Source organism: Puma concolor, chromosome B1 (genome assembly GCF_028749965.1).
Source record: "Puma concolor isolate L17-30 chromosome B1, mPumCon1.1.hap2, whole genome shotgun sequence".
Taxonomy (NCBI): domain Eukaryota; kingdom Metazoa; phylum Chordata; class Mammalia; order Carnivora; family Felidae; genus Puma; species Puma concolor.
Window position 1 is genome coordinate 63,959,184 of NC_141670.1, and position 72,089 is coordinate 64,031,272.

At 39.7% G+C, this 72,089-nt stretch overlaps 2 protein-coding genes across 4 annotated transcripts; both read right to left on the bottom strand.

Annotated features, from left to right (window-relative positions):
• Positions 1-7,349: 7,349 nt before the first annotated feature.
• TRIM61 (tripartite motif containing 61) lies at positions 7,350-9,093 on the bottom strand. Its single transcript, XM_025922005.2, has one exon. The coding sequence runs from the start codon at positions 8,769-8,771 to the stop codon at positions 7,350-7,352; it is 1,422 nt and encodes a 473-aa protein (XP_025777790.1). The 5' UTR covers positions 8,772-9,093.
• A 14,707-nt stretch (positions 9,094-23,800) lies between these two features.
• Positions 23,801-43,074, bottom strand: APELA (apelin receptor early endogenous ligand). Of its 3 annotated transcripts, none has more exons than XR_015250140.1 (4): positions 42,801-43,073; positions 41,339-41,428; positions 34,919-34,989; positions 23,801-25,568 (listed from the first exon to the last, which is right to left on the bottom strand). XR_015250140.1 is itself a non-coding variant. In XM_025922423.2 (3 exons), the coding sequence occupies exons 1-2, from the start codon at positions 42,874-42,876 to the stop codon at positions 41,340-41,342; spliced, it is 165 nt and encodes a 54-aa protein (XP_025778208.1). In that variant the 5' UTR covers positions 42,877-43,063; the 3' UTR covers positions 23,801-25,568; position 41,339. The 3 variants fall into 3 exon arrangements, 1 of the variants encoding a protein (XP_025778208.1); XR_015250141.1 differs by lacking the exon at positions 23,801-25,568 and adding an exon at positions 29,650-30,149 and having other exon boundaries at positions 42,801-43,074; XM_025922423.2 differs by lacking the exon at positions 34,919-34,989 and having other exon boundaries at positions 42,801-43,063.
• Positions 43,075-72,089: the final 29,015 nt, after the last annotated feature.

A 72,089-nucleotide genomic window follows, 5' to 3' on the forward strand; every position in this document is an offset into this window, starting at 1 on the left:
AGGAGATAGAATGCAATTGAGGAGGGGCTTTTAAGTTACAGGTATATTTTTTCAATTGAATGGTAGACACTTGAGTATATTACTCTTTTCCTTTAAACATATAAAGGAATACATCTACATTATTTACACAGATTTATTATCTACCACACATGTTATGAAAGGAGCTAAGCCAATTTGGTTTTGCACAATTATTACTCTTCTCAACAGATAACAGTATAACTGTCAACAGTGCTGGGTGTGTAAAGGCTAACTACTCACTACCAGGTAATAATAAAAGCAAGTATGAATCAAAATTTTGTCCCACCTGTAGACACTTTTTGAAATAGTTATTTACTTAGCAGGTACACACTGGGCGTTCATATGGCCTTGCTGGTAACTCAGCATTCCCAGCATTCCATCTGCTTAAGTGTTCTGATCTTGCACCAAAGTTTCACTTGAAGCAAACACAATTCCATAAAGGCAAGAATTCATCTAACATTATACTTATTGTGAGGACAAGGCTCGTTTTTATCAGGTAGAGGCTACAGGGTTTCCTAGAACTTAGTGTCCTATAAATGCAACAGTGTGGAGTGAGTGACTCAAATATTTCAGTCAATTCATATATATACACATATATGTTCAAAACCACTAATTTCACCAATATCACTCCATCCTTTATGTCCATTATAATCCATTCGTTTAAGTACAGCCTCAGAACTTAAGGGACATTAAGATAATTGAAGCTGGGGTGCCTGAGTGACTCGGTTGAGTGTCCAACTTTGGCTCAGGTCATGATCTTGTGTTCGTGGGTTCGAGCCACGCATGGGGCTCTGTGCCGACAGTTCAGAGCCTGGAGCCTGCTTTGGATTCTGTGTCTCCCTCCTCTCTATGCTCCTCCCCTACTTGAGCTCTATCTCTCTCTGTCTCTCAAAAAATAAAATTAAAAAATAGTTAAAAAAAAAAGATAACTGGGGCGCCTGGGTGGCGCAGTCGGTTAAGCGTCCGACTTCAGCCAGGTCATGATCTCGCGGTCCGTGAGTTCGAGCCCCACGTCGGGCTCTGGGCTGATGGCTCAGAGCATGGAGCCTGTTTCCGATTCTGTGTCTCCCTCTCTCTCTGCCCCTCCCCCGTTCATGCTCTGTCTCTCTCTGTCCCAAAAATAAATAAACGTTGAAAAAAAAAAAAAAAAAAAAGATAACTGAAGCAATATTGTAGCATTTGGAGTCTGAGTTTCCCATTAGATTGCCAGCCGACCATCCCTAGATGTGAATTCCTGATTAGGGAAACTGGCGAATTCTGTATACAGTATTGATTAAAAATCATGCTTATACAGAAACACTGTTCCTGCTGGTGTATTTTAAAACACATTTCAGGGGCGCCTGGGTGGCGCAGTCGGTTAAGCGTCCGACTTCAGCCAGGTCACGATCTCGCGGTCCGTGAGTTCGAGCCCCGCGTCGGGCTCTGGGCTGATGGCTCAGAGCCTGGAGCCTGTTTCCGATTCTGTGTCTCCCTCTCTCTCTGCCCCTCCCCCGTTCATGCTCTGTCTCTCTCTGTCCCAAAAATAAATAAATGTTGAAAAAAAAAAAATTAAAACACATTTCATACATCATAACAATATATTTCACAACAAAAAATGCTAAAAGTATGTAATGGTAGATTATTTCAAAATTAGAAACTGAGAAACTTTTGGTTAAATATCAGGATACACTATAGATACTTTCAGACTTGAAAGTCTCAAAAAACGTATTTCCGAAGCACCACTATTAGGAAGCTATTGAAGGACCTCTCCAATGAAACAAGAAACCAAGCTCCTCATGGAAAATCATATGGAAACAAAAAGCAGCTCAAGAAATCCCGAGGGCATCCCCAAGATGCTATGTGAGCAGCTGGCTTCGTGAACCTGCCTGCATTGGAGCAGGTTACAGGGCTCCTTGAGAGTAGTTGGCAAGATCAAAGTGATAGAAAGCTAAATATGTTTACATTGGGAAATTTAGACAACTGCAGGGGCAGTTGGGGGATGAACTAAGGATAAGGACATGGGAAACAAAGGAAATGAGAAATATAAAACAACTATTAACTACAGAAAAACAAAGTTGTGGATAAACAAAATGCGATCATTGCATAATACATGGCTCAGAGGTGAATGGTAGTGACATAGCCAAAATACCATAAACATCAGAAAATAGTCTATACGAAAATGAAGAATTCTATTAGGAGAAGACCACAGAGTGAAAACCACGGTAAATTCTCATCTTCCAAAGTAGGACGTTAAATGAAACTACCAAAAATGGAAAAATCCATAAGAATTACTATCAGCTTGTTATTTAGGAAGTATAAGCACCCAAAGAACAAGAGTTGAGAGTGGTTGCCCCCTAAGAAGCTGGCAACAATGGTTGTAAAGCAATCTTGTAAACAATGAATAACTGAAACATTAAAACTAGATTACGCACCCAACTTTTGATTTCAGCTCAGGTCATAATGTCACAGTTACTGAGACTGAGCCCTGCGTTGGGCTCTGTGCTGACAGCACGGAGCTTGCTTGGGACTCTCTCTCTCTCCCTCTCTGTCTGTCCCTTCTTTGTTTGCACACACTCTCTCTTTCTCTCAAAATAAACCAAAAAAAAAAAAACAAAAACCCACAAATATTATACTTAAAAATGTCTGAGTTAAAACCCCCTCCCTAGAAGAAATCAAATGAGCTATTCTTTTTATTTATTTATTTATTTTGAGAGAGAGTGAGCAGGGGAGGGGCAGAGAGGGAGAGAGAGAATCCCAGCAAGTTCTGTGCTGTCAGCATGAAGCCTGACATGGGGCTCAAACGTACAAACCGTGAGATCATCACCTGAGCCAAAATCGAGTCAGATACTTAACCAACTGAGCCACCCAGGCGCCCCTACATGAGCTATCGTTAACGTACAAAATGCCTAGCTGCATTGAGTTTAATTCATATGAGCAAGGGCTGACTAAGCCTGTAGTCTTGGTATTATTGAGGCTGGCAGCTAGGAGCATTGTCTTTAATCAATCCTATAAGGTAGATTATTTTTCAGTTTTAAAGGTAAGGAAACTGGTTCCCAAACCTATCAAGTTCAAACAACCTCAAAACCCTTTTGCTATATCTTGTACATGTGCTTCCTCCAGAGACTTACCAACTCTTCAGTGATATTTCGGAAGGTCCCTTCCAGTCCATGAATCCCACTTGTCAGGTAACTTACAAAATGTAATGGCCTCCTGGAACATGAAGCTTTTAAATCAGTGCAGGCCCCTCATTTTCCCAATGTCTTTACTCCCACCTGAACGATGTCACAGGGAACCCAAAAGTGCCCTGAGGCAGCTATGTTGACTACAGTGAGGGCTCCCATGGAAATAAATGAAGCTACTTGCTGCAAACCTGCTTATTAATATTCATTATTCTTCTGAGTAATCTTGATGTCAAGTGTGCCCTATGGAAGTCATGTGAGTTAGAATGTTTAGTTTTACCTAAGGCACCCCACTGGTGGGTATTGTATGGCTTTTAAAGAAGAGTTAAATTGATGTAAAGGCGTACATGGATTGGGCAACTCAATATAGGTGTCAATTCTCTCCAACTTGATGTTTAGTGTCAATGCAATTTCAAATAAAATCCCCAAGTTACAATGTTTAATTTGGCAAGCTGACTCTAAAATTTATATGAAAGAGGCCACGAGTTGTCAAGGTAAGCCTGAACAGATGATGAGAATTGTCACCAGATATCAAGAATGAGAGAGCTATAAGACGTATGGTATTGATCCAAGGACAGACCAATAGACCAGTAGATCATATTAGATGTCAGATACAGGTGGCATTGCAAATCGGCTGGGTAAATGACAGACCTCTCAATAAATGGTGTGTGTCCATTGGTCATTCATACATTATGAATGAATGTATTGATCATTCATACAGTATGTACAACTAAATATATAGGCAAGCCCCATCCTATTCCCAAACACAGAATCAACTTCTAAGTAGATGATTAAAAGCACACATAGAATATTTTAATGTTTCTGGAGTAGAAACATTTTTTAAATTTTTTTATTTATATTCAAGTTAGTTAAGATACAGTGTAGTGTTGGCTTCAGGAGTAGAACCCAGTGATTCCTCTCTTACATAGGATACCCAGTGCTCATCCCAACAAGGACCCTCCTTAATGCCCATCACTCATTTAGTCCATCCCCCCACCCTTCCAGCAAGTTTGTACTTAAGAGCCTCTTCTGGTTTGCCTCTTGGAATAGAGGATTTCTTAAAGAATCCAAACCTCAAAAGGAAAGAATGATAAAATCAAATATATCAAACTTACCTTCTGTTCAAGACACCACAGTAAGAGTGAGATAAACTTTGAAGAACATACAGTGAACATAAATGCTACAGGACTAAAACCCAGAAAATATAAAGAACTCTTATAAATCAATGAGACAGACTAATAGAAAAATGGGAGTGGAGGGGTAACCAGGTATTTTTTAGGATAAACAGAAGTGATTATTAAGCTATAAAAATATCGTCTATTATTAGAGATCATGGGAATTAAAACTGGAGATATTTAACATTTACAATTAGTGAAAATAAATAAATGTAGTACTGTTGAAGCAGAGCAATGAAAACATTTATACACTGTAGTGTGAGTATAAATCGGCACAGCACTTTGGAAATTATGCATCTGGTTTCTCTGGGGAGGGACTTGCTAAACCTTCATCTTTATTGGATAATGTCAAATTATTTTCCATAGCAGCTGTTTGTGAAAGTTTCAAACTGAATGTCCGTCAGAAGTAGAATGAAGTTCAACTTTAAGCAAAAAATGTGAATCTCATGAACATAATGTTGAATGAAAAAAATTCAACATGATCAGGGGGCCTGGGTGGCTCAGTCAGTTAAGCGTCCAATTTCAGCTCCGGTCATGATCTCACGGTTTATGTGTTCGAGCCCCGCGTCAGGCCCTGTGCTGACAGCTCAGAGCCTGGGGCCTGCTTTGGATTCTGTGTCTCCCCCTCTCTCTGCCCCTCCCATGCTCATGCTCTGTCTCTCAGTAATAAACATTAAAAACAAATTTTTTTTTTAAAGAAATTCAACATGATGCATCATCAACTTTATGAAAAATTCAAAAACATTTGGAACTAAAGACTAAAGAATACACCTATCATGATGAGCACTGAGTAATGCATGGAATTACTGAATCACCTGAAACCTAACACTGTATGTTAACTATGTTATAATTAACTATGTTAATTGAAAAAACATGTGGAACTAAACATTTTGTTTAGAGATACATACACAGGAAAAAGTCCAGAAAACAATGGAATATCAAACTAAGAATAGTGGAGGCAACTAGATAGGACCAGGAAGTGAAGAGGCTGGGGTTGAGAAGGGACACAAGGGGAACCTCATAGGTGATGCTAATGTTCTATTAAATTGGGTCATGGATACACGAGTGTTTTAGTTTCCATTATGGTGTATCGTCTATTTTGTTAAAAGTATCTACATAAACTATTTCAAAAGATATGACCTAAGTAAACATCTATCAGTGGGTAAATGATTAAATACTGAATTGACAGTATTTTTACTATTTAATACTGAATTGAAATTATTTTATGTAAATACTAGGAAGTATCAAAGTTAGGTTAAAAAAAAGTATAAAAATCAAGTGAGGAAATATGAGCAGTAAAATGATGGGTAATACCAATCATGAAATGTTAAGAATTACCATTCTGTTTGAGGTCTTACTCAGTGCATTCAGGCAAGAAAAAGGAAAAGGACCTAGACTGTCAAGGAAGAAATAAAAATGTTTCTTTGAAGATGACAAAATCATCTTTGTAGAAAACCCAATGGACTCTATTTAGGGATAAATCTGACAAAAAGATGTTAAAAGTCATATACGGTATGGGGCGACTGGGTGGCTCAATCGGTTAAGCGTCTGACTTCAGCTCTGGTCAGGATCTCACGGTTTGAGCCCCGCATCGGGCTCTGTGCTGACAACTCAGAGCCTGGAGCCTGCTTTGGGATTCTGTGTCTCCCTCTCTCTATCCCTCCCCGACTAGTGCTCTGTCTCTCTCCATCTCTCAAAAATTAATCAATGTAAAAAAAAAATTTTTTTTAAGTCATATATGCTTAAAATTACAAACGTTGCAGAGATAAGTAAAAGAGCCAAATAAATTAGTTCATGGATTAGAAGCCTCAATATTGTGAAGATGTGGATTTTATCCAACTTGATCTAGATTCAACACAAATCCAAAGGCTCAGCAGTATTTTTTGCTGTTGTTGATACAAGCTCCAAATTTTACATATATTATCTACTTAAAGGTGTAATCTCCAGACTAGAAAAAACCTAAGAAAGAAAACATAGAACTAAATAAAAGGGATTCTGAGAAAAGAGGTCAGTTTCCAAAATGAAGTAAAGGATGGTAGTTGAACAGAACTACAGGGTACATTGTCCAAATGGAAACAGAGGGAAATGATTTATTGTGTGTATATGTAATTTAGTAAGTATATGAGGTATATGAGGTATGTATATGGTGGGGGCATCACCTCATTTTCCATAGTACTAAGTCAAGACTAACACACACACACACACACACACACACACACACACACACACACACAACAAAACATGTTACAAAGAAATACTGAGGTAAACAGATGAAAGTTCAAAGTGGCTACCTTTATAGAGCACATGGTCCTGGCATGGTAATGGATGCTTTTCATAAAGGCTTATGTATTTTTTTATGGCAAAACATGTAGGCAACACAAAAAAATTTATTGGACTTTTAATGACAATTACTAGACTTCTAAAGTAACATATTTTATAGGTATTTTATTAGAATTTCCAAACCATTCTCCAATTTGATCCCACAATTTATCTGTAAAGTAGGCATAAGCAGACTTTTCCCTATTTGTTTGTTTATTTATCGAGACAGAGAGAGAGAATCCCAAGCAGGCTCCATGCTGTCGGCTCAGAGCCCAATGTGGGGCTCGATTCCACAAACTGCGAAATCATGACCTGAGCCAAAATCAAGAGTCAGATGCCCAATTGAATGAGCCACCCAGGTGTCCCATAACCATATTTAAAAACAGTAAGTTCTACCCCTAATGTGGGGCTCAGACTTGATCCTGGGATCAAGAGTTGCCATGTTCTACACACTGAGCCAGCCAGGTGCCCCTATAACTATATTTTCTAGAAGCTGCTGAAACAGAGATAAAAACCATTCTGGTTGTTTAAAGGAAAAACTAAAACTGCAATAAAACAAAGCAAACAAAAAACCAACAACAAAAAACAACAGAATTGTTGAGACTAGATTAATTGGCTTAGTTCTGTGCACTGCCTCAATAAAAAAAAAAAAAACAATTAAGAATTTTACAATAGTTCATCATTCAGAATCTGTTACTGTACAGATTTTAAGAGGTTTTGAGTCAGTTCCAGTGTAGAAATAAGGCCAGAGTGTTTCTGTACAATAATAGTTAAAAATATAGAGAAGAGATCTATCACTCAAGTTGTAAAAAGAAATCTCACACAATTCACAGTCTAAAAAAATGCCAATCTTTCTGGGTATTACTTTTGGCAGCAGATTAATTTTTTTAGGACCCAACGCAATATAATTACTCTGACTACATCGCCCAATACCCCATAACCCATCCTGCACTAAAATTGGTTGATTCTGATTCTTTCTCCTTCTGGGAAGAGAGTCTCTGCAGACACCAACAATCCATTCAGGCTTGTCTTTCACATCCACCTCCCAATACTGCCTGCCAGAATTGTAGCCCCCAGAACCCAGAACAGCCGGGCAGAGATAAAACCTCCTTGGGTTATGAGGTAAGCTATGCATCTTATTTCCATATTGCACAGTTTTTCTATCTTCCGAGATAATAAGCTTACGATGTGCTGTTTCAGGATCTAGAATTAGATCTACTTGAAATCCCTTGATAATTTTATTTAGGCCAGAATATTGTGGAGGAAGATGGTAACCATATTCCTTTAATTGGAATGAAAAAGGTTCAGGGGACTTTAAGGTTTTATATCTATGGTAGATACTTTTAACATCTGTTAGAAATTCCAGCCCTGACTTCATGTATTTGCCCTCAATCTCCTTTAGTAGATATTTTAATGTGGAAAGATGATTTGAAAATGTTGTCAGGTTTTCATTTAGTTTTGTTAAAATGTCCACTTCGTCATCTTGTAATTGCCGAAGAACGGTCTCTTGCTCATTTTTGAGAAACAACAAAAGTTGCTCAAATTCAGACTTTATTTCTTCCCTCCTATATTCTACCTTCTTCTTCAGTTCCAATGATTTTCTGGTTTGCATCATTATCACCTTTTCCACTTGTTCAATTCTCTCCTTCCATGGTTCAATGCAATTCTCTAATCTTTTCCTATGATGAGGAGCAGCCTTCTCTATGGGCCAAATGTAGTGATTCCGGTGATCAGTGGAGAAACTACACTGTGGACATAAAACTTCTAGGTCCTTCTGACAGAAAAAGGTCAAAACCTGATTATGCTTTTCACATATAAGCTTCTCTTCTTTCCTCTTCCTCTTGCTTCTTCTTACCTGTAGTAGCTTAGCAATTTCAATCAAATTGCCCAGCTGGGGATTGCTTGTGAACTTCCTTTCTGGAAAGCAATGACGGCAAAAGGGGCAGGGGAAAGTATCATTTAGATCCTTCCAGGAGATACTGATGCAAGAGAGACAGAAGTTATGCCCACAGTTGATGGTCACTGGGTCTTTCAAGTAGTCCAGACAGATGGGACAGCTAGCCCCTGTTTGGAGGTCTTCTAGGGCTGTCACAAACTCCATTGAGCTGTGAACAAAGGTGGTGGGTAAGGTTATAAGTTCTTTAGTAAAGCACTCAGGACCCAGTGAGCAGTGGATATCTTCCCACAGACCTTGAAAACTAACCAGCTTTCAGTTTCACTGGATTGGCATGTTGATGATCTCCTGTATAAATGTGTTTATCCCCCTCCCTTTAGCTTTAGAGTCTATTGCCAAGAGTACCCGACAGGCTGCAGTCTATTGCATACTAGAATGTATTAGATGGGCTGCTGTTCTTCCCACTTAATGATGTAAAGCCAGGCTTAATGACTTTCCTGTTCAAGAAAGCAGCTTTAGGTCCAAGCCTAGGAATCTTTCCTATGGGTGAGAAAAGACATTAAGTTAAAAATATGAAACCACAATCACCAATGTATGAAAACATTCACCTAAGACTCATTAATAAATGCTAAAATTTTAACATCTGTTAGTAATTCCAGCTCTGACTGGAATTACTAGGTGGAGGTTTGGGGAAAAACAGGAATCTGTAGTTATAGATTCATTTATCTCCTACATTTCAAAAACAACAATAAAGCCTATAAAAAATATCCTTCCAAAAAATACTCCACCTCAATCCAATCATGAGAAAACAAGTACTCTAACTTAAATCGCGGAACATTCTACAAGACAATCAGTATGTGTTATTCAAAATGTAAATGCCATGCAAAACAAACACAAAAGAAGTTTCAGATTTAAGACTAAACAAATACGACAGCCAAATACAACATGCAATTCCTGACTGAATCTGGGATCGCAAAATTAAAGATAAAACAACTAGGGGCGCCTGGGTAGCTCAGTCCGTTAAGCATCCAACTCTTGACTTTGGCTTGGGTCATGATCTCAGGGTTCCTGGGTTAGAGACCCACATTGTGCTCCATGCTGACAGTGTGTGGCTTGCTTGGAATTCTCTCTCCCCATCTCTCAAAATAAATAAATAAACTCAAAAAAATAAATAAAAGATAAACAACCAAAAGAACCCTTTTGGGACAAATGGGAAACTTTCAATATGGACTACATATCATATTCTATCAGTATTGTGCTTATCATATTAATTTATCATAGGTGAGAAGCCAAATGTCCTTGTCCTTAGGCAATATATATTGACACATGGTGGGGGAGGCCATCTTGATGGCTGCAATGCACTTTCAGAAGGTTCAATAATTTTATTTTTTTTTTATTTATTTATTTTTTAACATTTATTTATTTTTGAGACAGAGACAGAGCATGAACGGGGGAAGGTCAGAGAGAGAGGGAGACACAGAATCTGAAACAGCAAAAGGTTAAAAACAAGTGCATCCAGGCAAAAGGTTTACCTATGTATATTGCATATCCTTTCAAGTTTTCTATAGGTTTGAAATCATCAAAATAAAAAAGTTAGGGAGAAAATTTCCGGGCTGGTTTTTAAGGTACCCACCACACCCAATTTTAAACTAATAAAACTCCTCCAAGTTTGTAAGCCATTTTACCATCAATGCAATATTCTCTCTTTCTCCCACTAACAAACACTTTCTCAACTTTTGCTCTTCCTCTCCCTCCCTCATGACCCAAAGACAGTGAGAACAGTAATTATGGGCAGGGTTTTGACATTTGAAATTAGCTTTGTCATGGTCACCTAGCAACTTCTTTTACTACACAGACTTACTCTTCCTATAAGCAAAATAGGAAAAATGCAGTAATTCTAGAGAGCCTCCATTTCTAAATTATTCCCAATGTCAAGGATTGACACAGCGTCTTGGGCCTGCACAAGCAAAAGCCATCACAGCCACATGCTATGGGAGGGAATGTTTCATAATGTAAGGACTAACATTAAAAGGCCATTCAGTTTGAATCCTGTTCAGCTACTTAGTGTGTAACTTTAGGAAAACCCATGCAACTTTTTTGAAGAATCCCTTTCTTTGACCTGAAAGATGAGGATTACAACTTTTTTTATTTTTATTTTTTTTAATATTTTTATTTATTTTTGAGAGAGAGAGTGCAAGTGGGAAAGGGGCAGAGAGAGAGAGAGGGAGAAACAGGATCCGAAGCAGGCTCCAGGCTCTGAGCTGTCAGCACAGAGCCTGACACAGGGTTTGAACTCTGGAACCTCGAGATCATGACCTGAGCTGAAGTTGGACGCTTACCCGACTGAGCCACCCAGGCGCCCCTCAACCTTTTTTTAAATAAGAATATCACATAAATGGCAGCCACCATGCCCATTGTTCTTGGCAAATAAGCTTTCTATTTCTTTTTTTTTTTTTTAAGATTTTATTTTTTATTTATTTATTTATTTTTTTAACGTTTATTTATTTTTTTGGGACAGAGAGAGACAGAGCATGAACGGGGGAGGGGCAGAGAGAGAGGGAGACACAGAATCAGAAACAGGCTCCAGGCTCTGAGCCATCAGCCCAGAGCCCGACGCGGGGCTCGAACTCACGGACCGCGAGATCGTGACCTGGCTGAAGTCGGACGCTTAACCAACTGCGCCACCCAGGCGCCCCAAGATTTTATTTTTTTAAGTAATCTCCACACCCAGTGTGGAGGTCAAACCTACAACCTGGAGATTAAGAGTTGCATGCTCCACCAACTGAGCTAGCCAGGTGCCCCAGCTTTCTATTTTAGATTTGAATCTGGATCCAAACACTGACCACACATTACACTTGCTTATTAGTACTCTTAAATATCGCTCAATCTAGAATACTGTCTTCTGTCTCTACCTTTAGTTCTGTGGACTATCCCAAGTTCTACATTTTGCCTACTGCTTCTTTTTTTTTATTATTTTTTTAAAAGTTTATTTACTTATGAGAGAGAGAGAGAGAGAGAGAGAGAGAGAGAGAGAGAATGAGTAGGGGAGGGGCAGAGGGAGAGGGAGACACAGAATTTGAAGCAGGCTCCAAGCTGAGTTGTTAGCACAGAGCCCAATGCAGGGCTCTAACTAACTGCGAGATCATAACCTGGGCCGAAGTTGGACGCTTAACCAACTGAGCCACCTAGGTGCCCCTACTGCTTCTTGATATAATTTAACTTATCTCTCATACCTTCACTTTTTAAACCGATTCAAGTTGTTCCTCTCAGTTAAACCTGTCAGTAACTCTCCAGAAGTCAGGACAAAGTACTCCACCCTTAGCTTACCATTCAGAACCCTTGATACATTATCTTGATCTTCACCTGGCTGTGGTCCCCTAAAGCAGTTGGCCTTTATTTTTTTAAAACACAGATGTTATGTCCTCCTTCCTGCACAACTTACTCACTGCTTAGATCACCTTTTCCTCCTTTCTTTCCTCGGGACTAAGTTCTGCTCCTCTGGGAGACTCAGGCCAAGATAAATGTTCTCTAGGATAATTTATTATGTGTCAGGCACTAAGCTAAGGATCTTTCATGTAGTCACTGGTGCAGTTAAGCTCTCCAAGCAACTCTATAAATCAGGAGCTATTATCCTGAATTAGAGCTGTAAAAGATGAGTCTATAGTAATTGAGTACACTCATACAACATTGCATTAATTGGCGTGAGACTCAATGACTAAGCTGTACTGTCCCTTCTTCATACTCCCGTGGCATCCTACGCATCCCTCTACACCTTATATTTTTCATATTTGATATAGTCGCATTTTTTCCAAATTTGATAACGTATTCCAAATTCTTGAAAAAAATTTTTTTTAAACATTTATTTATTTTTGAGAGAAAGACAGAGTGTGAGCAGGGGGAGGGACAGAGAGGGAGACACAGAATCTGAAGCAGGCTCCAGGCTCTGAGCTGTCAGCACAGAGCCCGATGTGGGCTCAAACCCATGAACCGTGAGATCATGACCTGAGCCGCAGTCAGACGCTTAACCGACTGAGCCACTCGGGCGCCCCTATTCCAAAATTTTTTAAGGGGAAAAGAGGAGTTTATTGATTCCAGCACTGTAACAGAAAAACATATAACACAAATTGAGAGGTAGCAACACCTGACAGAACTGGGTTTTCATCCAACACTGCCACTTAACTAGTTACCTGTCCTTGGTCAAGTTAATTTTTCTGAGCTTCAGTTTTCTTTTCATAAAGTGAGGATAATACTATCTCATATCACAATTATTAACCAAGAAAACAAAATTAAGGCACATATCACAGTGCCTGCCATTTAACACATGTAGGTTTAAGGCTTCAGTGACGGAAATAACTGCAGGTGTGGTGAGAATAGCAAAAGAACTAGAGTCAGAAGTGGATCCTGAAGATGGGACGGAAATGCTGGAATCTCATAATCAAACTTGAACAGATGAAGAGTTCATTGCTGCTTATGGATGAGGACAAGAGTGGTTTCTTGAGATGGAATGTCCTCCTGGTAAAGATGTTGTGATGTTTAGGGGCACCTGGGTTGCTCAGTTGGTTAAGCGGCTCAGGTCATGACCTCAAAGTTCGTGAGTGGAACCTTGTGTTGGGCTCTGTGTGGACAGCTCAGAGCCTGGAGTCTGCTTCGGATTCTGTGTCTCCCTCTCTCTGCCCCTTCCCTGCTCGTGCTGTCTCTCTCTCTCAAAAATAAATAAACATTACAGGGGCGCCTGGGTGGCTCAGTCGGTTGGGCTTCTAACTTCAGCTCAGGTCATGATCTCACGGTCTGTGAGTTCAAGCCCCGCGTCGGGCTCTGTGCTGACAGCTCAAAGCCTGGAGCCTGCTTCGGATTCTGTGTCTCCCTCTCTCTCTGCCCCTCCCCAGCTCGTGCTCTGTCTTTCTCTCTCTGTCAAAAATAAATAAGCATCCAAAAAAATTAACATAAAATAAAATTAAGAAATCTCCCAACCCTTTAAAAAATAAATAAACATTACCAAAAAAAAATTTTTTTAAAAAGGGTGTTGTGACGTTTGTTGACATGATAACAAGGATTGAGAATATTACATAACAAGGATTGAGAATATTACATATTGAGAATATTACATGATAAAGGAACAGCAAGATTTGAGAGAATAGACTCCCAATTTTGAAAGAGGTTCGACTGTGGCTAAAATGCTATCAAACGGCATTGTCTGCAATAGAGAAATTATTCACAAAAGAAGAGTCAATTGAAGTGGCGATCTTCATCATCTCATTTTAAGAAACTGCCACAGCCACCCCAACCTTCGGCAACCACCACCCTGATCGGTCAGCAGCCATCAATAGAAGCAAGATCCTCCATCAGCAAAAAAGATAACAACTCAGTGAAAACTCAGATGATGCTTAGCATTTTTAGCATTAAATTATTTTTTAATTAAAGGATGTACATTGATTTTTTCTTTTTAGACAAAGGCTATTGCACACTTAATAGACCACAGTAGAGTGCAAACATAACTTTTTGTATGCACTGAGAAACAAAATTCATTTGACTTACTTTACTGCAGTGGTCTGGAACCAATCCTACAGTATCGCTGAGCTATGTGTGTGTGTGTGTGTGTGTGTGTGTGTGTGTGTGTGTGTGTGTGTTTGTGTATGCACTTACATATAAAAAGTACTGATATTTAACCTAAAAGTTGCTATGTCTTGTATGGTTGCTAAGTCCCCTGTGACTGGTAAAGGCATTAACTTCTACCAGGCTCACAGTAATAACGTGATGTAGGACATTTTCTTACATTAATTTTGAAGGTGCAGGAAAGGAGTTTCAGAATTTTCAAATACATCTTTAATTTTGTTAAAATACAGTGAATTTGTAATAAATTCCAACAACACAGAACTACATAAAATAAAACATACAGTCTCTTCCAAGCCACTCTGCCTACCTGCTGACTCTAGGTGTTATTATAGCTACTAAGGCTTTAGTGACTTCCAATGGTCACTTAATACTTTCAAAATGGTACTTCTGAGTAAGCTAAGAAAGATGAGAGCATAGCTTTGGGGGTAAGACTGCACAGAATGATCACAGATTAGAAAACTGATGGCCTAAAGAAAGTTTTAAGAATCTTACCCAATGTAACAGTAAATTGCAAAGCATAATGGACAAACTAAAATCAAGAAAAAAAATAGAATACTTTTAAGAAAGTATGTACAAGAAAAGGACTCAGGGGACGCCTAGGTGGCTCAGTTGGTTAAGCATCCGACTTCGGCTCAGGTCATGATCTCATGGTTTGTGGGTTCGAGCCCCGTGTCAGGCTCTGTGCTGACACCTCAAAACCTGAAGCCTGCTTCCGATTCGTGTCTCCTCTCTCTGACCTCCCCCCCCCCACCCCCCCCCCGCTCACGCTCTGTTTCTCTCTCTCTCTCAAAAATAAATAAACATTAAAAAAAAAACAAAAAACTCAGTACAGTGCAAGGAATGTAATAGGTATTCACTCCCAAGTATCATTGTGCCCCACTTTTCCAAGTGCACACACAGATCAGTCTTCCCTACTTTTCAGAATAAAGCCGCTAACAGACTGTGAAGTTAACAGAAGCAGCTTTGTAGGCACTGCTACGACTCTAGTTCAACTACCCATTTCTCTCCCCCCATTATAGTATGAACCCCTTTTCTACTCCAAAACATAACGGCGCCTCCTATCAATTCCTTTAATTCTGTAGCTAAATTGATCCTTTCAAACACAAATATAATCCTTTTATTTACCACTTAACATTCCATTAGTCCTTTATTACTTTAAGAAAGTAGCTCTGGGGCGCCTGGGTGGCTCAGTCGGTTAGGCGTCCGACCGACTTCTGCTCAAGTCACGACCTCACGGTCCGTAGGCTCTAGCCCCGCGTCGGGCTCTGTGCTGACAGCTCAGAGCCTGGAGCCTGCTTCGGATTCTGCGTCTCCCTCTCTCTCTCTGACCCTCCCCTGCTCACGCTCTGTCTCTGTCTCGAAAATAAATAAAACATTTAAAAAAAAAAAAAAAGAAGAAGAAAGTAGCTCTCAAACCTTAGAACGCATCATGAATACCTATACATCTTGGTAAAAAGACTACTGGGCCAAATTCCCAGTTGGTGATTCAGTGGGTGTGTTGTGTTTCTAAGTTCCCAGATGATATTGCTGGTCTAGGGACCATAGTTTGTGAACCACTGTTTTAAGGAAAATTTAAAGCTTCAAACACCCATCAAGATCCGGTCCTAGCCTCTTCACCTAGCTCCCCATCGAATCATACCTCATAGTTGTGATTTGATTTTACAGTTATTTTTGTAATTCCTTAAGTGAGGGTCCAATTCCTCTGCCAGACTGTAAGCTTCTTGGTGGGAATGTATCTCCAGCTTATTCAAGTCCTTGGGCATATAATGGGTGCTCAAAAAGTAATGAATAAATGGAACCTGCGGTAGATGCCTAGCTCTCAGTTTCAACTGCTGTCATACTGAATGATTCTTTTTTTTTTAATATTTATTTATTGGGAAAGCACAAATGGGGGAGGGGCAGACAGAGGGAGAAAGAGGATCTGAGGCAGGCTCTGTGCTGACAGGCTTCCAGCAGTGAGCCAAATGTGGGGCTCAAATTCCCCAACCCCGAGATCATGACCGGAGCCAGTCAGATGCTCAACGGATTGAGCCACCTGGTGTCCTCACACTGAACGATTCTTGACATGCCTGAGCCTAAGCTGGCTCATCTGCAAAGTTGTAATGATAATTCTTAACTGTAAGATCTTTGTGAAGGTTAATGGATGTTGCAATTGACCAGAAGGTGTGGGCAATGGAAAGTAGTGGGTTCTCAAACGATGGCAACCACTCCATTCACTTAACTTGCCACCTCTCCTCCGTCCTCTCTTCCACCAAACACAGACAGCAGTTCTTTGGAGATAACCCAGCAACTCCTCAATTCTCATTCACATCAAAATCTCTTAAAACTTAATGAAAGCAGGCCCACCACTCCTATTCTGATGCCACAGGTCTGAGACCAGGCAGCTGCAGTTTTCACGAGATCGTCGCCACGGTCTGAGGAGACCCAGTCTTGCACACGCTGCGGCCCCAAGGTCTGGCGCCCAGTAGATGCTGAGGGAGCCCCTGCTCAGCTGAGCCTCACGACAGCCCACCCAGCTTACCTGGAACCGCTCAGCCCTTCCCTGGCCGGAGATCGCTGTGGCCCCAGAGCCTGGTGCAGCGTAGGCCCGAAACCCCAAAGAGCTTGCAAGGTCTGGCTCCTCGCCAGAGGCGCACCCTTAGCCCCTGCAGTGATTGGCGGTCCCTCCGGAAGTGGGTTGGTGAGGACCTGCACATGCTCAATGACCCAGGGTGGCTTGGGAGAGGGGGGAAGAGATCTTGAGCACAGATAAGGGCGTCTCCTTCAGTAATCAAGCCATTGTTGTCATCAAGTGCTCTTTTGATTCCCAATGGCAACCTTTTACATATTCTTGCTATTTGTATTTTTATGAGCAATTTGAGGATCAAAGTAAGGTTGCAGGCTGGTTTTAAAAGCTTCACCACCACCCCTACGTCCTCTCTGACACTAAGGGAATGGAGAGCTCTGCTGTGGACCTGGTTCACGTAGTCTAGGATCCTAGGTGAGGAGGTAGTAAGCCTTGAAAGGGAAGAGAAACAGTCACCTTAATGGATCAATTTGCATCTCAGTGGAGGAGTGGGTGGGTCAGTCCCACCCTGTAGAATTATTCCCCACCTCAACTCGAGGTCTCTTACCCGAGGTCTCTCCTGAGGCAGTGATATGTAAGGTAAAATTTGAGGAATGAATTTGAGTTCATTGTGGATAAGTCTTCAAAATAAGTCCTCACCATAGAAGTCTTCACGGGTGAAGGAAGAGTCAAGTGAGGAGGCTCCTAACTCTAAAGAACTTGGTAAATGAAGGATCATGTGCCCTTTGGCTGGCACCTCAAGGGGAAGCAGGGAGGTGTATGAAGTAGAAAAGATGGGAAGTGGCCTTTGTGAAGCTGGTAAGATGGGCCAGAGTTGCTGCTGCAATACTTTTCAGGCAAAATTGAGGATTTTGATCTTTATCAAGTGCAAAGAAATGCCAGTGAAGCTTTTTTTTTTTTTTTTTTTTTTTTTTAATGTAATCCCTACATACAATGTGGGGCCTGAACTCAGGACCCAGAGATCAGGGGGCACATGGTCTACCCACTGAGCCAGCCAGCTGCCCCTGCCGGTAAAGCATTTTAAACCCTTAACATGATATAATAAAATTTGAATTTTGGAAGGATGATTGGCTGCAATTCAGTGGCTTTAAGAGATCCAAGAAGTGGTGAGTGGTGGGAATAAAATACAGGTGTGATTTAGAGAATCCTCACCACATACTGTTATGTGGTTCCTAAACCTTTGCTGGTGGCAGCTGCTTCCCCTCTTTTTCTTTGTTCTTTTACTGTGGAGTGAGTGTATGGTTTTAATTTAAATGCTGTGAGATACAAAATTTGAGTCCTTTCCTATCACAGTTCATGACATAAAAATCATTTATGACAGGAAACCCCATCTGTATACACTGAATCCTGAAAGGCTGGCCATGCTTCGTAGGGAACAGCATAATCCAACCAGATGGGGCCAGCCAACCTGCTATATGCTAACTAAGGGGTTGATTGTCAGGCATTGGATTCTTTTGAACTCATTGCTTTTAAGAATTATTATCATTTCACATCGTACAAGACTAGTTCAGAGGCAATCTGGCCTTCACCCTTAGTCCCCCTGTGTAAGAACTGAAGCTCTTCCTAGCTTATCAAGGATCTAGTTTCTCAGCCAAGGAATATTTTTCATGCCTGTTACTCTCTGAGATGCTGTGTAGTCCTCTGGCTCCTCCATCTTGTTTTAGCAAGATGCCAAATTGCTCCTCCTCTCCCTATCCTTCATGCACATAGGTATAGGCCTCGAGGGCACATGACAAGCTTTTAATATGTAGGAGGAAACACATATATGCACAGTTATGTGTGTAGGTGCACACACATGTACTTATGTGCTTCTGCACGCATAGAGGGAAAAGAGTGACAGTTAAGGTCTGGTTTTGGGACCGGGCTCCCAGCAATTCAAATCCAAGTGCTACTTTGGGTAACCTTTGGCAGGTTATCTTTACACTTGATCTTAGCCAAAAGGCCAGGAAGCAATTGGCAGGTTATCCTTTTCTACCCGTTTCTCATCCAGTAAACAAAAAATGGGGATGGAGAAGTAACAGTATGTGGAGAGCAAGATGGAGTCACTCATGGCAAGTAGGGGCCTCTGTGTCAGGCAATGACGCAAGCAGTTAAGGGTACTGCAGGTACCAGATATTGCTAAGACTAGTGCCAGCTGACAACACCCCAGAACTGATAAGCAGACACAGAGGAGGTCTGCAAGGGCTCAAGACTGATTAAATTCCCTTAAAGAGGGAGGATTTTTGCAACAAACTGTCAGACTCTTCAGACAGTGACCCCTCTATGTCTGACCACTCGAAAAAAGGCAGCTGTCGCCAAAGGCTGTGCCCCACTGATTTCTGAACAGAACTGAGCTCCTTCACTGCTTGAACATAATAAACAGTAAGTGCTGAGAGCTGACCCAGACCAGACCCACATACTGCGTGCCTACAGACTGACTTCCCGTCTGGTTCATTAACTTTCTTCCCTCGGTGTTATCTCGTTTGTTGTGCGGTTTGCCTTATGTTCTTCTTTGTGTGCCCTGTAAGAAGCCAAGCTAATCACGTAGTGAAACGTCACTGAATTTGAAATCCTGAACCTGCTTTATAATTATGTTAACTTTGCTTTATGACTGAATAATGCTGACACTGTGGAAAGAAATAACGTGTGTGTGTGCCTTTGTAGTGTGCTCATGACATAGTACAACTTAACCTCTTAGAGTATTGAGTTTTTAGGAGTGAAAGCTCTAGTGCCTGGCATGGAAAACGTGGTGTTAAAGCACATACGCACTATCTATAAATTCACTTGATAATGCCTATTTCTGTTTCCCTGAGAGCAGAAGTGAGATTTAGAAGTAACAGGTATACGGGGCGCCTGGGTGGCGCAGTCGGTTAAGCGTCCGACTTCAGCCAGGTCACGATCTCGCGGTCCGTGAGTTCGAGCCCCGCATCAGGCTCTGGGGGCTGATGGCTCAGAGCCTGGAGCCTGTTTCCGATTCTATGTCTCCCTCTCTATCTGCCCCTCCCCCGTTCATGCTCTGTCTCTCTCTGTCCCAAAAATAAATAAAAACGTTGAAAAAAAAAAAAAAAAAAAAGAAGTAACAGGTATAAATGTTCCATTTTGTTTTGTATCATTTGTAAAGCTTGTTAAAAAAAATAAAATCTGGGGGCGCCTGGGTGGCGCAGTCGGTTAAGTGTCCGACTTCAGCCAGGTCACGATCTCGCGGTCCGTGAGTTCGAGCCCCGCGTCAGGCTCTGGGCTGATGGCTCAGAGCCTGGAGCCTGTTTCCGATTCTGTGTCTCCCTCTCTCTCTGCCCCTCCCCCGTTCATGCTCTGTCTCTCTCTGTCCCCAAAATAAATAAACGTTGAAAAAAAAAATTAAAAAAAATTAAAAAAATAAAATAAAATAAAATCTGTAAGTTTTTCTTCATTTGAAAATAATTTTTTAAAGAGAAAAGCCAAGCCCCTTTATACAACTATGTTTAGAATAGTTTCAAATATTCTGCTTAAACATAAAAGGAAGAATTTTATTTTTACTTTATGCTGTTTTTCTCTTTAAAAAATGGTTAAAGCAAGCAGAATAATTTCCAAGTTTCCTTGAAAGTAGAGAAGGAAAGTTGAGAGGGAATGAATCCAAACTTGGTTGAATTCAGTATGAGGCACACATACTTAATTCAACAAAGATACAGAAGTCTCTGGCCAAGGTGCAGAAGTGGTGATCACTCCAGTGGTCTGCCTCCAAGAGGAGGCAAAAATCTACACACCAGAAAATTTGATCCATTTTTCAGCTACAGGTCAGGAAATGATTCTTTATGCCATATTTTATTATAAAAGATGTGTCTGCAATAATTTAAAATTCCTCTTATATCCTAGTACCTTTTGGAAAGCACTTGGATTTATATTCCAACTGTGTCAGTTTACTAGCTGTGTGATTTTAGTTTATTCTTATTTTCAGAGTTTCAGTTTCCTCATCTAAAAATGGGCAAACTAATGCTTAATCCAACAGGATTATGGGGAAACTACTTTGCAAAAGGCTGAGCCCCTTTCCTCCCTCCCTCCTCTCCCTTCCTTTATAACAAGTGCATTTTTTAAATTAAACAAACACAGAACCTAAAGAATAATTTTTAAAAATGTTTATTTATTTTTGAGATAGAGAGAGACTCGGGGGAGAGGGCAAAGAGAGAGAATCCCAAGCAGGATTTGCACCATCAGCACAGAGTCCAATGTGGGGCTCAAACCCGCAAACCGTGAGATCATAATTGGAGCCAAAACCGAGTTGGAATCTTAACTGACTGAGCCACCCAGGTGCCCCAATAATGATTTTTAAAGAGGCTCAGACACCCAAAAAACAGAAAGAACTCCAAAAATTACAGTATGGACAATAACCATCACCCACAATCTCATTACAGGAAAGAGTATCTTAACAGAAAACATGTTGGTGTTTTGTCAAATTGCAAGTTTGGAACTTTTTTATTTTTCAAAGCTAATATTATTAAAAGATCTTACAAGAAAGGGGGAGGGTGCCTGGGTGGCTCAGTCAGTTAAGCAGCCATTGAGCATCTGACTCTTGATATCAGCTCAGGTCATGATTCCAGGATTGTGAGACTGAGCCCTGTGTCAGGCTCCACGAAAACACGGCAGAGCCTGCTTAAGATTTTCTCTGTTTCCATCTGTCCCTCTTCTCTGCTTGCGCTCTGTCTCTTACCAAAAGTTAAAGAATTAGAAGCATTTTGGTTTTGGCTTACTTACTGTATTTGAAATTTTCATGATACTTACAGCTCAGTGTATACAAGTCATATTTAGTTAAGCATAACTATTTGAGTTATGAAACACAAAAATTTTGTTAACACCTCACTGGAAGAGAAAACAGTGTGGAAACTGACATATGAACACATCCTCCCAGGAGACGTTACATTAAAAATAGAAAAAGTGAGGGGCACATAGCTGGCTCAGTTGGTGGAGCATGCATTTCGTGATCTTGGGGTTGTGGGTTCGAGCCCCACCCTCAATTAAGAATTGATTACTTAAGAAATACAAATCTTTAAAAAAGAATAGAAAAATTGAGAAATGTATACATACCAAAATATTTTTTACTTTTATCCATTACCAAATTAAAAAAACTTTAGAGAATTTTCTATAGTTACTTACTCCATAGCAAGTGACACAAAACAGTTGATACTAGATATTTTGAAAACTTCCAAAAATTGAGTTTGTAATACTTAATATGTAGTTGAGAGATGAAATAGGTAGTTTTTTTTTTAACATTTATTCATTTTTTGAGAGACAGAGACAGAGCATGAGTAGGGGAGGGGCAGAGAGAGGGAGACACAGAATCCGAAGCAGGCTCCAGGCTCTGAGCTGTCAGCACAGAGCCCAACGTGGGGCTTGAACTCACGGACCATGAGATCATGACTTGAGCCGAAGTCGGACACTTAACCAGCTGAACCACCCAGGCACCCCCACATAGATAGTTCTTATGGATTAGTAGTGTACAATTAAATAGCAAACTTCCAGATGAGGTTGAGAATTCTTCTGCAGAGCAGTTGACAGAGACTGGAGCCTGAAATCAGCAACCTCACTACCACTTACCAAGACTCCTTGGAATCCAATTATGATTTTATAGAAGAATGAGAGCTTAAATGTGAAAAGAAGCCAGGGCTAGAATCCAGTGTTCTTTCCATGAACATTCTGGCACAGTGGAAGCCAAGAACAGAAAATGGGATACAGATCTAGAGTTTAGGGAGTGAAGTCATTTTGGGAAGTGAGAATGAGGAGAAGAAACAAAGCCTGGAACTCAGGCTCCAATGTGCTAAAACAAGGTTCTTGTTACCAGATTAAACTTACTAATTTTTTCCCTTTGCCTCAGGCTCTAACAAGGCTCAGTCAGTTCTGTCTTTATCTAAAAATTTGATATTTTGCTCATTATGCATTTTTGGTGGTGCTAATTTTTTTTTTCAAAAATGGTGCTAAAATGTTACTTATCTTGATCAGTGAGGTTTTGAGCACACCCTTAAATTTTGTGTCCACATATTCTAGTCCTGGCCCTTTGAAGGAGTAAAAATAGTGCAGAAATGAGACCAAAGACTGCACTGACTTCAGAGTTTGGAAGGAACTGAACCAAGAGAGAGGGATCAGCATTTCCAATTCTTATTTGCTTCATCACTCTCCATCTGCTCCCTTCATTGACTTACTTCATGGTTCCAAATTGGGCTGGCACCATTACTTCTGATCCCCTTAACTATCTTTGTTTTTTTTGACGTTTATTTTTGAGAGAGCATGATGGAACAAGTGGGGGAGGGGCAGAGGAAGGAGACCGAGGATCCGAGGCAGAGTCCCATGTAAGGCTTGAACTGGTCAACTGTGAGATAATGACCTGAGCTGAAGTTGGCCACTTACCTGACTGAGCCACCCAAACACCCCAACCCTTAACCATCTTGATTAAACTATGTAAAATCCGTTTTCCTTCAGTTTCTGAAAAGATTAGAAATTACAAAAAACTTTTAATAGAAAAATAATAAAACAAACACGAAATCATAGGAAAAGTTTAAAGCCTACATCTTTGGGGCACCTGGGTGGCTCAGTTGGTTAAGTGGCTAACTCTTGACTTTGGCTCAGGTCGTGTTTCCAGTTTTGAGATCAAGATTGAGATTCCCCTCCCCCCAACTTCCCCCATCAGGCTCTGTGCTGGGCGTGGAGACTGCTTAAGATTCGTGCTCCCTCTGCCCCTCCCCCACTCATAACCACGTGCACACTCCCTCTCACTTTCTCTAGAAACAACAAAACAACCCGTGTACATCTTTGACATTCCTCTGTTTCCGCTTCCATCTCACCGGTGAATAAATTTGGTTCCATTGTCATGGATTCGTTCTTGTATGCCACTTTCAGCATACCTGATTTTTTTCAGATTTTATTGCTGGGTTTTTGTAGATGTTGAGAGAAATTTTGCCCTTACTTTGATAATCCTGAATTAAGTAAAAAACTGTAGTGGCAAGGTATTTATCAAGGAACAAACAATGGAAATAAAGAAAAGTATCAGAACGATTTCTACCATGCTGTGCTCAACACTTTGAACATTTCTTATACAGAATAAGGACAAGTAGACACTCGATTGTTTTATTGAAAACTCACTGCAGTTGTATGAGCAGTTATCTACAACCATTTAATTACATTACAATGGTATGGTTGGTTTTTAACTTTGTGAATGTCAGTCTGTACTTGAAATAGTATTGGCTTGTATTCAATGAGACACATTTTAACTGTATAAAGTATTGCTTTTCTTTTTTTGCACAAAGTATATGAACAAGTATATGTTTTAAAAATAAATATAACTGATAATAGCTTATGTTCTATCAAAATGCACTTGTGTAAAGGAATCACGATTTATCCAGAAAAGCATTTATAATTTCCCCAAAATTAAGGGTGCTTGGCTAAGTTGGTGGAACATGTGACTCTTGATCTTTGGGTTGTGAGTTCCAGCCCCACGTTGGGGGTAGAGATTAATTAATTTAAAAGAATTTTTAAAAATTCTGTATTTTAAAAAAAAAATTTTTTTTAATGTTTATTTATTTTTGAGAGAGAGAGAAACAGAGTGTGAGCAAGGGAGGAACAAAAAGAGAGGGAGACACAGAATCTGAAGCAGGCTCTAGGCTCTGAGTTGTCAGTACAAAGTCCCACGCAGGGCTGGAACTCACAGACAGCAAGATTATGACCTGAGCTGAAGTTGGACCCTTAACTGACTGAGCCACCCAGGCTCCCCCAAAAGAAATTTTTTTAAAAAAGAATTTCCCCAAAATATCCAATTTAAATGAGGTAACACATTTCATAAAACATCTTTAGTGTTTAAAGTTAGTTACAGTTCTTTCTATAAACACTTTTCATCCCAAAAGATGCCATTAATAAACTGTGAAAGGGAGACAAACTGTGATTTCAGAATTTCTGTCTCAAATTCTTTAGAGTATACCAATCCCAAATTTATTTTAGCAAAATAAGGGTTAATGGCTTATGGCTTCTCCTACTCTATAATGTTTACAAAGCAAAATTTCTAATCAAGAAAAGAATTTGTAAATTTCATACCTGGAATTAACTTACAATAAAATAAAAACCTTATGGAATTGAGTGATCTTTTCAATGAATACAAATTAAGAGTGTATCTAACAACTTGGAAAGATCTAACAGAACTTCAAAGGAAATCAAACATTGGCTTCTTATAATTACATAATGAGAAATAGATTCAGAAATGATCATTTCAGTTAGTTTTTAAAACTTTCTTTACGACTTTATGAATATTATTTAAAATAAAAAATACTTTCATAAGCATTAAAGCCTATAATTTAAAATTGGTAGCAGTCGGTAGCTTCTTTCTTAGTCTCTCTATATAAAGAATCGATGAACCAATTAATTTATCCCTATTCTGTAAAGCCAAATGACCAATGCATTTTATTTCAGATTTAGCATTTTTGGAAAAAATCACTCAAACATATAAACACTTATTTTAATTTTGGAGAATTAGAGGAATATGAAAGAAAAATTTTAATTCTTGTACTTTTGATTATTACAGAGTTCTAAGACATTAAAAAGTATATTTCTTTTTAACTCAACTAAGAATAGTAATATACAGAAAAAGATGAGAGATTTTGTTATATAAGCAAATAACTGTGCTTCGGATTGGAATTGTTTTTGAATTTATGTTATTTTCCCCTCTAAAGAGAAACCAGGAAAAAGAGAATCCTGTAAAACTAAGAAACCATCGCAGGTGCTTTCAAATGATTCCTTTTTGTACAGGAGCTTCTAAGCAATCACACTATGGTGTGGGTGGGTATCTTTTATTCACTCCTCTTCTGGCAGACCAGGTGAAGTTAGCTTAAGATCTATATCGGGGAGATAAACAAGAAAGAAACACATTATAAAAAGAAATGCTATCCAGCAGACTAATTTACCCATGCTTAATTTTTTTAATAGATAATGAGTTTTAAAAACTTAACAAGGTTTTTCAGTGCTGAAAGCAACTTTGTATTTTCTTAGCTTTCAATATGAAAATAGCACCCGTATTTCTTCAAAGGCCTGAATTCATGTTATTAAAGAGATTTTTTCACTAAATTATTTTTCACCTATTTGCTCAATTTTCTTAATATTTTTGGATTTTGATTCCTGATATTTATACCAGCTAAGATAGTTTATTTTCCTTAATATTTTGGATTTTGATTCCTGATATTTATACCGGCTAAGATAGTTTAATTTGGAGGTCAACAAAAACATACCAGAGCCAATATCTTTTATCAAGTAGGCTCCACACTCCACCTGGGGCTTGAACTCACAACCCCAAGACCAAGAGTCACACGCTCCACCAACTGAACCAGCCAGGCGCCCCCAGAACCAATATCTTAATTTGAGGTATTTTAACAGATAAAATGGTCCCTAGGAATCCTTTAATGTTGTGAAACTATTTAATAATTCGTACTTAGCAATAAGTTTTAACTATATGGTAGAGCAACATATTAACTTTTTTTTTTTAAGAGAAAATGGGTGTTTTACAAGAAGACAATCACTGGTATCAAGGTTTCCTAAGCAATTTGTTTCGTCTCCCTCCCGAAGACGTGAAGGCAGCCCTTTGCTTCATTTTTGGAAGCTTCCATCTACTTAACGTTTCCCTTTCCTGACAGTCATGATGGGATGGCAAAAATAATTCAGCAGTGAAAAGATGCAGGTATGCCTCTTCTAGAAATCACCTCAGACTGCCTAAATTTTGAACATAAAAATAAGATGGGTATTTTGCTTATCAGATTAGCAAAGATTAAAAACATTAATAACACCCAGTGTTGGCAAAAGTGTGGGGAATAAGCATTCTCACAACCCGCTATTGAAAATGCAAGGTGGTGTAGCTTTTCTTTTTCTTTTTTTTTAAATTCTTTTTAATGCTTATTTATTTTTGCGAGAGAGAGACAGAGAGACAGAAAGACAGATACAGAGACAGAGTGCAAGCAGGAGAGGGGCAGAGAGAGAGGGAGACAACAGATTCCGAAGCAGGCTCCAGGCTCCAAGCTGTCAGCACAGACCCCAGTGCAGGGATCGAACTCACACCATGAAATCATGACCTGAGCCAAAGTAAGATGCTTAACCAATTGAGCCACCCCCGTGCCCCCTCCATTTTTTTTAACGTTTATTTATTTTTGAGATAGAGAGTGAGAGTGAGAGAAACAGAGAGAGAGAGACAGACAGAATCCAAAACAGGCTCCAGGCTCTGAGCTGTCAGCACAGAGCCCGATGTGGGGCTTGAACCCACCAACTGAGATCATGACCTGAGCTGAACCAACTGAGCCACCCAGGTGCCCCAGTGGTGTAGCTTTTCTAGAGAGCAATTAACCACTAGGTATCCATGTTTAAAATATGCTTGGCTGGCTCAATCAGTAAATCCAGCAACTACTGATTTCGGGGGTGGTGAGTTCAAGCCTCACGTAAAGCAAGCAGAATAAAGAATAAAGTAAGGATGAGAGCAGAAATAAATGAAAAACTATAAAGAAAAAGAACATACCCAAAGTTTGTCCCTTGAAAAGATCAACAAAATTGATAAACCCTACCTAGACTGACCAAGAATAAAGACTGAAAATCCTAAACTCAGAAATGAAATAGAAAGCATTACTGCTGATTGACATTACAGAAAATGTTTTAAAAGATTATAAGGAAATATTCTGAAAGACTGTGTGCCAAAAAATTAGATATTTTAGATGAAACGAACAAATTCCTAGAAAGACACAAGCTGCCAAAATTGTTCAAGAAGAAATTAAAAAAAAAAAAAATTTTTTAAGTAAGCTCTATACACAACATGGGGCTCGAGCTTACAACCCCAAGGTCAAGAGTCACAAGCTCTACTGACTGAGCCAGCCAGGCACCCCAGAAATAAAAGACCTGAATAGGCTTATAACAAATAAAAATTACATCAGCAATTTTTAAAAAATTTCCCACAAAGAAAAGCCCTAGGCCAGATGGCTTTGCTGGTGAATTTTACCAAACACTTAATATGTTTTCTTCCAAACATTTAATATTTAATATGACACATGATTTCAATAGAATAAAGGACAAAATGCACCATAATCTCAACAAATACAGTCCTCCTTCACCATAAAAACTCTCAGCAAACTAAGAATAAAAGGGAACTTCTTCAACCTAATAAAGGACAGATACAAAGACCCACAGTTAACATACTTAATGGTAAAAGAATGAATGCTTTCCATCTACAATCAGGATTAAGACAAAGATGTCTGTTCTCACCACTTCTATACAACATTGTACTAGAGATTCTAATTAGGGCAATTAGGCAAGGAAAAGAAATAAAAGACATCCAGATTAGCAAAGAAGAAGCAGGGGCTTCTGTATGGCTTCAGTCGGTAGAGCCTGTGACTCTTGATCTCAGAGTTGTGAGTTCAAGCCCCATGTTGGGTGTAGAGATTACTTAAAAATAAAACCTAAAAAAAAAAAAAAAAAGAAAAAGAAAGAAAGAAGTAAAAGTATCTATTTGCTGATGACATGAGCTTATACATAGCAGATCTACTAAAAACTATGAGAATGAATGAAAAAAACCTATGAGAATTAATAATTTCACTAAGTTTACAAGAGATAGGATCAATACAGAAAAATTAAATTGTATTTCTATACATTAGCAATGAACAATTCAAAAATAAAATTAAAATTCCAGGGGCGCCTCGGTGGCGCAGTCGGTTAAGCGTCCGACTTCAGCCAGGTCACCATCTCGCGGTCCGTGAGTTCGAGCCCCGCGTCAGGCTCTGGGCTGATGGCTCAGAGCCTGGAGCCTGTTACCGATTCTGTGTCTCCCTCTCTCTCTGCCCCTGCCCCGTTCATGCTCTGTCTCTCTCTGTCCCAAAAATAAATAAACGTTGAAAAAAAAAATTAAAAAAAAAAAATTAAAATTCCATTCACAATAGCATCAAAAGAATAAAACACTTAGGAATAAATTAAACTAAGTAAGTGTAAAACTATATTCTAAAAACTACAAAACATTGCTGGAAAAAACCTGACTAAATGGAAATACGCCCCATGTTTTTGAACTGGAAAACTTCATTGTCAAATGGCAATATTTCCCATATTGATTAACAGATTGAACACAGTCCCTATGCAAATTCCAAATTCCAGCTAGCTCTTTGCAGAAATTGACAAGCAGATCTTAAAATTCATATAGAAATTCAAGGGAATCAGCATGACCAAAAATCTTAAAGAACTACAAATTTGGAGGGCTCACACATGCCTTTTAAAAACTTGCCATAATACTACAATAATCAGGACAGTACAGTATTAGCACAAGAAATGGCATTTAGATCAATGAAATAGAACTCAGAGTCCAAAAATAAACCTTGGCATTTATGGACAATTAATTTTCAACAACAGTGCCCACATAATTAAATAGGGGAAAAGAACAGTGTTTTCAACAAATGGTGCTAGATTTGGATAGCTACACAAAAAGGAGGCTGGAACTCCTGTCCTCACACTATGAATAAAATTTAACTCAAAATGCACCATAAGAGACACATGGCTGGGCCAGTCCACAAAGCATGCAACTCTTGATCTTGGAACAGTGAGTTTGAGCCCCACGTTGGGGTAGAGTTTACTTAAATAAATAAAAATAAGAATTAAAAAAAAATAAAGGGATCAGAGCCATAAATGTAAGTGTAAAACTAGATAACTTTTACAGAAAATATATGTGTAAATTATATTTGTAACCTTGGATTAGCCAATTTGATGCCTAAAGTACAAGCAACCAAAGGAAAAATAGACAAACTGGATTGTAACAAAACTAACAATTTTTGTGTTCAAGGAGAACACCCAGAAAGTGAAAAGACAACCCATAGAATGGAAGAAAATAATTGCAAATCACATTTCTCATATGGGCCTTGTATTCAAAATATAAAGAATTCCTACAACTCAACAATAAAAAATACAAGCCAGTTGAAAAACGGGCAATGGATTTAAAGAGACGTTTCTCCAAAGATAGACAAGTGGCCAGTAAGCACATGAAAAGATTCTCAACATCATTAGTCATTAGGGAAATGCAAATCAAAATCACCATGAGATAGATCCAGTACTCTCCTCTTATCCCAAAGGATACATTCCAAGACCCCCCAGTGAATACCCGAAACCATGGATAGCACCAAATCCTGTATATACGATGTTTTTTCCTATTCACACATATCTGTGATAAAATTTAGTTTATAAATTAGGCACAGTAAGAGATTAACAAGAACTAGTAACAAAATAGAACAATTATAATAATAAGCTGTAATAAAAGTTATGTGAATGTGGTCTCTCTTTCTCTCAAAATATCTAATTATACTATACTCACCCTTTCTTGTGGCAACGTGGGATGATAAAATGTCTATGTGATGAGATGAAGTGTGGTGAATGATGTAGGCATTAGGATATCGTGTTACGCAACTGTTGACCTGAAGATAGGTCAGAAGGAGGATCATCTGCTTCTGAAACACAGCTGACTACAAGTAACTGAAACCACGGGCAGCAAAATCGTGGACGAGGGGGGACTACCGTACCAACCTCTAGGAAGGTTATAATAAAAAGTGTTGGTGAGGATGCAGAAAAATTGGAACACTTATATACTCCTGGTAGGAATGTAAAATGCAAAATGCTGCAGCCACTATGGAAAACAGTTTGGCAGTTCTTCAATAAGTTAAACATAGAATAACCATATAACCAGCAATTTCACTCTTAAGTATATACTCTAGAGAATCGAAAGCATATGTTCAAACAAAATTTTTTTAATGTTTTATTTATTTTTAAATGCTTATTTATTTTTGAAAGAATGAGATAGAGAGCGAGCAGGGAAGGGGAAGAGAGAGAGGGAGACAGAATCCCAAGCAAGTTCTGTGCTGTCAGCACAGAGCCCTGTATGGGGCTTGAACTCCCCATCCGTGAGATCATGACCTGATTTGAAACCAAGAGCTGGACGCTTAATCCACTGAGACACCCAGGCACCCTTGTTTTATATAGTTTTGAACAGAGGAGGGGCAGAGAAAGAGGGAGACAGACTCCCAATCTGCACTAAAAGTGCAGAGCCCAACATGGGGCTCAAACATGGGGCTCAGACTCATGAACCATGAGATCATGACCTGAGTCAAAATCAAGAGTTGGATGCTTAACTGACTGAGCCACCCAGGTGCCTCTCAAACAACAACAATTTTAATGTTTATTAATTTTTGAGAGAGAGAGCGTGAGCAGGGGAGGGGGAGAGAAAGAGACAGAGGATCTGAAGCAGGCTCTGTACTAACAGTAGAGAGGCTGCTTGAGATTCTCTCTCCCCGTCCCTCTCTCTGCTTCTCCCCTGCTTGTGCTCTGTCTCAAACTAAATAAACTTAAAAAAAAAATTATAAACAAATGTTCAGAACAGAATTATTCCTAATAACCACATAGTGAAAATAAACAAAATGTGATTTTTCTATAGAATGGAATTTTATTTAATCATTAAAAAGAATGGAGTACTGATACTGATACTATATGGATGGGTCTTGCAAACATTAGGCTAAATGAAATAAGCCAATCACAAAAGAAAAAATTATATATATAAAAGCATATAAAATGTCCAGAGCTGTAAGCAAATCTGTAAGATGAAAGTAGGTTAGGGGTGCCTGGGTGGCTCAGTCGGTTGAGCATCCGACTTTGGCTCAGGTCATGATCTCACAGTTCGTGAGTTCGAGCCCCGTGTCGGGCTCTGTGTTGGGCTCTGTGCTGACAGCTCAGAGCCTGGAGCCTGCTTCAGATTCTGTGTCTCCCTCTCTCCCTGCATCCCCCACGTTCTATCTCTGTCTCTTAAAACTAAATAAACGCTAAAAAAATTTAAAAAAAAAAGAAGAAAAAATAGGTTAGTAGCTGTGTGGGATTAGAAAGCTGGGGAGAAATGGGGAGTACCTGCTAAGATGTATGAGTCCATTTTTATGGGGTGGCGAGCTTGCAGCCTGCTTAAGATTCTTTCTCCCTCTCTCTTTGCCCCACCCTACTTGCTCGCTCTCTCTCTCTCTCAAATAAATATTAAAAAATATTATTTAAAAAAATTGCTAAAGGATGGTATGAAGCGATAATATGAAGAATGGATAAAAGAGAAGCAAAAGTAGATATGAGGAGGCTGGTGCAAGGCAGACAGTAATACACTTGGGTGGTGTGAACTGGAGATGAAATAAGTTTGGAACTGAGAGACTGAACACACAAATGGACAATGGCCATATGTTAAAATAGAACTCTGAACCACAAACTCTACAGCAACCAAAGCAGGAAGTCAAACCATAACCTCTGTAGCAACTGGGCTCAAATGGCTTGAACTCACGAACCGTGAGATCATGACCTGAGCCAAAATCAAGAGTCGGACACTTAACCAACTAAGCCATCCAGGCGCCTCAATACACCACTATAAAAAAAAAAAAAAAGTAAAAAAAAAAAAAAAAAATACATCCAAGGGTGAAATGTATCGCAATAGTTAACAGTAAGTGATTTTGTTCTCGTCACCCAAATAGCAACAAGTACTCACTTGCTGTTATCGAAGAATAATATTTTTCAAATGTTACTGGTATGTAATAATAAAGTTCACCAGATATCAGTAGATCACTAATTGAATACATCTCTGAGAACAAATTAAGGCAAAAGATGTGTTACAAAGATATTTTAGATGTCTGAACATGATAGAGTACTTTAAGTACATATCTGCAGAAATAATTATTATATACTTTGTAACAATAAATCGGTTCCCAAAGTGAAAAAAAAACTCTGAAATTAGGCTTTAGTCTATCATATACACATTTTGGTAGGGGAATATTTATTATAATACATCATCTATAACATAACTACAGTTTCTAGATTTATATGTTCAATATGTATTATATTTTTTTAATATATTACCATTAAGGCATGATTTTTACAGAAAAGTTTTATTTTATCACTAAGCAACATTAGGGATTTTCTCGGAGCATGGTTTCTGGACAATGGACTATAATTAACTGAGAAAACAGTAATTTTCTATATTTCATTTAGGTTTAAAAAAAATTTTTTTTAAGATTTTCATTTAGTTTCAAGAGATCCTACATATGTCATCATCCACGCAGAAATCCCCTACATTTAGGGCCATTCACACATTATAAAGGTTTATACTCTAAGGTTTAGGGGCCAGATCTTGCCTTTCAAGGAGCTGACATTCCAATACTGATAAAAATCTGGCAAAATACAGTAGAATATGATAGCTTTGAAAATAATACTTATAAAAATGCTGTAATTGTTGAGAGAGTGGAAGGTAATTTTAAGCTAAGTGGATGAGGGTGTGGGCCTCATTTTAAAGAAAATGGAATTTGTGGGGCGCCTGGGTGGCTCAGTTGGTTGAGCGTTTGACCTCAGCTCAGGTCGTATCTGGCGGTCTGTGAGTTCCAGCCCCACATCGGGCTCTGTGCCGACAGCTCAGAGCCTGGAGACTGTTTTGGATTCTGTGTCTCCCTATCTCTCTGACCCTCCCTTGTTCATGCTCTGTCTCTCTCTGTCTCAAAAAATAAACAAACGTTAAAAAAAATTAAAAAAAAAAAAAGAAAATGGAATTTGGAAGAGATCCCTTTGGGAGGGGAAGGTTTTGAACTTAATGAGATGAGGGAAACAATTCCTAGGAGGAGTAGAAACACTTCCAGCACAGAGATAGAAAATCAGAATTCAGTCTGGCAGTTACTGTTCAGTTATTTCCTGAAAATGTGTGTTGGGTCTCATTATAGGTAAGTCTTAAATGCTAAGATAATAACTAAAAGTTTCATTTCATTTCTCTCAGCAACATTTATGGAGTGCCTGCTGTATTCGGGACACTTTTTCATCAGCTAATGTTACAAAGATCAATACAACCCACTGTTGAGAGGTTAACCGAGCCACTCCCTGCTACTGCTTCTCGGCATCCATTTTGTGTGGCTAAGTGGCCTGAAGGGGCCTTGCCGGGACACTTAAGCCCCTCCCGCAGGCTCATATGGATAGCAGCCACAGAGTCACAAGCAAATACAAGCTTCTGATATCACTTCCCCAACAGCCCTTGTGATCAAATCTCCCTTGCCTCCCAGGGCCTGTATTATCTTAAGTACCCCTTAGATAAGAACCTCGTGGGGCCACCCTCCACCTCCATCCCCCATCCAACCCCCCCTGCTCTTTTGGTTTGAATTGATCAATGAGGCCCCAGCCCAGGAACCCAAAAGCACTCCACCCACAGTCCCTAATAAGGCATGTGCTCTAGGTCTGCATTCTCCCTTGACCCCCGCCCCGCCCCACGTGGCCCCTCTAGGCAGGCTGTGTACTTCCTCCAGGACCCAGGAGTGATAAACATCTCTATTTCAATTTATCTTAGGTCAGCTTTTGAACTAAGGCTTACCTGGCTCATTGTTCTGTTCTGTACTAGGTGCTCCGCTTTAACAAATTTTAATTTAACAATGTCAGAACACCCACATTCTGCCTTCAGGGAATTTACACCATGTGGAGGAAGGAAGGGAGGAGTCTGCCAGTTAACAAGGTGCAGTGAGTCAAGTACTTTGACAGAATTACTCAAATAGGTTGAGAGCAAAATGTAGACATCTAATACAATTTGTATTACACTCAGGAAAGGTTTCTTGAAGGATGAATAGTGAAGAAAAGGGGTGCCTGGCTGGCTTAGTAGAGCATGCGAATCTTGATCTCAGGGTTGTGAGTTCGAGCCCCACATTGAGGGTAGAGATTATTTAAATAAATAAATCTTAAAAAAAAATTAGCGAGGAAAAGAGTAAAGAAAGGCCATTGCAGGCAGACGTATACCTTGAGAGTTCACCAAGAGGTGAAGAATAGACTAATTTTAAAGCAACGTTAATAATAATAATTCTAGGGGCACCTGGGTGGCTCAGTCAGTTATGCATCTGAACAGTTCAGGTCATGATCTCTCGGTTTGGTTTGTGAGCTGGAGATTTGCATCAGGCTCTCTGTTAGCACAGAGCCTGCTTCAGATCTTCTGTCTCGCTGTCTCTCTGCCCCTCCCTCCCTTGCGCTCTCTCTCTTTCTCAAAGGTAAATAAACATTAAAATAATAATAATAGTAACTCTAGCTACTGTCGATTTAGCAGTTACCATGTGCGAGGTATGGTAGGTAGGGCAAAATTAATACCATTACTAGCTTCATCTTAAATGTCTGGAAGTGGAGGGAGGCTTAGAGGGGACAAGTGACTTACCAATGACCACTGAACGAGCTTGTGGTCAGAGCTTGAATCCATGCAAGCCAGTCTTGATTCTTTCTTATCCCCTTTAGAAGAGGGAAGGAGAGAGGAGATGACAGATGATGCTGGAGAGGTATATTTTGTAAAGTGTTGTTTGTTAAATTATGGGAGTTCTCACCATCCTGAAGGCTACAGGGATAGTTAAGAATTTTAATCAAGATGTGACATGATAGGATTTACACTTTAGAAAGATCAGGTGATAAAAGAAAAAATGGATTTTCCAGAATCAGAACTGGAGCAGTGATTAGTTAAGGAGTTGAAGTCATGCTGGATAGATGTAACAGGTACTAAGATAATGGTAACAGAGATGAAAAGGAGGGAGCAGATTTTTAAAAATATTTCAAGGTAGAAATGACTGACCTGGGAAATGACTGACCCTATAAATGTATATCGTACATTAATTGCAATGACCTGGGAAACCAAATAGAACTGAATATAGGGCACCAGCTCAAAAATCTACAGTGCGACAGTAAATTGTATATTTCATAGCACAGTGCTTGATACATAACAAACATCTAATATATGATAGCTCTACAATTCTCCAAATTCTCAGAACACAGGAGAAATACCTGAGTGGGAAGAATTGAAGAGTTTACTTTTAAGTATGCATTCATTCATCAGATATTTCTGTGGAGCTTATTAGAATCACTGGGCATATAGCTGTGATCAAAACAAAGTCCCTGTTTTTTATGGAAATTACATTCTAATGAAGAGAGGCAGATACTAACTAAACAATAACAAGGTAAATATATGTTATGTCAGATGGCACTAGGTGTTACGGAGTGAAACAAACCAGGAAAAGGGAAATAGGAGTATCTTGGGTAGAATGAGGTACTGCTTTTTTATAGTAAGAGTTTACTTTGGTATTGCTCTTTAAAATAAAGGATCAGGGGGGCGCCTGGGTGGCGCAATCGGTTGGGCGTCCGACTTCAACCAGGTCACGATCTCGCGGTCCGTGAGTTCGAGCCCCGCGTCAGGCTCTGGGCTGATGGCTCGGAGCCTGGAGCCTATTTCCGATTCTGTGTCTCCCTCTCTCTCTGCCCCTCCCCCGTTCATGCTCTGTCTCTCTCTGTCCCAAAAATAAATAAAAAACGTTGAAAAAAAAATTAAAAAAAAATAAAATAAAGGATCAGGGAAGTTCTTCCTGATGACAACCATGATATTGGAACAGAGAACTGAGTTACAGTGATAAGCTGTGCAGAAGCCATGCTAGAGATTTGCAAATGCACTGCAGACATGAACTTGAAGTGACTTAGAACAGCTAAGGTGATTCCAAGTAGGCAACTGGACACCCTATACACGTCCTGAAAGGAATAGTGATTTGTTTCAGAGATTAGTAATCAAAAAGGAGCATTGAAACCAGGGAAAATCCATTCACTATTTGACCTATAGCAAGATAGCTGAGACCAGAACCAAAATGTGTTCACTGGATTGAAAAGAAAGTCACTGGGGATCTTTCCCTGAATGTAGTGGGAGCACTGTATTGAAGTAGATGGGAGGAAAGGAAATAGCCATCTTTTTAAGAAATTTGGCTATGTAGAGAAGAACATGGGCTAGTCACTAAAGACCACCGTGGAGTCAGTGGTGCACCTGTTTTCCTCATTTTAAAAGGTGAAATAGATCAGCTTTGATATATTGAACAATCTGTAGAAAGCGAGTAACGGTTAGATCAGTTTCTTGAGATGTAGAGAGATTAAGCATACCCAGGAGAGGAACCTCTTAATAAAAGACTCCAAGGGGAAAATAGAAGTATAGCAGATGTAAATGTTTGTAGCTTGAGGGCAGAGTCTGATTTTAAAGCTTGAAGATCTCCATTATCTCTGGGAAGAGAAATCTCTTGTTGTTAGTTGGAAAAGGTTAAGAAGTTCAAGGAAACTAGAGGTTTAAATAGAGCTGAACGGGAGTCAGAGGTACCTAAGAGTAAGCTGAAGAGTTTTTCCCAGGGGCGCCTGGCTGGCTCAGTTGGAAGAGTGACTCTTGATCTTGGGGTTTTGAGTTTAAGCCCCAAGTTGGGTGTATGCATTACTAAGAAAATTAAGTTGAAAACTTAAAGGAAGCTTTTCCCAGCAAATCTTGCTAACATTGTCGATAAAGTGCTCCACAAAAGTAGAGATTCTGTGCTGAAGACAGTTGGCTTTCAGTTCAGCCCAAGAGGCAGCACGGAGTGAGCAGGGCCAAGACAATAAACAGGACAATTGCAGAAAGAGTTGGCAGGCATGGCTAGAGATTTGGTCAAAGGAGTCAGAAGCCCGTAACTTTGAGGGGGTAAGAATAAGGCAGGAAATAGAGAACTAGAAGTACTTAACATTTTGAATGGTCACCAAGAGTGATACGAGAGTATTAGCTTGTCTCAACTTAAAATAATGTATTAGAATGTACCTTTACCAGGGTGCCTGGGTGGCTCGGTCGGTTAAGTGTCTGACTGTTGATCTCGGCTTAGGTCACGATCTCACAGTTCATGAGATCAAGACCCCTGTCAGGCTCTGTGCTGTCAGCGCAGATTCTCTCTCTCCCTCTCTGTTTGGGATTCTCTCTCTCCCTCTCTCTCTCTGTCCCTCCCCTGCTTGCATTTTCTCTCTCTCAAAATAAATAAATATTTTTAAAATGTACCTTTACCAAAACCTTTTCATAGCCATTGCCTCGGGGAAATGACTGGGAGACTCAGCTTTGACTTTATATTCTTTCATACTGTTAGGAAAAGGTTTTACACCATGAACACATGCCACAATTATTACTAAAAAGCTAGATAGGAGCACTTCGCTGGCTCAGTGGAGCATCTAACTCTTGATCTTGGGGTTGTGAGTTTGAGCCCCATGTTGGGCTAGAGATTATTTATATATTTTTTTAAAAGTTTATTTATTTATTTTGAGAGAGAGAGAGAGAGAGAGAGCATGAGTGGGGGAGGAACAGAGAGAGAGAGAAAGGGAGAAACCCAAGCAGGTTCCATGCTGCCAGAACATAGCCAGATGTGGGGCTCGAACTCAGGAACCATGAGATCACAACCTGAGCTGAAACCAAGTCGCTTAACTGACTGAGCCAACCAGGCTCCCAGGGATTACTTAAAAAAAAAAAAAAAAGAAAGAAAGCTAGAGTATGTATGTATGTAGATTTTATGCTTGGAAGAGGAAAATCATTAGAATCTAAAGGTCCTACCTACCTCATTTTCCACTCTAAAGCTCTCACATTAACCTGCAAAGTTGATTTCCTGACACCCTTTCTCTTGTTTTCCTCAACTCTAATTCACTTAGGACTGAATGTGATGCCAACATACTTCAGCAAGAAAAAATAATTCTCAAGAGAATGAATTTTACACAGCACAGATTTTTCTATTTTTTTTTTTTAACGTTTATTTATTTTGGGGACAGAGAGAGACAGAGCATGAACAGGGGAGGGGCAGAGAGAGAGGGAGACACAGAATCGGAAACAGGCTCCAGGCTCTGAGCCATCAGCCCAGAGCCCGACGCGGGCTCGAACTCACGGACCGCGAGATCGTGACCTGGCTGAAGTCGGACGCTTAACCGACTGCGCCACCCAGGCGCCCCACAGATTTTTCTATTTAATTAACTCAATTGGGGGCGCCTAGGTGGCGCAGTCGGTTAAGCATCTGACTTTGGCTCAGGTCATGATCTCAGTTTGTGGGTTTGACCCACGCATCGGGCTCTGTGCTGACAGCTCAGAGCCTGGAACCTGCTTCAGATTCTGTGTGTGTGTCTCTCTCTCTGTCCCTCCCCTGCTCATGCTCTGTTTGTCTCTCTCTCTCAAAAATTAAATAATAAGACATTAAAAAAATTTAATTACTCAATTGTGCAAGTTATGAAATGTCACTGAGAGGACTCCAGGAGCTGGTGAAATTGACAAAGTAAAGATAATAATAGTGCATTCCGATTATAGGAGCTAAAAGTCTAAACTACTTTAAAAGGTTAATCTGGAAAATTTCCAAAGTTAACTGCTTACTTTACCTATCCTTTTACAGTCTTACATGTCCCTGACTGAATCAAATCAAATGTGTGATTTTTATCTAAAACATACAGAAAACAGGGACGCCTGGCTGGCTCAGTCAGTAGAGCAGGCAACTCTTGATCTTGGGGTCGTGAATTCAAGCCCCACGTTGGGCATAGAGCTTACACAAAATATAAAAAATAGTAAGTAAATAACGAAATAATAAACAAACAACACATGCAGAAAACAGAGGGGGATAAATAAAAGGGAGGTTCTGCCTTAAAGTGCTGCTACTTAAGTCTATAGTGATTTACTTGGTTCTCAAGTTATGTTGCAGGACATACTAAAAAATATGGAAACTTTAGGACAATGAGAACTATGCTTTCATATTTGAAGGTAGCATTTGTTATAATAGCACTCATTTTTTAAAGTTTTTTTTTTTTACATTTTTAGTTATTTTTAAGAGACAGAGAGAGACAGGGCACAAGTTGGGGAGGGGCAGAGAGAGAATGAGACACAGAATCCGAAGCAGGCTCCAGGCTCCGATCTGTCAGCACAGAGCCCAACGCAGGGCTCGAACCCACAAACCGTGAGATCATGACCTGAGCCGAATTCGGACGCTCAACCGACTGAGCCGCCCAGGCACCCCATTATTATAGTACTCATTAAGCAAGATCTTGAAAAATTATCTTAATATTTATCCTGCATTGGCTCTTACGCTATCTCTGGATTAAAAAATGGGAGTTTTATACATTCTTCAAAGAACATGTAACTGGAATGTAGGACTAGTCTAAACACGGACAAAATGGATGCCGTAACCTAAGCAGTTCTTTACAGCTCTATCAGCCAAATTTTGTAAAGGATTGCTGTTAGTAAGTGGTTTACGTGGCTTGTATTTAAATTTCCCTTTGGTTTATAAATTTGGTTTATAGATCAAAATTTTCCTTAACTTTGAGAATTCAAATTTCATTACTTTATCTTGTTTATTTGCAACCCTAGCTTTTATGGCAAGTGGTTTGTGGAGAAAGCTGATACAACCTGTGGCTAACTGAGGGCTTTTATTTGCGTTATGCAAGGTATCTTTCCCTATATATGCAGGAATTCTCTTGCTACTGTGAACCTCCTCCTCTCCTCTTTGTTATTTGTGGGGGAGTGCTGGGAAAGTCTTGAACTTCTCCTCTCCTCCTAAGCACAGATTTTACCACTATTTGTATATGAGACTGAAATGCATTAGTGACACACGCCAAAGGATTTGTTAGCATAGAAAATCCTTTTAAAGCATGTTTTAGTCCCTATTAATTGGCTTCTCAGGAATTTCTTACTGTATCTTTCTGGATGTCTCCACCAAAGCTATTTTTCATATTTTGATAGCAAAGGTTCATTTGTTACAGATACAGGTGTAGAGAATTTGGCTTTTTGTCTTAGTCTGCTTGACAAGTGATTACTGAATTGCTCTTCCTTCATTTACTGTGTTACTACAGGACGTTCACCAGGTCTGAAAAGCATGTATTAAACAATAGGCATGGCAACCATTCTTTCCTCTGAATGAATGAATAGTGCCATAAACACTACAGTCTACAGACCAACTGAATAAGCTAATTTAACAATTGCCTGTGTATGTTAACCAGCTGAGGGATATTTCTATGGCATTTTTTTCAAGGATGAGATGTTTTACAAGAATTAAAGAGCTTAAAATAATTACAACGCCAAGTCATTTATTTTTTAGTATGAAGAAATACAAACTTGGGCAGTGTTTGAAGTTAATTGATTCAAGCAGTGTTAATGGTGGTGGTGGTAGAATATCACTGGCCTTTCAGTGAATGTGGAAAAAAAAAAAGAGGGGAGAGGAGCAAAATTCTATTCAGAATTTACCCTTAAAGATGCAACAACTATCAAGACCAATTCTATGAGTAAGGCTGGAAAACTGCCATGCTATTAATATTAAATTGATTTTATGCATTAAAAGATATATTGTCAAGAAAAATAAACTATTTTAATACATTATTAGAATATCAAGGATAGGATGTCATTTGCATGGTGTCGTTGGACAAATATGTCCAAATGCTTTCAAGGATTCAGTGGTCTTGGTGGGAAATGTGCTTGTTCTGGAGAACATACAGAGCTATTCAGTGTTTTTCAAAACACATGTTTAAAGATACTCTCAAAATTATGTTCTCCTGGTATGTGATTTTTTAATTATGAAAGTGTTAAACACAAACAGTAGTATTAATACCCATACAACTATCTCTCAGAATCAAAAATTATCAAGATTTTCCTACAATATTATTCACTGTTTCATTTGTTAGTATGCATCCCTCGAACTGATATCACCTTAAAAGTATTATCACATATTACAAAATATAAATAAACTTTCTTTGATATATCTCATCTGGAACATTGCCTAAATTCAGTAAAACAATTTCCTATCAGAAATACCTCAGGGGAAGGGCACCCGTGAATGGAGTGGCATACATCTCCTCTGAAGGCAGTTGTGTCTGTGCAATTTTCTTCTCAATGCCAAATTAGCTGAGGGGGAAAAAAAAAAAGGAAATATTAGGAGCATTTTTCAGAAAATGAACTGTTATTTAATCTGGAGAATGTAAGGGAATATTTTGGATCCAAACTAAATTGTGAGTATTTGCTACTTGTTCCGATGTGATTGTGACGTACAAATTAACGTGACGCAAAAACCAAAAGCATTTTCCTAACAGTTCATGTTAATAGCAGGATGTAGCAGTCATAACCTCCTCCTTCTACAGGCCTTCTTCCTAAATGCTTCTGGATCTTTCATCTTATGTAGTGAGTTAATCACAGGTATTTTACAAGAACATTGTCCAAGGTATTCTGTGGTTCAGAACAGTTTGATTAGCAATTGCTATAAATTGGAAGAAGGGGTCAACTGCTTTCTGAATTGCTGACTTGGAAATTTTCTCTTATTTATGTAAAAGGGCAAACCAGGGGACGTCATCCGAAATAACCTCAGTGATCAAACTTCTGTTTAACTAAAAGGCAGAGACTGAATTTTTAACCAGTTATGCACCATTGTCTGCTCTAAATGGAGAAGTACATTACCACCCAAACAATCTAACATATTCGGAATGGATATTACCACCTTGCTATTTAAATTTGGGTTTGCTCTTTCTTGAATAAGAAAACTTTTTTTTTTTTTTTACACATGTCAGTGCTTTGAAATCTTAGATATTTGGTTTTGAAGTAAAAGCACATTAGAATAACTCTACTTACTAAATTCCTGTTGGTTAAAACCACAACAGATACTATCTTTGAAAAATGTGTCAAGTAAATTAATATTACCTTGACCATAAATATTTTTCACATTTTTGGCTCTATAAGCACAATAATACTAAAACTTTTATTTTTTAAGCGAGACATCGAATTATATAACCAAAAATAAAAGCTATAATAACCTGTTACAAGATTTTATCTGTATTTTGTCACATGGTGTTCATGTTGTTAAATCAAGTTGTTAACGATGCCCCACTCTAGTCAGCAATATGTTCTTCCAATAAACTGCTTTGGAGTTTGTATTTTACCCCAAAATCTGTACGTTTGTTAACCTCTGTAATCAGTAGAACAAACGGTTCTATTTCTTTTTACTTGTAAGGACAACATATCTAAAATAACTTAGTAATCAATTTTCTCTGAATTTAGAAAAACAGTGGCAAAATATTTATCATTTTAAAATCCATCAACTTTTAAAAATATACAAATAATAGACCTAAAAGGATAGATGACATACTTCCGAAAGCCAACCAACCCATTTACCCCCAATACCTCTAAGCACACCTAAGTGATTTTCAACAGGACGTAATCATGCTCAGACCCACGAACCCAAAGAGGCATAAACAAGTTGCTCGGTACAAATGTACCAAAGTCCTACCTGGTCTCTGTCCGTTGATAAGAAGAAGACTCATCACAAAAATAAAAAATACACAAAAGAATTGTTGCAACCTCATTTTTCTGCCGCACGGAAGCGGAGCAATAGCTCTCAGTGTAAACCAAACAATCTTTGAATAGTCTGGGCAATATCTGTGTGGCTTTCCTCACATTCTAATGACGAGCCTCAGAGAACTGCCAGCTGCATTTTCCAGAAAGGTTAATGATCACATCAGACAAGGTTACTGGTGCTGTGGTCGAGCCTCCCTCGGTCTCAAACCCCTCCTCCACTCCTCTCCTTCCCCCTCCCCCGTCACTCCCCTTTATTTCCATAAGCAAATATTGGTGAAATAAACCATTCAAGCGTGCTGTAATTTAGTGGAAGTCCGCCGTGGAAGTTCCTAGGAGAGACTGACTTCGATTTGGATGTGGAGAAATATGTAAAACAAGGCAAGGCTTTGCCGCCACCCCTCACCATTTGCATCTGTTTAAACTTTGCATTGCCCATATTGGTCCCACATGCAGAAACCAATCAAAATGACAGGAAGTCTCTCTTTTGTCCTTTTCAGAAGGAATTCTGAAGCTCGGACTTAAGACTCCCAAATACTTTGTGGCAGAACATGTGCTGAAATGCTTTCTCTTTACCAAACCCACCGCCGAGTGGTGCCTATTTACTCCAAATCTCTAAATTGCTTAATCCATATGGGTTTCTATCACCAAACATTCCTGGGGTTTTAGGATGTTTCAAAATAAATCTCAAAAATGGTTGCATTTTTATTTTGCAAAGTGATATTTAAAAAGTAATGGGGATCACTTTCATCTGCGATACCATCCAGGATTTTTTTTTTTTAAAAGCCACAAACTCATGAAATCTGTGCTCTGTTAAAAAAAAAAAAAAAAAATTATATGTGGTGGAATACCAGGCTAACATAGCACAGACACAGAAATGAAACACGGAGAAAAAAGTTCTCACTTCATCTCCCGCTGAATTCAGAAGACAGAAACAGTTTAGTGTTGTCTCTTGCACATGTGCACTGAGACCTGTTTAAGCACTTCCTTGTCATATGTAGCTGTTATAAATGGAAATCACTGTACTCTCTGTGAAGTGAACCAAAAAGAAAGTATAGATACACTCTGGAATACAAGTAGAGCCAAAATACCAAATCTAGAGCATATACAACTTGCCACAAACGAACTATGGGGCATTCTGCTGCATTTTACTTCTCTGGGTTTAGGCAGTTGTACTCTCAGAGATTTGATATTAATGCATAATTTGTCTTAGTTTTACAAGTCAGTCTGGAAAATTCCCTGCCTGCCTAATTATGCATGCATTTTATAACAAGCAATAGTATACAGTAGTTCTTCAGACGAAAGATTGTTTGCCCATTTGGTGATTGGAAACATAGTACTACATTACTGGGCTGTATTTGTACGTCGCTCCACAAAATCAGTGAAATTAAGGAGTTTGGATTCATGATACAAAAATGTATCAAGTGATGCCTGGGTGGCTCAGTTAGTTGAGCCTGACTTAGTCCTCAGGTCATGATCTCAGAGTTCCTGATTGGAGCCCCACATTGGGCCACTTGGATCCTCTGTCTCTCTCTCTCTCTGCCCCTCCCACACTTGCTCTCTCTCTCTCTCTCTCTCTCAAAAATAAATAAACATTAAAGAAAGAAAAATAAATCTTTAGGGGTGCCTGGGAGGTTCAGTCAGTTAAGCGTCTGACTCTTGATCTCGGCTCAGGTCATGATCTTGCAGTTCATGAGTTCCAACCCCACATCAGGCTCTGCGCTGACAATGAGGTGCCTGCTTGGGATTCTGTCTCTCCCTCTCTCTGCCCCTTCCTTGCTTGCACTCTCTCTTTCTCAAAATAAATAAACTTAAAAGAAAAAAAGTGCATCAGGGTCCCTAACTGGCTCAATCAGAAGAGTATGTGATTCTTGATCTTAGGGTTGTAAGTTCAAGCCCCTTGCTGGGTGTAGAGATTACCTGAAAATAAATAAACTCAAGGGTGCCTAGGTGGTTCAGTGGGTTCAGTGTCTGACTTCAGCTCAGGTCATTCATAGTTTGTGGATTTGAGACCCATGTTGTCTAACTTTGCAGTGCAGAGCCTGCTTGGGATTCTGTTTCCCTCTCTCTCTGCCCCTCCCCCACTCGTTCTCACCCTCCCTCTCTCTCTAAAATAAAGAAATGTTTTTAAAAATTAAAAGAAAATAAATTTTAAAAAAAGTAAAAAATAAAAGCGCATCATGAGTAGCAAAGGGCTTGTTCAAATCGTTAGTTCTTCAAGCTTCTCAGTATAGTATATTGAAGACAGCAAACTAACAAAATTGAGTGTTAAATCAAGCAAACCAACAGGAAACCAATATAGATTTTGACAATATAACTTCATGCCACGTTTTAAGTATATTCAAAGGTATAATAGTGACTTTTCTTTAGGATAAAATAGTGACTACCACAGACTGAATATATTGACTAAAATTTTTTGTATGTCATTATCAGATGATAAACAACCAACTCCTAGAATATGGCCAATATAAGCCAAGATATATACCTGTGGAGGATATAGTTACGTGACATCTTCATCAATCAGGATACAACAAAGTGTTGTATTTATCATGTAACTACTTTCAACATCATTTTTCTCGTTTCATTAATTTTTTTAATTGTTTTAAAGTTTCTTTATTTTGAGAGAGAGCTGGGGTAGAGAGAGGGGGAGAGAGAAAGAACCCGAAGCAGGGCTGATCCCACAAACCACGAGGTCATGACCTGAGCCAAAATCAAGAGTCAGCTGTCTAACCAACTGAGCTACCCAGGGGCCCTCAATTTTCTCATTAAAAAAAAATTGATATAAAAGATCAGCTTTTCTACCTGTAAGAGTTATAAAGGTTTAACAAGAGAATATATTACATTTACAAAACTTAAGACGCTATTTGTTTATATACTTAAATAGTATTCTTTCCAAAACAACTTAAGGAAGTAGAAGATGATGGTGGTGGTTATATTAAGCAGCTGTTATTTGGAGGACAGCAATAAAATATATAAAGCCAATGGGCAGGGACGCCTGGGTGGCTCAGCCGTTTAAGCGTCTGACTTCGGCTCAGGTCATGATCTCCTGGTTCGTGAGTTTGAGCCCCGCATCAGACTCTGTACTGACAGCTCAGTCTGGAGCCTGCTTTGGATTCTATGTCTCCCTCTCTCTCTGCCCCTCCTCCACTCATGCTCTGTCTGTCTTTCTCTCCCAAACATAATAAATAAACATTTTTTAAAAATTTTAAAAAGGTTGATGGGCAAACTGAAATACTAGACACTGAAGGACGATGACACATGGTCCAGCATTTCTATGGAATGCAAGTGACCAGTAGTGGTAAATCATTCACGTTGGTCTTGAACAACAAGACATGGGGAAATCTCAGTAGCAAAATGATTAATCAAAACAATGCAAGTGGCTGGGCAAGCAGTGCTTTTAGTCGGCAAGTAGATGAAAAAAGATGGATCCTCTTTGTTTATGTGAACAAAAACCTCCACTTCACCCTAGAGCACAAGTCGGGCTCTTTTGAGTGAGCCAAGCACTGTCCCTCTGGGCCAGGTACCAGGCTAAAAGCATTGCCTATTTTATTTCACATAATCCTCCCCAAACACTCAGAAGTACTAGTTCAGGTTTACCAGATGAGAAAACTATCAACTAAAGAGGGTGTGGCTTCCAAAGCTGTATAACCTGGAAGAGGAAGGGATGGAATTCAAATTTCATGAACTGAGCCCTCAGCCATTTTGCTTTCCTTCCCTCTAAGGCCCAGATCCCACTTATAATAATAGTCTGTTGAAACCATTATGAAAGTAAGGGTAAGTTAGGAATATACTTCTTGTACTGGATTGAATAGCGTCCCCTCAAAATTCATGTCAACCTGGAACCTCAGAACGTGACCTTGTTTGAAAATAGGGTCTTTGCACATGTAATTAGTTAAGGCTGAGATCATACTGGAATAGGGTGGGCTCGAAATCCAATATGACTGGTGTTCTTATAAGAAAAAGGAGAAGAGACACAAGAACACACAAGGACATACAGGGAGAAGGCCATGTTGCAACAGAGGCAGAGATGGGATTTATGCTGCTATAAGCCAAGGAATGCCAAGGCCTCCTGAATGTTGAGATAATAAATTTCTGTTGTTTTAAGCCATCCAGTTTGTGGTACTTCGTTATAGAAGTCCCAGGAAACCAAAACACTTATATATGTTCATATACTCTATGAGTAGATACGTCGTCTATGATTCCACAAAGAACACTTATTCTTATAGTGGCATACTATGTATGTCAGGTATTTAACAAAAGTTGTTTTATTTACATACCATATGCTGATGATTTAAGGTTCATCTCTATTTTACAGGTGAGAGAACAAACTCAGAGAATTAAGTGACTTGCCTCAAATTAAATTAAATGGCTAATAGCAAAGCCAAGATGAGGCTTATGTCTATCCAGCCCTGGACCTCTTCTTCAGTTTTGATCCCATGCCCTCATTTGTCCTAGGAGTTCCTGCCCCATCTAACTTGCCTTCTTTCCCGCTTGTATCTGAATCTTTCCTTCTCTCTCCCTACAAATGTGCTCTCTCTAATCTAAAAATTCTGTCTTTGCCCAATTTCATTCAGCCTCCATTAAGCCAGAAGTCTGAAACAAAGAGTCCACCCTGATTGCTGTACTCCCTCACCATCTTCTTGGGTACATCTCCCTGATATTGGACTCCAACTTTAACCGTGATACTAAAACTTATGTGTCTCACATAAATCATTAAACTTTCAAATAACCTCTTCTGTGAAAACTTCAATTCATCCAAATTAGGATGGATTACCCCCTGCTACTATTTTCCTCTTTTCTTATTTTGCTCATGCTGTATGTTTTTTTTCTTTGGAAAGAACTGCTCTGTGTCCCAATTTTATTTAATTGAAGTCCTACTAGTTGTTTCGGGTTTAATTCAATTATTCAGGGTCAGCTCAACAAATATGTGTTGAGTAATTAAATGACTACCATGTTCTGGGCTCTGGTTCTAGATATTGGGGGTAAAATGAGGACTCAGACATAGCTCCCACTCTTGAATTTAATGTTTATTAAATTTTATCTAATTTAATTTAATTTTAAAAATAAATACCGGGGCGCCTGGGTGGCGCAGTCGGTTAAGCGTCCGGCTTCAGCCAGGTCACGATCTCGCGGTCCGTGAGTTCGAGCCCCGCGTCAGGCTCTGGGCTGATGGCTCAGAGCCTGGAGCCTGTTTCCGATTCTGTGTCTCCCTCTCTCTCTGCCCCTCCCCCGTTCATGCTCTGTCTCTCTCTGTCCCAAAAATAAATAAAAACGTTGAAAAAAAAATTAAAAAAAAAAATAATAAAATAAATAAATAAATAAATAAATAAATAAATACCTTAGGTCTCCTCTATAAGCATTTTCTGATTTCTGCCAACTGAAAGTGATTTCAGTTCTCTTCTGGGGATATGGAAAGTTTCCTTTGTTATCATAGCCTTTTCACCACTGTAGCAGTTAATATCTCCCTTGTGGGCCATAGTACATTCATCCTGATCTGACAGTTTCTTGAAGACATATGAACTTCTGTAGAAATAAAAACTCCTTGAATGGAGAGACTTGTTCTTTCACCCTTTTTTTTTTTAAGTGTATTTACTTATTTTGAGAGAGAGTGGCGAGAACGTGAGCATGAGTGGGGGAGGAGCAGAGAGAGAGAGAGAGAGGGAAAGAGAGAATGCCAAGCAGGCTCCACACAGCCTAGAGCCCAACGCGGGGCTCAGTCTCACCAAATACGAAATCACAACCTGAGCCGAAACAAGAGTTAGATGCTCAACTGACTGAGCCACCCAGGCCCCCCAATCCCAGGCTTTTTGTTTTCATTTCCTACACGAGTTCTCCTGGGCATCCCTTAATTATTTACTGCCATTGTTGGGCCCCAAATTAACACTGAAGAGGAGTTAACAACCAAAATTATAGAAAAACAAAATCATAATAAATAAAAAATTATTCATTTTGAAAAGTTGAGTAACCAAAATTGGCATTCTCCCTGTTTAGAGGAAATGGTGAATTAGATATGTTGAAAATATCAAATGTATAAAATTAGAATATTGAGTGTGGTAAAACATGTATTCAGTACAATGCTCCTCAAACATTTTCCCAGGGTCTTCTTGGGCATATGTGCTGGTTGAAAAAACATTACTGATCATAAATGCTGCATCGAGCTAATATCTGAGCCAAAATATATATTTTCACAAGAAACCATAAGTCAAAAAAAAAAAAAAAGAAAAGGCCAAAAAACCACACACACTTTTGAGAGTGCAGATATCTTCCTAACCCTCATGCGCCTGGCAAACCTGAAGAAAAAATAACATGGTCGCAGATGGAGTAGACTCTTAATTATATCATGTACAAAAGTAATAAAGGTGCGAACATATCTGGAACATCCAGATGGCCCCCCTACGTTATGGTGATTCTTGTTTACTGGGTTAAAGTGATTGACCAAATAACATCAAGATGACGTTTGTTACTGTGGTACCATTAAAAGGGATATTGGCGATCTTTACATATTTTTCTAACAAAAACCAAATCAGGTAAAAATCATTTAATTGACATAGAAGAGATTCCACTTAGTAATATTTCTCTCTTTAAAAAAAAATAAATAATGGGACGCTTGGGTGGCTCAGTAGGTTAAGCATCTGACTTCGGTTCAGGGCATTATCTAACAGTTCGTGGATCTGAGCCCCGCGTCGGGCTCTGTGCTCACAGCTCAGAGCCTGGAGCCTGCTTCGGATTCTGTGTCTCCCCCTCTCTCTGCCCCTCCACCGCTCACGCTCTGTCTCTCAAAAATAAACATTGAAAAAAATTTTTTTAAATAATAAGTGAGACATTTTTGGTTTATATATTCTCTACTCCTACTTTTAACCTTGCTTATATGATTATTTTTTATCAGAAATGTCTCAGGAATTTTCATAATAAATCCAGGTGACTCGTAAGCAACAATTACTGTTTATTGGATGTATTATATATGAGGTAAAACCTAGTAAACCTTGTGCTGGAGTTCTTTAAGGTGTATTTAAGACTTGGAGATTATGGAACTTTGAAATTTTTTTTGAACAATAAAGCTTGAACAGTCTAGAGTTCAACATTAAGCTGACAGATTAGAAACTTGGTTTGTGATAATTTTGTTCATCACCACGAGTGAAGGTAGTTTGGTGTAATGGAAATAGCATGACCGTGGGAGTCAAGCAACTTGAAGCTCTAGTCCCGGTTCCTATCAGTAAGTCATATGGTTTGGGCCACATTATTTTGTCAGAGTCTTCATTTAAAACATGGGGTGGGCGCCTGGGTGGCTCAGTTGGTTGAGCCAACTTCGGCTCAGGTCATGATTTCCAAGTTCGTGTGTTTGAGCCCTGCTGTGCTGACAGCTGGGAGCCTGAAGCCTGCTTCTGATTCTGTGTCTCCCTCTTCCTCTGCCCCTCCCCTGCTTGTGCTCTCTCTTTCTCTCTGTGCTCAAAAATAAAAACATTGAAAAATTTTTTAAAAATAAAATGTGAGGTATTTTAACTGTAAATTTATAGAATCTTAAGTTCTCTGAAATCCCAGCTTTTGGCTCTATTTTAATTTCCTTTGGCTGAAAATTTAAGAGGGCTCATTAATTTATTAATAAACATGAAATGAACACTTAATATATGTACAGATTTTGTTCCAATTTGTGAGAAATAAAAATTTAAGCCCAAAGCATCCATGACTCAGATAGAACAGTAGGATCGTATCATACTAACTGATGTGTGGTTGACAAAGTGCAGAAAATGTTGATCAATTTCCAAGTATTTTGTCCTTTCAACCCTGAGTCTTATTTCACTCCCTAGTAGCATTCTGTTAAAACATCATTTCTCCTTCCCAGAGAATCCAGTCCAATGAATGTTATCCCAGGATGCTCAGCCCAGTTGTCTAGCACTGCCACACTTTCTTTGCGTGACTGTCTTCCTGATAACTAGTCAAGAATAGTTTCCAACTCTCTTCTTTCTACAGTGAGTGCCCACAGGGGCTCTTTGATAACGATGTGGGGTACAGTTCTCTGTTATGCCTCTCGACCCGGCAGGAATGGTACGGGCACTTTATTATTTATTATTATGTTACTTCTGCATCCCCTAAAGTAGTTCCCCTGAACTAGAAATGTTTGTGATCAATTACTCAATTACTGCGACTTTTCTAGATTTGTTGAGTCAATATCACGCACAATATTTAAACCAGTTTATGTGCTTTTGAAGTCTGACAAGGGTCCTAGAACTGTATCTAGGAGGAATGTTGGAGATGAAGTCCAAAAGAAGAAGAAGAAGAAGAAGAAGAAGAAGAAGAAGAAGAAGAAGAAAGAAAGAAAGAAAGAAAGAAAGAAAGAAAGAAAGAAAGAAAGAAAGAAAGAAAGAAAGAAATGAAGTCCAATCTGCTTTCTTTATATAAACGAGAAAACTGGCATTCAATGGCTTGCTGAAAGCCAAAGCAAGTTAATGATAGAACAAATATGCACCAGTTATGGTTCTTGTTAGAAGCAAGTTTGTTTGTTTGTTTGTTTGTTTGAGAGAGAGAAAGCACGAGATGGGGAGGGACAGAGAGAAAGGAGGGACAGAGGATCTGAAGAGGGCTCCGTGCTGACAGCAGTGAACCCCATCCAGGACTTGAACTCACTAACTGTGAGATCACGACTTGAGCCAAAGTCAGACGCTCAACTGCCTAAGCCACCCAGGTGCCTCTAGAAGCAAATTTAATGTGAAAGATCCTTTCTGTATCACCTGCTATATGCCAAGCATTATAGTCTCTTCACTTGAATTAACTAATTCAATCTTCACAACAACCGTCTTCTGCTTGTTTTATAAATTGAGCAACTTAGGTAGAGAGAAATGAGACGCTTTTTCAAGGTTACAAGCTGGTAAACAAACACACCTATGGCTTGAATCCATTCAGTGACCCCAGAGTTTCTGTTCTGAGTTGCTAGCTACCTCTCCACAGATGCAGGAGTAAAACAATCCTGATCATACGTTAACCTTTGTGAAGTTTCCCTTAGTATTTAAAAAAAATTTTTTTAACATTTATTTATTTTCTTGAGACACAGAGAGAGACAGAACACAAGCCCGGGAGGAGCAGAGAGTGAGGGGGAGACACAGAATCCAAAGCAGGCTCCAGGCTCTGAGCTGTCAACACAGAGCCGACCCGAGACTCAAACTCATGAACTGCAAGATCATGACCCGAGCTGAAGTTGGACACTTAACTGACTGAGCCACCCAGTGCCCCGTTTCCCTTAGTATTTAAGCAAAAACAATTTTGTGTTTTTAATAAAGCTTTATTTGAATTTTAAGTTTCATTCATGGTTCTGGTCTTCAAATGAAGGAATCATATCGGATTTCTGACTCTGCTGAACTCCTGGTCAAATGTTATTTTTCAGAAATATAACGGTTACAGAGTTATGGACTATGTAGGTATGCACGCATGTACTTGAAGAAATTTAGGGGTGCCTGGGTGACTCAGTGGGTTACGCATCTGATTTTGGCTCAGGTCATGATCTCATGGCTCATGAGTTCAAGTCCTGCATCAGGCTCTCCACTCTCAGCACAGAGCCTGCTTTGGATCCTCTGTCTCCCTCTCTCTCTGCCTACCTCCCACTCACGCACTCTCTCTCAAAAATAAACATTACAAAATAATGATAAAGAAATCTAATTACTTAGGTTAGGCTACTACTTTCTTGTGAATACTTGCAAAGATCCAGTTTCCTTATAATACAAGCACAAGAATCTGTTATAGCATGAGTACAAATTCTCTATAAAAGACTGGTATACTAACTTGGCAAGAGGTAAACTAGATGAATAATTATAGGTGTGTCCTTTTACTTCTGCACCCTTTCTTACTGAAATCAGAATTCCACTGTGAGGTTAATTTCTTTTTCAAAACTTGTAAGCCAGCACATAAGGATCCAATCACTTAACTGTCTGCAACATTGTAATGACAGTCACTTCTACTGATTTCAGCCAGTCTGCCAAATCTCTACAAGCAAACTGAGGAATGGCTCCTCTAACTGACTGACCCTTTGTCCTTTTTGGAAGAAGGCAATCAGTAGCAGATGCAGTTGGGAGAGAGGTGCACGTGTGTTTTTGTGTGTGTGTGTGTGTGTGTGTGTGTGTGTGTGAAGGAAAAATGTTTATTGCAATCTAGTAATTTGAAAAGGAAAAGAATAAAGTGCAAAGTAGAAAGGAAAATGGAAGATGTAAAGAGAGAAAGAGTGCAGGCAGCAGGACAAAGAGCTGAAAAGAGAGTTTGAAGGAACTTCGAGGCAGTCTGTATTTGTTTACTTCTCGAAAAATCTGTTTTGCACATTTAATTATCATATAACATGATTGCTCTTGGTAAAATGTAACACAGAAGCCATATAGCAAGTTAAATGGATTTAAGGAAGCCGTAGGGCTGAAATTACAATCTCATGTTTGAAAATACTTTGCTCATCATCCGATCACACCTCAGCGAGAGAGGCCAAGAGGATAGTTAACATATCAATGTTTCCTCCCAATTGCAGCAGAGGACAATGGGGTGTTATTTTCTTTAAAATGTCACCTTAAAAATAAAATCAACAAAGGTGATCAACCTCTTCTCTTTGTTTTCTGCTGAGTCCATGCTCTGTTTCTCTGATTCTTTTTTAGTCTCTCTCTCTCTCTTTTTTTTTCATTTCATTTCATTTTGACAAAATAAGGGGGAAGGAAAATCTCAAGGTGGAATTACTAAAGAGGTGGCTTTATCCTCTACCCTTTTGGAGACCATTAACTTTTAATAATTTTTCTTTTAATGTTTATTTATTTTTGAGAGAGAGAGAGAGAGAGAGAGAGAGAGCACATGGGGGAGGGACAGAGAGAGAAGGAGACACAGAATCTGAAGCAGGCTCCAGGCTCTGAGCTGTATGTACAGAGCCCGACGCAGGGCTCAAACCCATGAACGGTGAGATCAGACCTGAGACAAAGTCGGATGTTCAACTGACTGAGCCACCTGGGTGCCCCCAATGTTGCCTACACATTAAAGATGAAGCACAGAGGGGCACCTGGTTGGCTCAGTCAGTTGAGCAACTCTTTGTTTCATCTCAGGTCATGATCTCATGGTTCGTGAATTTAAGCCTTGCATCAGGCTCCGTGCTGACATTGTAGTGCCCTCTTGGGATTCCCCCCCCCCCCTTCTCTCTGCCCTCTCCTGCACATGCGCGCTCTCTCTCTCTCTCAAAATAAATAAAAACTTAAAAGAAAAAACAAAGGAAGCACAGATAATTGCTAGGTGTAGTTGTATAAACTATCCCTCAAATTGTCATGAAGATCTGTGTTAGCAAAATTCGCCCTGCTCTCATAGTCCCATTATGGTTGATCAGTGAAAGGTAATACATTTTTTTATTCCCACACCAATGGTTTTTCCTTCCTCTCACACTGAGAGTTGATCAGATACTAGTCAGCCTCTTTAGCACACAGACAGAAGCCTAATGTTTTCAATATAAATACAGCATTACTAAATAGTGTTATTCAAATAGCATATGAGATAGGATACACTAATTCATAAATAAGAACGCCAACATGACTTTATGGTCTAACTTCAGCTAACAACTTAACAGCAAATATGCTTTCTAAAGATTTTTATTTTTAAGTAATCTCTACACTCAACATGGGGCTCAAATTTACAATCCTGAGATCAAGAGTTGCACTCTACAGTCTGAGCCAGCCAGGCACCCCATGTTGCATTTATGTTAACATGTCTAATGTTTATACAGTCTTTGCACATGTCCAGCATAGCTGAACTGTGTTATGTTGAGAGTAATTTTCGTATTGGTGAACCATCTACATTGTTGGAAACTGCATTAAAATAGTGGTTAAGAGTGTGAGGTCTGAATTCTAAGTCGGCCTCTGCCTCTTAGCTCTCAGGAGACAGTTAAGTCATTAACCATTCTGTGGCTCAATTTCACTGCTAGTAAAATGGAGAAAGAGAGGTGGCTGGCTGACTCAGTACATCAGTAGAGCACACGACTCTTCATCTTCAGGTGGTAAGTTCAAGCCCCAAGCTGGGTGTAGAGCTTACTTAAAAAAAACAAAAAACAAAAAACAAAACAAAACAAAAAACAGAGGGGTGCCTGGGCAGCTCAGTCCGTTAACCTTCCAACTTCAGCTCAGGTCATGATCTCGCACTTAGTGAGTTCGCGCCCCTCATTGGGCTCTGTGCTGACAGCTCAGAGCCTGGAGCCTGCTTTGGATTCTGTGTCTCCCTCTCTCTGTCCCTCCCCCTGCTCACGCTCTCTCTCTCTTTCAAAAATAAATAAACATTAAAAAATTGGGAAATAAATAACTTCCCCTCAAGCCGTATGCAACACCTGTGGTAAGTCACTGTCTTCTAACTATATAACTAAGAAAGCCTACCTGGGGACACCTGGCTGGCTCAGTTGGTTGAGTGTGTGACTTTTGATCTCAGGGTTGTAAGTTTGAGCCCCACGTTGGGTATGGAGCTCAATTTAAAAAAATAAAATCTTTAAAAATAGAAAATAAAATAAATGCATCATGAGCTCAGGTAAATTGTAGAATTCCATGGAAAGGGTGAGGGGAGAGTAGAAGAAATGGCTTAAAGGCTGCCTAAGCCTCCAAAATAGCATGCATAGCACCACCCCATCTTGACAACAAAAACAAGAAAGAAACAAAACACCATCCTACATAGATACATGCAAAAAAGAAAAAAGAAAACAAAATTGGAAGGAGATGTAACGTACTGTAGTTATCAGTGGTTATTTCTACATCGTAGAATTGTAAGTGCTCTTCCTTCTTTGAGTTGTTTTGTGTTATTTACAGACAACATGTATTGCTTGTGCAGTTAAAATAATTTGTTGATCATTGTTGAAACTTAGGGTCTGTTAATCTATTCTTTCTTCTTTTGTTTATGTCTGAAGTTTCCATAATAAATAGTTTAGAAATAATTTTAGATAATAAAAACAACTTGAAACAAAGGCTAAAACTACAAATGGTTTATGGGGCTTGTTAGGCATCAGTGTGACCAAAGGAATGGCCTGGAATATGCTTATAAAAAAGATGCTCTTCTCGGGGTGCCTGGCTGGCTCAGTCGGTGGAGCGTGCAACTCTTGATTTTGAAGTTGTGAATTTGAGCCCTATGTTGGGTGTAGAGATTACTTTAAAAAAAGAAAAGATTCTCTTCTTGAGCAAAGATTACATTGAGTTTTAGCAGTCATAAATGGTGAGAGGCATTTTGGATAGATTTCCAACACAGAAGAAAACCAAATATGGCACCAATTCCTTCCAAGGCTTTTGTAGTGTGGCCTATCTATCTATCCTTACCTTCTTCTCTTCCCGTTCCCTCCCTATGTTTCATTGCCTATAAAACCCACACATTTTCCTCCTACAGTGTCTTGGCACCTGCTCTTCCCTCTTCTTGGAGTTCTCTTCCTCAGATTTTCACATGGATAGTGATAGGGTTTAGTACATTATATGCCAACATATGGCACATCAAATATTTTAAGCTGAAGAAGTTGAGAAAATAGTAGAAGCAGGAAGGTCATTCTGCATTTCTTTCTTCCCACATCCCATGAAACAGGTGACAAAAACTTTATGTGAGAGGCGCCCTTCCCATATCTGGAGGAAAGGAGCATCCTTATCTCCTAAGTCAAAGGGACCACAAGAAAGATCTGAACAAACAGCCATTCCTAAAATCTGCCCCAGTTTACTACACTTAGCTCACACTTCAACTTATCACATATCTACACGACTATCCACTCTTTATCAAACCTAGCCTAAGAGTATTCAGGTTTATCTGTTTCTTTGGGTCTTCATTTCCAAACATACATCTATATATGTATGTATTTAGAGGGTGCAAGTGAGCAAGGGGCAGAGAGAGGGAATCCCAGGATTAGCCGAGAGAGAGAGAGAGAGAGAGAGAGAGAGAGAGAGAGAGAGAGAAGCGTGAACTCACACGATTCAGAACTTGAACTCACAAACCTTGAGATCATGATCTGAGCCCGTCAGATGCTTAACCAACTGGGCCACCCGGGCACCCTGGGTCATCATTTCCTTCAGAAGGCACCCATGTCACGTGAAACTTACATGAGATAAATTTGTATGCCTTTCTCCTCAGTTTAATTTTCAGACCCAGCCAGGGACAATGAGATGGTCAAGGAAAATTTTTTCCTTCCTAGCTTTTCTTGGTGCTCTTAGCCACTCCCTCTGCTTATATTCTCTCATATTGTCCTGTTTTCTTATCTTTGGAACATTTAATGCGATCTTAAATTTATTTATTTATTTATTTAAGGGGTCTCTCCCTTCTAGAACATAAACTCTTGGAAAGTGGGGACCTTGTCTCCTGTGCTCATTCTATCCATAGGGCCTAGAGGAATGTGTCGAACACAGTAAGCCCTCATACATACTTGATGGATAATGAGTGCCAAGACATTCTCTACGTGAGCTCCGCCACGGGCTCTTCTGTTTCACCCTGTCAGACTTGAACACCCAAGCTTTACACAAGAACTCCAAAGTACTTTTTTGTTGTGGAGAAGGGGGATTTGAAGACTTTATTGTCACTGCAGGAAAACCCTCAACTATTGCTGCATGATAATACCTTAACCTGTGTTCCTAAATGCTAACCTTTTAAGTCCCAAAAACCTAACTCCAAGTGGCAAAATATAAAAAAGTTATGTATGCACTTAAAAAAATTTTTTTAGGGGCGCCTGGGTGGCTCAGTCGGTTGAGCGACCGACTTCAGCTCAGGTCATGATCTCGCGGTCTGTGAGTTCAAGTCCCGCGTCAGGCTCTGTGCTGGCAGCTCAGAGCCTGGAGCCTGTTTCGGATTCTGTGTCTCCCTCTCTCTGACCCTCCCCCATTCATGCTCTGTCTCACTCTGTCTCAAATAAACGTTAAAAAAAAAATTAAAAAAAATTTTTTTAATGTTTATTTATATGAGAGAGAGAGAGGCAGAGTGTGAGCATTAGAGGGCCAGGGAGAGAGAGAGGGAGACAGAATCCAAAGAAGGCTCCAGGCTCTGAGCTGTCAGCACAGAGCCCGACGTGGGACTCGAAATCACGGACCGGGAGATCACCACCTGAGCTGAAGTCAAACGCTTTACTGACTGAGCCACCCAGGTGTCCCTGTGTGCACTTTATATGTGCACTATATGCAAAGGAAGTGATTTATTTTTAGTAATCATAAGGCAAAGAAAGGTTGAAGGACCAAGAACAAACAGAATGTAATTTAACATTTCTTAAAAAAATACATGACGTTTGAAGTCCTTTACCAGACTGGGAAATTGTATTTTCCAGAATAAATTCTGTCTTCTTTGTTTATGCTTTCATATTCTGACCACCCATGATAAAAACCATTTTTATGATTCAACTACATTAAGTTCAAGGGAAAATGTTTACATTGGAATATAGTTGGTAAGTTATTTTTCTTACTTTGTGAAAGCATCTAATTTGCATAGCCTCCGGATGAAGGCAAGGGTTAAATCTCACAAGAGTACTCGGTCACTGTCCGCACAGAAAGGAGAATACAGCCCCAGGCTGACTCATTGTATGCGGAAGACCTGTCTGGGGGGATCACAAAATGCCAGACAAAGGGAGCCATTCAAATATACTGTCTACTCCCTTTGTGAAAACAGTCCCCTGAGTAACAAAGGTCACCTCTGGATTAATGACTGGTAGATTTAATTTATGCAAAAGTATAAAGCTTCAATCTATGTACCTTACAGATTAGATCAATAGTACCCATTTCAGGGATTTTTGTAAACGCTGAGAAACTAAAACACTTCGGTCTGAAGGAATCAATTGCTTTGGTTTAAAAACCAAAATTCAGAAGGGGTATTGAAAGGCTCTTACGTATTATTTTTATTTCCTTTGAAATCTTAGGGTTTAAACACAAGGAAGTGTTTTAATTCAATTATTATTTTATCATGTTGGCAAAAACTGTAGGTCTTATTCTCCATGAAAGTTGCCTGCACTAACACAAGGATCAAATATGGAATGTATGACGGTGACTTACTAGCTTGGCAATACGATTCCTGATCAATAACATCTGAAGCTCCTTCCCTATGATTTTGGAATTTTGAGTCATTGTTCTTTCTGCATCCACTTCAAATTTAATAAGACTTAGAGTGTATAAAAAGTTCAAAGAGCTAGAAAAAATGACTCATAGTCTTACCCCTTAGAGGCAGTTGCTATTAATGTTTTGGAGCATTCCTTTTTTTTTTTTTTAATTCTTTCCCTTAAAAAAAATATTTTCCCCTATTCTTTTCATCCTCATGTCACCCTGTATTCTAATGAAAATGTCACTGTACACACTTGATGATTGACTTGTTCTATCATTCTGTACTTTAGAGGAATGTCAGCATGAGATTGCTACCCTTGCTAAATTTTGTCTTGTGATGAATAACCTTAAAAAATTGTGCCTGGTTTTTAGATGGTCTCTTTTTCTTTCTTTCTTTCTTTCTTTCTTTCGTGGCTCAGAACAATTTATAAATAAATAAATTATTTATAGAGAAAATAAACATTCTGTTATGAAATTGCATTAACCAAATTTGGGTATTATGTGATATTTATTTCAAGAGAGAGAGAAAAAAACTTAGAAAGAGTTCCCCCAATTAATGGAGTTCCTTTGGGAAGGAACCCAGGTTTTGAGTAGAATATATAGTAAGAAAATAAAGAAAGGGGCTTGAGCGTGGGGCTTGAGCTCACAACCCTAAAATCAAGACCTGAGCTGAGATCAGGAGCTGGACCTTCAATAGACTGAGCCACCCAGGCACCCCAAAACTTAGAGAATTTTAAAATGATAGGGTGCTTATCATTTTTTAGGACTAATATAGGTCAGTATAGATGCAAGAAGAAAAGGAGTCAATCTTATTTCCGTTATGTTAAGGGACAGGGAGGAGGTATAGTCAAGATCTTTTTTTTTTTTTTTTTAAGGATTTTATTTTTAACTAATCTCTACACCCAACATGGGGCTTGAACTCACAACCCTGAGATCAAGAGTCACACGGTCTACTGACTGAGCCAGCCAGGAGCCCCTACAGTCAACACCTTTATGCAGAATTTTTTTTTTAATCTCCCCAATTAGCTTGTCACCCCAGGGGAAAGCTGTGGTTACATGTAAGACAAAGATCTAGCTTCCAAAGGCTTCATAGTGATGTCCTTATTACTTTTTCAGTATTTCATGGGTTGTACTTAAATGTACAGATCTGTAATTTCTCCTTCAAAAGGTTCTTCTAGTAAGTGTCATTGAGTAAAGCATTTTTTTTTTTTTTTTTTTTTTTTTTTTTGAGTAAAGCATTTGGAAATAGACTTGGCTATGGCCACAAAACGACCAGCAAACATTAACTTCAAAAAACAGTGCAACAAATAACTTTGTACCTCTTCTAACTCCCTAAAGTGCTTATTAAGGCCACCTGTACTATTTTGGCAGGCAGGTACTTTCGAAAGCTCACCTCTTTTTTTTTTTTTTTTTAACGTTTATTCATTTTTGAGAGACAGAGCATGAGCGGGGAAGAGAGAGGGAGACACAGAATCTGAAACAGGCTCCAGGCTCCAAGCCGTCAGCACAGAGCCTGACGCGGGGCTCAAACTCACGAACTGTGAGATCATGACCCGAGCTGAAGTCGGACGCTCAACCGACTGAGCCACCCAGGCGCCCCAAAGCTCACCTCTTTTTTTTTTTTTTTTTTTTTTTCAACGTTTATTTATTTTTGGGACAGAGAGAGACAGAGCATGAACGGGGGAGGGGCAGAGAGAGAGGGAGACTCAGAATCGGAAACAGGCTCCAGGCTCTGAGCCATCAGCCCAGAGCCTGACGCGGGGCTCGAACTCACAGACCGCGAGATCGTGACCTGGCTGAAGTCGGTCGCTTAACCGACTGCGCCACCCAGGCGCCCCCCAAAGCTCACCTCTTAAAGACCTCAGCGTTTCACGTTTTAGAATAATCCCAACAAATTCAGCCATCCGTCTATGATTTCATTTCCAAACCTTTTTCATTCGATCAAATTAGCTTCAACTATCAATCGAGAAGTACTTAATTACCCAACCAGAGTGGTCAAATTAAAGAATAAAAATGAAACTGGCTTTGCTTTTGCAGATTATAAGATCTTCTCACTGTCTCTGCCATCAAATCAATGTATCCTTGTCAAGGAAGACTTGGATGCCCCATAAATATTCTTTAGAAAGCAGTAGTTTTCAGCTTTGGAATGTGGAGAGTAATACATATTATGATTTTCCCCCAAGGGGCTGATGTCAGTGTATGTTTTATTCTTTCTCTGTGTTACCTACTTTGACTCTTGCTACTGAGTCAAGAGGCGTTAAAACATTGCAATTTGCAGTGAGAAAGCAGTGGAAATTTTTCAGTGGAAATCAAGTCAGGAGAAAACACTAAAGAGTCTTCACCAAACCGTCGGTGGCAGTCTTCCCCGGGTGGATACTACATTCACCAATTGCTGGGCCGTGCGTGCGTGTCATGTAGAAAATGTCTTGTTGATGTCATTTACAGTGACATTTTGTGCATGTGCGGCAATCGCCTGCATATTTCGCATGAAAAGGAAATTTGCCTTTTTAAAAGAATGTGAATGACATCTCATGTATTTGTTTTCTATTTCCCTCTCTTTTCACGTATTTTATTTTTTAAATAGTTTTCTAAAAATGTTTTTAAATGGTTATGTATTTTAAAAAATTTTTAATGTTCATTTATTTTTTGAGAGAGAGACAGAGACAGAGCATGAACGGGGGAGGGTCAGAGAGAGAGGGAGACACAGAATCTGAAACGGGCTCCAGGCTCTGAGCTGTCAGCACAGAGTCCAAGGCGGGGCTGGAACCCACCAACCGCGAGATCATGACCTGAGCTGCAGTCAGACGCTTAACCCACTGAGCCACTCGGGCGCCCCATTCCAAAATTTTTTAAGGGGAAAAACAGGAATTTATTGATTCCAGAACTGTAACAGAAAAACATATAACAAACTGAGAGGTAGCAATACCTGACAGAACTGGGTTTTCATCCAACATTGCCACTTCACTCTTAGCTCTACTACATTTTAAATTACATACAGATCGAGACAGCAATGGCTGGTAAGTGCCATTCAGCGTGAGCACAACCTTGCAAAACATCTAGTTGTTTCATTCTTGATAACATGACTCATGAATCAATCCCCTTTCCTGCTGGCTGCTTCATTTGTCTGGGTATGAGGTGTATGAGAAGGAACAGAAGATTTAAAAGAAGAAAAAATATGGGTGGGGAGGGCCGGGTGGCTCAGACGGTTAAGCATCAGACTTTGGCTCAGGTCATGATCTCACAGTTCAGGAGTTCGAGCCTTGCATCAGACCCTCTGCTGTCAGCTCAGAGCCTACTTCAGAGCCTGCTTCTGATCCTGTGTACCCCATTCTCTCTGCTCCTCTCTCACTGGGTCTCTCGCTCTCTCTCTCTCAAAATAAATAAATAAACTTGAACTTTTTTCTTTTTTTTTAAGTTTATTTATTTTGAGTGAGACAGAGACAGTGCGAGTGGGGGATGGGCACAGAAAGAGGGAGAGAGAGAATCCAAAGCAGGCTCTGTGCTGCCACCACAAAGCCCAATGCAGGGCTCAAACCCACGAAGCCGCCAGGTCATGACCTGAACCAAAACCAAGAGTCAGTAGCTTAACCGGCTGAGCCCCCCAGGTGCCCCCCATTTTTTTTTTCATTGAGTGGCCTCTATGCCCAACGTGGGGCTCAAATTTACATGCCCGAGATCAAGAGTCACATGCTGTACCGACTGAGCCAGCCAGGCGTCCGAAGGATTTGACAGTAAGAAGGAACAAAACAGATTTGTCATCTGATGGCAGAACATAGGGGACGTGGCATCACACACTGAATTGAGTAACATTAAGCTTTTCATGATTCTTGGGATCCTTAACAATCTTGATACTTTGACTGCAAGTGTCCAACGATTATCTTTCCAGAGCTCTGACTTTAATCTTCCACCAGACATGCAATGTATTGGAGCATAGCGCTGTCTCTCTGAGACTCAGCAGTGTGGTTTCCATCTGAGTTGTCTTGCTCCTTCTGGTAGTGATGGATATTGACGCCTGTGTTTTCCACTTAGCAGGGGTTTGACTCAACCATAGCAAGCTCCTTCTCATAGTGATGGATATTGACGCCTGTGTTTTCCACTTAGCAGGGGTTTGACTCAACCATAGCAAGCAGCATGTCGGTTCCTGTATTTCCTTCAGCCCCTCTCAGATTGCTCCCCTCCAGAGGTGGGTGTGCCCAGGGCACAAATACCCAGCGCCCTTCCTCTCAAAAAGAATGACAGGGTTACCTCATGAGGCATGATTGCACAAGCACCAGATTGACAATCAGAAAAGTTTGGTAATGTTTCAGTTCTGTCACTTACCTGCTGAGACAGACCTATCATCGTTTTCCTATATGACCTAAGAAATGCATGCAATCTCTTTGAGCCCCACTTTTATTACCTGTTAAATGGATATATTACTTATCCATATTTTCCATTCTGTGCTCTTCTTTTTTTAGACACATTAATAAGATATGGAGAAGTAACATTTGTATGTGAGAATAGAATTTGAGTCTTTTTTAAATGTTTGTTTATTTATTTTTGAGAGAGAAGGGCAGAGAACAGAAAATTCCAAGCAGGCTCTGCACTATCAGAGCAGAGCCAAATGCGGGGCTCGAACCCATGAACCGTGAGATCCTGACCTGAACCAAAATCAAGAGTCAGAAGTTTAACCAGCTGAGCCACCCAGGCACCCCTAGAATTTGAGTTTTAAATGCAAGGAAGGAGTGTGGTTGAGCACAGAAGGAAATACCCTTTGTATTTACCTTGCTGGGCTGGCTGGAGGGGCTCTCACAAATGCCTATGCAGTTGCAAGGTATCGTAGATGCTCCTTCCTCTCTGCAGATACAGCCCAATGTCTTGCTTCCAAGGAGTTGCTGATGATATAAATTCCAGGGCACAAAAAACCCCCACACTTTTCATAATGTGTTTCAGGCCCATTCCTGGTTATAATTTAAAATTGTTCGAATTCATGACTAAAGGGAGATGTTTCTGCTTTTCATTAAATGTCACTGAACAGGTGCTGAGCTCTGCAGTCTTTAATGACTTCCAGCCTCTACTAAGTCATATTTAAAAGTAAAATATTTGAATTCCTTCTAACTTTCAATAGTCACATTAGTGAGAGAGTTAAAATGAGCACACATCTCATAACCTCTATTTTGCATCATTTGGTTTAGATTTCAGTAACAATATTCCCTTCTTCTGGTGGAATATTGAGTAAAGAGAAACAATTGGGAAAAAATCTGTCTCTGTTACATATGTGGTTGCACAAAAATTCTGGGAATATCACGCTTTCTTTTTTTACTGCACCAAGATGTGTAAAGGAAGACAGCTCTGCTGGGGAATGTTTGAAGCAGATAAATTTGTGCCTAAGAGATAGGAGGTAATTACCAGACAAATAACTTGCACATCCGGTAGATTCATGGAGGGTTAAACTAAATATTTCAAGCTGTTATTTGGTCTGTTTGCTCATGTTTATACGAGGCTAACAACTTCCACAACTGCCTTTCAAGCGGTTTTTCCCAGCTGTCTTCTGTTTAGCTTTTGGGCTCATTTGAATTACTTTATGAGGAATATTTAGAAAAGAGAGACAGTGGGGTGATGAGGGGTGAATTGGGCTTCTCACAGCTTCGGGAGAATTCTCTGCTTCTGTTGTTCTCTGCAGCTGTGGTGCAAAGTTGGCTGCGGGCAAAAGCCAAGTGTGGTGATTTTCACTTGTGATTTCTGAAGATTATTACAAGCCTACTAGAAATTTTAGAGATGAGGAACCTAGTCCCTGAAAGATCTCCTTTGATTAGGTTTGTTTGTTTGTTTGTTTGTTTATCTTTTGTTAGATTTTTTTTTTTTAAAGAAGTCTAAGGCTTTTAAGTTTTTTGGTAGTTTTTATTTGAGAGAGAGAGAGAATTTGAAGCAGGCTCCAGGCTCAGCAGGGAGCCCGACATGGGGTTCCATCTCACATCCCTCGGATCATGACCTGAGCTGAAATCAAGAATTGGACGTCAACTGACTGAGCCACCCAGGCATCCCTATCTTTAGAATTTTAATGAGACAACTAAAAACTTCTCTAAACTAGGTGTATCCAATATTTGAAATAATGATGCTTGTGGATAAAAATGAGAATGTTTCAATTCTTAGTAGTTGCATGCTAAATAAAGCACGTGGATAGAAATGGTATGATGTCTCCAAAAATATTTTGAAATCTTTCACCAAAATATATAGAAATAGATAAAGGAAATTCCTTAAAATATCATCGAATTAGAGTACCTGGGCGGCTCAGTTGGTTAAGCGTCTAACTCTTGATCTCATCTCAGGTCTGGATCTCAGGGTTGTAAGCTCAAGACCCAAGAGTTGGGCTCCACACTGTGTGAACCTATTAAAAAAAAAAAAAAAAATGTTGTCGAATCTAAATGTTTGGTAAATGTGTTTCATTTACTGTTCTTCCATAAAAGGTTGAAAAACTCTTCTACTTGGGGCGCCTGGGTGGCGCAGTCGGTTAAGCATCCGACTTCAGCCAGGTCACGATCTCGCGGTCTGTGAGTTCGAGCCCCGCGTCGGGCTCTGGGCTGATGGCTCAGAGCCTGGAGCCTGTTTCTGATTCTGTGTCTCCCTCTCTCTCTGCCCCTCGCCCGTTCATGCTCTGTCTCTCTCTGTCCCAAAAATAAATAAATGTTGAAAAAAAAAATTAAAAAAAAAAAAAAAGGAAAACTCTACTTGATAATCACAAAATGACAAATCTGAAAAATATTTGCTAAATATATGTCCTATATAAGTTTACCATCCTTAAAGTATAAATCACTTATGAATCAAGAACAAGGGTGAACACTCCAATAAAGATAGGCAAAGGTGGGGCACCTGGGTGGCTCAGTTGGTCAAGCATTAGACTTTGGCTCAGGTCATGAGCTCATGGTTCGTGAGTTTGAGCCTGGCTTCGGGTGAGCCCTACTTCTCTCTCTTTCCCTCTGTGCCCCTCATGGGATTCTCTCTCTGCCTCTGTCTCTGCCCCTTGCTCACTTGTGCCCCCCCCTCAAAAAAATAAAAATAAAAAAATAAGGAAAGGAAATGATTAAGTCACAAAAGGAAAAACAAGAATTAACAATAAATAAATAGAAAACTGCATATTTATATAATTGTATATTGAGCTCACTATCAATAAAAATAATTTAAAACAGATAAAAATAATTATAACTATAAGGAGGTTACTCTAAGTCAGGCACTAGTCAAGTACATTCCCTCCTTTTCTTTTGGTGAACTCTACCCGCAAAGTGGGGCTTGAACTCAAGACCATGAGATAGATCAGCAGTCTCACACTCACCCACCAACAGAGCCAGCCAGGCACCTTTAAGTTTATTTATTTATTTTGATAGAGAGAGAGCAGGGGAGGGGCATAGAAGAGGGAGAGAGAGAATACTGAACAGGCTCCACACCGTCAGCACAGAGCCTGATGCAGGGCTTGAACCCATGAATTGTGAGATCATGACCCGAGCTGAAACCAAGAGTTGGTCGCTTAACTGACTGAGCCCCCCAGGTGCCCCTATGATGTGGAAATTTATTATTTCCATTTCATAGAAGAGGAAACTGAACCCATAGAGGTTGAATTCCTTGCCTAAGACTACAGTGGGGAAACATCAGTAAGTATTGGAGTTAGGATTCACACCAAAACCATACCTTTCTAGAACCTACTGTCTTCACAACGTGCTCTATGACATCTGATACTGCTAAGAGGAGACATTCACAGCTGGTGTGTTGATAAAAGCCGCTTAAACACCTTTCTGGGGGACTATTTGGCAATAGGTATGGATCTTCTGCCTTAAAAATATGCATGATCTTTTGACTCAGTGATTCTAATTCCAGAATTTTTTTCTTAAGGAAATAGGACATGTTCAGTGATGTTTATAGGAGAATATTAATCCAGCATTCTTTATGTATTTAAAATTCAAAACTAAATTCCCAATAAATAGAAGACTGGATAAACAAGTATGCTTTAGCAACACAATAATAGAGAGCCATTAACATGTCTATATATATTAAAAGAAAAATGTTTATAAAATATTGCAAGTGGGGAAATGTTACAAAACATACTGTAGAGTATAATCCCATGTTGTTGAAGGGAAAAAAAGTGCATATAAGGTATATAGTATGTATATATCTGGAAAAATATGTACCAAAATTTTAACAATTCTTGATCTTTAAATGGTAAGAGCACAGATAGTTCTCCCTTTTTTGTATATACTTTAAAATTTTTTCCACAAATATGTAGTTATGTAATAAAAGTGATTTTAATGCAGGATATGCAGTAAAACAGTAAATATTTACCATGTTGAACTCTGAAAATTTATGGCAGTAAGAACACTTAACATGAGATCTACCCTGTTAACAGAGTTTTGGGTTTTTTTTTTTTTTGTTTTTTTAGTAATTTCTTTACCCTACATGGGGCTCAAACTCAAGACCCCAAGATCAAGAGTTGCTCTCTCCTCCCACTGAGCCAGTCAGGCACCTCGACAGAGTTTGATGTGTACAATATAATGCTATTATCCATAGGCACACTGCTGTATGGCAAATCTGTAGAACTTATTCATCTCTCATAACAGAAATTTTTACCTTTTTGTTTGTTTGTTTGTTTAATTTACATCCAAGTTAGTTAGCATATAGTGCAACAATGATTTCAGGAGTAGATTCCTTAACGCCCCTTACCCATTTAGCCCATCCCCCCTCCCACAATCCCTCCAGTAACCCTCAGTTTGTTCTCCAAATTTATGAGTATTTTATGTTTTGTCCCCCTCCCTGTTTTTATATTATTTTTGTTTCATTTCCTTTATGTTCATCTGTTTTGTCTCTTAAAGTCCTCATATGAGTGAAGTCATGATTCTTGTCTTTCTCTGACTGACTAATTTCACTTAGCATAGTACCCTCCAGCTCTACCCGTGTAGTTGCAAATGGCAAGATTTCATTCTTTTTGATTGCCAAGTAATACTCCATTGTATAGATATACCACCTCTTCTTTATCCACTCATCCATTGATGGACATTTGGGCTCTTTCCATACTTTGGCCATTGTTGATAGTGCTGCTATAAACATTGGGGTGCACGTGTCCCTTTGACACAGCATACCTGTATCCCATGGATAAATGCCTAGTAGTGCAATTGCTGGGTCATAGGGTAGTTCTATTTTTAGTTTTTTGAGGAACCTCCATACTGTTTTCCAGAGTGGCTGTACCAGCTTGCATTCCCATATACCTTTAAAAAAATTTTTTTTTAATATTTATTTTTGAGAGCGAGAGACAGAATATGAGCAGGGGAGGGGCAGAGAGAGAGGGAAACACAGAATCCAAAGCAGGCTCCAGGGTCCGAGCTGTCAGCACAGAGTCCAACCTGGGGCTCGAACTCATGAACTGTGAGATCATGACCTGAGCCGACATCAGGCACTCAACCAATTGAGCCACCCAGGCGCCCTGATATACCTGTTGATTAGCAGCTATTTTCCCCTCCCCCCAGTACCTGGCAACCATAATTCTCTTTGCTTCCATGAGCAAAGACTCTGACTATTTTGCATACCTCATATAAGGGGAATCGTGTAATATTTATCCTTCTGTGACTGACTTGTTCCACTTAGCATAATGTCCTCATTGTTAATCCATGTTGTCACATATGGCAGAATTTCCTTCTTTCTTAAAGCTAAAAATATTTCATTATATGTATGTGCCACATTTTCTTCACTCATTCACCCATCAGGGGACCTTCAGGTTGTTTCAACATCTGCAATAAAGATGGGACTAACTAGCTGTGCTGTAGCTATGCCCCCCACTGATTGCTCTGCCCCCTCGGTCTGCCTCTCTTTCTCTCTTCCATTTTTCTCTACTGGCTTCTTTGTAAAGATATAAACATGCTTGAGTCTCCTTCTCCCTTTAAAAGCAAAACCAAACAGTTCTCTGGATTCTGTTATCTTCTTAAACAACTTTTTCTTTTCTTCTTGAAACAGCTGAGTCAACCCTTACTGGCTTTATCTCCTCCTTTCCCATTTGCTCTTCAATTTGCTGAGATATAGTTTCTACTTGCAACCAACCTTGCAGGGCACCTGCATGGCTCAGTCAGCTGAACATCCGACTGTGACTCAGGTCATGATCTCATGGTTTGTGAGTTCGAGTCCCGCATGGGGCTCTGCACCAACAATGTGGAGCCTGCTTCCGATTCTGTGTCTCCCTCTCTCTGTCTCTCTCTGCCCCTCCCCTGCTCGTGCTCTCTCTCTCAAAAATAAATAAATAAATAAATAAATAAATAAATAAGAAAAAATGAAAACAACCTGGCAAAGCTCTTTATTAATAAATACAATGCCGGGGCCCCTGGTTGGCTCAGTTGGTTAAGCGTCCGACTTCAGCCAGGTCACGATCTCGCGGTCCGTGAGTTTGAACCCCGCGTCAGGCTCTGGGCTGATGGCTTGGAGCCTGGAGCCTGTTTCCGATTCTGTGTCTCCCTCTCTCTCTGCCCCTCCCCCGTTCATGCTCTCTTTCTGTCCCAAAAATAAATAAACGTTGAAAAAAAAATTTTTTTTTAAATAAAAAAATAAAAAAAATAAATAAATACAATGCCCTTCATTCAGTGCTTTTCCATTTATACCTCTTTTTAACTCAATTAATTGACACAGTTGAGTAAGACATCCTTGAGCTTCCTCTTTCCTTACATTTACCTTTCTTTGTGGGGGTCCTCTTCTTTTTACCCCCTTTATTTTAGTTTCCTTTGTTGCTGTGTGTGGTAGACTGAGTAATGGCCTCCAAATATATCTGTATCCCAATCCTGAGAACCTGTGAATATTACCTTTTGTGACAGTAGAGTTTGCAGATATGATTAAGTTAAGTGTCTTGAGAGGGGCCTGGCTAACTCAGTTGATAGAGTTGTGACTCTTCAAAAAAAACTTTTTTTAAAAGTTTATTTATTTTTGAGAGACTGAGAAAGACAAACCACAAGCAGGGGAAGGGTAGAGAGAGAGGGAGACACAGAATCTGAAGCAGCCTCCAGGCTCTGAGCTGTCAGCACAGAGCCCGATGTGGGGCTTGAACCCATGAACTGTGAGATCATGACCTGAGCCAAAGTGGGATGCTCAACTGACTGAGCCACCCAGGTGCCCCTATAGAGTGTGTGACTCTTGATCTCAGGGTCATGAGTTCAAGCCCTGGGTTGGGTGGAGAGCTTACTTAAAATTAAAAGTTAAGGGTGTTGAGATGGAGAGATTATAGGCCAGATGTCATCACAACGGTCCTCATATGAAGGATGCAGCAGCAATCAGAGTTGGAGCAGGAGAAGGCCATGTGATGATCCAAACAGACATTGGAGTGATGTGCTAAGAGGAAGAAGGGGCCACAATCAGCCACTGTATGCTGAAAGGCAAGGGAACAATTGTCCCTTCAGAACATACAGAAGAAACGAGCCCTGCCATGACCTTGAGCTTAGCCCTGTAAAATTGACTTTGGACTTGTGACCTGCAGAGCTATAAGGAATACATGTGTGTTATTTTAAGCCACTAAATTTGTGGTAATTTGTTAACGGCAGCAATAGGAAACTAATATCTTGTGTCTTTATTAATTCTTTCCTAAACCCTCGTGTTACCCTGGAACTCCACACACAACTCTCTTTGCTCCTTACTCTACATTTTCTCACTTGGAAACTTCACCATCTGTCAAGGTTTTAACCATGACCAATGACTCCTATGACTATCTGTCTCAGTCTACAGACTCCAAATTCCAACTCTCCAATTACAGTATCATTTGGTGTCATGAAGGCAACTCTAACTCATTGTGGGGCTTGAACCCACAACCCTGAGATTGACAGTCACATGCTTTTCTGACTGATCGAGCCGGGTGCCCCTCAAACTCATTATCTAACGGGCATTCAAAGGAGAATTTACCAGGCTAACGAAGCATAAGCTCAGGTTTCTTCACTTGCTCAGGTATTTTCCAATGCTGTGGAGGGTTCTAGAAATTTGTGATTTTACCTTATTCTTCTTAATAAAATTGTTCATGGTCAGAAAGGCAGTGTCTTAGTGGTTCCACCTGTTATAGTGAAAATACTATGTTATAGATGTTATATACTATGTTAAGATGGCTTAAACAACAAGCATTATTTCTCACAGTTCTGGAGGCTGGAAGCCTAAGGTCAAGACTGACAGACCCAGTATCTGTTGAGGGCATGCTTCCTGGTCCATGATAGGCCACCTTCTCATTTACTCTGTCTTTACATGGTGGAAAGAGTAAGATAGCTCCCTGGAGTCTCTTTTATAAGGGCACTAATCCCATTCATGAGGACTCTGCTCTCATGACCTAATCACACCCCAAAGACCCCCACCTTCAAATACCACCACATTGGAGATTAGGTTTCAATAAATGAATTCTGGGGAGATAAAAACATTCAGTCTACAGCAGGCAGTAAGGTGCATTTTACTTCATAGTCCCATGGGTGAATGCAGCATCTGTGGGTCTCCAAATTTATCATGTTTATCATGCTCATGTTTATGAAGCACTCAAGCTGACATACAGCAGGTGGCCAACAAGTCATAATACTGTTATCCCCAGACGCTTTATCTTGGTTAATGACATCACAATCTTGCCTTCAAAAGCTAGAGATCTCAGAATTGTTTGTGATTCTCTCTTCTGGTAACCTCTTGCCATATCCAAGCCTATTGGCTTTGGCTTTCTAATTAAGGCTTTGCCTTAGTTCTGGCCTCATAGTATCTCACAGCACAATCTCTGACTTTATTCAAGTCTTGGTTGGTTGGTTGGTTTGTTCATTGTAATTTCAAAGAATGTTATTATTATTATTATTATTTATTTTTGAGAGAGAAAGAGAGCATGTGTGAGGCAAAGGAGGGGAGGAGAGAGGGAGACAGAGGATCTGAAGTGGGCTCTGCACTGACATCAGAGAGCCTGATGTTGGGTTCAAACACACAAACCCTGAGATTACACCCTGAGCCAAAGTTAGACGCTTAACCGACTGAGCCACCCAGGAACCCCGAGGAAGAGAGAGAAAGAGAAATACTTTCCTCATTTGTTTCTTTTTTTTTTTTTAATTTTTCTTTTTTTTTTAATGTTTATTTATTTTTGAAAGAGATAGAGACACAGAGCATGAGCAGGGGAGGAGCAGAGAGAAAGGGAGACACAGAATCCAAAGCAGGCTCCAGGCTCCGAGCTGTCCGCACAGATCCTGATGCGGGGCTCGAAC

Excerpts from the sequence above, each read along its gene's own strand:
- APELA (XM_025922423.2), bottom strand. The coding sequence starts at position 42,876 with ATGAGGTTGCAACAATTCTTTTGTGTATTTTTTATTTTTGTGATGAGT. Across the intron at positions 41,429-42,800 it reads TATCAACGGACAGAGACCAG|CTAATTTGGCATTGAGAAGA; the intron begins GTAGGACTTTGG and ends TTTCCCCCTCAG.
- TRIM61 (XM_025922005.2), bottom strand. The coding sequence starts at position 8,771 with ATGGAGTTTGTGACAGCCCTAGAAGACCTCCAAACAGGGGCTAGCTGT.